Source organism: Grampus griseus (assembly GCF_964374135.1).
Source record: "Grampus griseus genome assembly, chromosome: 5".
NCBI classification, from domain to species: Eukaryota; Metazoa; Chordata; class Mammalia; order Artiodactyla; family Delphinidae; genus Grampus; species Grampus griseus.
The window spans coordinates 63275204-63347292 of record NC_138998.1 but is presented as its reverse complement, the minus strand read 5'-3'; the positions used below and the strand labels follow the sequence as shown (position 1 = coordinate 63347292).

Genomic DNA, 72089 nt, shown 5'->3' with positions numbered 1-72089 from the left:
ACATAGGCAAAACCTGACAGAATTCAAGGAAGACATAGATAATTCAACAATAATAGTTGGAAACCTCATTTTCAATAATGGATAAAACAAGTTTGCAGAACGTCAACAAAGAAACAGAAGTCTTGAACAACACTATAAACAAATTAAACCTAATAGACAATTACAGAATGCTTTACCTAACAACAGCAGAATACACATTCTTCTCAAGTGTACATGGAACGTTCTCTAGGATATACCTTATGTTAAACCATAAAACAAGCTTCAATACATTTAAAAGAATTGAGATCACACAGAGTACATTCCCCAACCACAATGGGATGAAATTAGACATGAATAACAGAAGGAAATTGGAATTTTCACAAATATGTGGACATTAAATAACACTCTTAAATAACCAATTGGCCAAAGACGAGATCACAAGGAAAATTAGAAAATATTTGGAGATAAATGGAAACAAAAACAACATGTATAACTTGTGAGATGCAGCTCAATCATTTCTTAGAAGGAAATCTGTAGATGTAAATGCTTATGTTAAAAGCAAATAAAGATTGTAAATCAATAACCTAAACTTCTACCTTAAAAAGCTAGAAAAAGAAAAGTAAACTAAGCCCAAAGCAAACAAAAAGAAGGTTACAATAAAGAGTAGACAGGAAATAAATGAACTAGATAATAAAAAAAGAACGGAGAAAAAAATGAAACTGAAAGTTGATTCTTTTTTGAAAAATTTAATAAAATTGGCAAAGCTTTAGATAGACTAAGAAAAAAATGACTCAAGCTACTAAAATGGGAATTAAATAGGGTACATCACTTCTAATCTTTCAGAAATAAAAATGGAATACTATGAACAATTGTATGCTGGAAAATTGGATAACTTAGATGAAATGGACAAATTCCTAGGAAGATATGAACTACCAAAACTTACTCAAGAAGAAATATAAAACCTGAATAGACTTACAACAAGTAAAGAGATTGAATTATTAATCAAATAATCTTCCCACAAAGGAAAGCTCAGGCCCAGATGGCTTCACTGGGGAATTCTACCAAATATTTAAAGAAGAATGAACATCAACCTTTCACAAATTCTTCCAAAATAAAACAGAAGAGGAGGGAAATTTTCCCAATTCATTATATGAAGCCAATATTAAACTCATATGAAAATCAGGCAGATATGACACAGAAAAACTACAGACCAATGTCTCTTATAAATATGAGATTAAATATCTTTAAAAGAAAAAAACAACCACTGGTGAACTGAATGCAGGACTTCCCTGGTGGCGCAGTGGTTAAGAATCCGCCTGCCAGTGCAGGGGACATGGGCTCGAGCCCTGGTCTGGGAAGATCCCACATGCTACGGAGCAACTAATCCCGTGCACCACAACTACTGACCCTGCACTCTAGAGCCCATGAGCCACAACTACTGAAGTCTACGTGCCTAGAGTCCATGCTTCACAACAAGAGAAGCCACCACAATGAGAAGCCCGTGCACTGCAATGAAGAGTATTCCCTGCTTGCTGCAGCTAGAGAAAGCCCACACGCAGCAACAAAGACCCAACACAACCAAAAATAAATAAATAAACTTTTTAAAAACTCTGAATTCAGAAACATATAAAAGGGGTTATACACCATGATCAACTGTGATTCATCCGCAAAGCACAAGTCTGTTTTAATATAAAAAAATCATTGTTACGTAAAATACTAATAGATTAAAGGAGAAAAAGAAAACCAAACGATTATCTCATTAACACAGAAAAGGCATGAGACAAACTCTAACACTGTTTTTTGATAAAAGCATTCAACAAACTAGTAGGACTAGATGGGAACTTTCTCAACTTGACAAAAAAGCAGCTATAAAAAGCCTACAGTTACCATCACATTAAACGATGAAATACTGAATGCTTTCCTCCTAAAATCAGGAATAAGATAAGGATGTCTGCTCTCCCCATCTCTATTCAGCATTGTACTGGAAGTTCTAGTCAAGAAAATGAGGTAAGAATTAAAAGTCATTTAGATTGGAAAGGAAGAACTAAAACTATTTGTAGAAGACATGATCTTGTATACAGAAAATCCTAAGGACTCTACCAGAAAATTATTAGAACTATAAAAATGAGTTCAACAAGGTTACAGGATACAAGATCAAAATATGAAAAATCAATTATACTTCTACATATTTGCAATGAACAATCCAAAAATAAAATTGAGAAGACAAATACATTATATTAGCATCAAAGAGGAAAAAATACTTAGCTATACAAAAAAGTGAAAGTTTTGGACACTGACGACTACAAAACATTGTTGAAAGAAATTAAATAAGTCCTAAACAAATGGAAAGACATCCCATATTCATGGGCTGGAAGAATTACTAATTTTAAGATGACAGTACTTACTATATACATTGGTCTACAGAGTCAATGAAATCCCTATCAAATTTCCTGCTTTTTAAAGATATAAACTGACAAGCTGATTCTAAAGTTGATTTATTATGAAAATGCAAAGAATCCAAAATACCCAAAATAATCTTAAATAGGAAAAACAAAATAGGAGGGCTCAGACTTCTCAATTCAAAATTTACTACAAAACTATAATATTGGAGATAGTGTGGTACTGGTATAAGAATAGATATGCAGATCAATGAAGTAAAATTGAAGGTACAAAAATAAACCCTTACAGAGAGAGCAGATAGCAGAAGCAAGAAGAATTACAATCTTGCAGCCTGTGGAACAAAAACCACATTCACAGAAAGATAGATAAGATGAAAAGGCTATGTACCAGATGAAGGAACAAGATAAAACCCCAGAATAACAACTAAGTGAAGTGGAGATAGGCAACCTTCCAGAAAAAGAATTCAGAATAATGATAGTGAAGATGATCCAGGACCTCAGAAAAAGAATGGAGGCAAAGATTGAGAATATGCAAGAAATGCTTAACAAAGACCTAGAAGAATTAAAGAACAAAGAAATAGAGATGAACAATAAAATAACTGAAATGAAAACTACACTAGAAGGAATCAATAGCAGAATAACTGAGGCAGAAGAACGGATAAGTGACCTGGAAGACAGAATGATGGAATTCACTGCTGCAGAATAGAATAAAGAAAAAAGAAAGGCAAAGAAATGAAGACAGCCTAAGAGGCCTCTGGGACAGCATTAAATGCAACAACATTCGCATTATAGGGGTCCCAGAAGGAGAAGAGAGAGAGAAAGGACCAGAGAAAATATTTGAAGAGGTTGTAGTCGAAAACTTCCCTAACATGGGAAAGGAAATAGCCACCCAAGTCCAGGAAGTGCAGAGAGTCCCATACAGGATAAACCCAAGGAGAAACACACCAAGACACATAATAATCAAATTGGCAAAAATTAAAGACAAAGAAAAATTCTTGAAAGCAGCAAGGGAAAAATGACAAATAACATACAAGGGAACTCCCATAAGGATAACAGCTGATTTCTCAGCAGAAACTCTACAAGCCAGAAGGGAGTAGAATGATATACTTAAAGTGATAAAACGGAAGAAGCTACAACCAACATTACTCTACCCAGCAAGGATCTCATTCAGATTCGATGGAGAAATGAAAAGCTTTACAGACAAGTAAAAGCTAAGAGAATTCAACACCACCAAACCAGCTCTACAACAAATGCTAAAGGAACTTCTCTAAGTGGGAAACATGAGAGAAGAAAAGGACCTACAAAATCAAACCCAAAACAATTAAGAAAATGGTCATAGGAACATACATATCGATAATTACCTTAAACGTGAATAGATTAAATGCTCCAACCAAAAGACACAGGCTTGCTGAATGGATACAAAAACAAGACCTATACATATGCTGTCTACAAGAGACCCACTTCAGACCTAGGGACACATACAGACTGAAAGTGAGGGGATGGAAAAAGATATTCCATGCAAATGGAAATCAAAAGAAAGCTGGGGTAGCAATACTCATATCAGATAAAATAGACTTTAAGATAAAGAACGTTACAAGAGACAAGAAGGACACTACATACTGATCAAGGGATCAATCCAAGAGGAAGATACAACAATTATTAATATATGTGCACCCAACATAGGAACACATCAATCCATAAGGCAACTGCTAACAGCTGTAAAAGAGGAAATCAACAGTAACACAATAATAGTGGGGAACTTTAATGCCTCAGTTACACCAATGGACAGTTCATCCAAACAGAGAATTAATAAGGAAACACAAGCTTTAAATGACACAATAGACCAGATATATTTAATTGATATTTATAGGACATTCCATCCAAAAACCTCAGATTACACTTTCTTCTCAAGTGTGCATGGAATATTCTCCAGGATACATCACATCTTGGGTCACAAATCAAGCCTCAGTAAATTTAAGACAATTGAAATCATATCAAGCATCTTTTCTGACCACAATGCTATAAGATTAGAAATCAATTACAGGGAAAAAACTGTAAAAAGCACAAACACATGGAGGCTAAACAATATGTTACTAAATAACCAAGAGATCACTGAAGAACTCAAAGAGGAAATCAAAAAATACCTAGAGACAAATGACAATGAAAACACGATGATCCAAAACCTCTGGGATGCAGCAAAAGCAGTTCCAAGAGGGAAGTTTATAGCTATACAAGCCTACCTCAAGAAACAAGAAAAATCTCAAATAAACAATCTAACCTTACACCTAAAGGAACTAGAGAAAGAAGAACAAACAAAACCCAAAGTTAGCAGAAGGAAAGAAATCATAAAGATAAGAGCAGAAATAAATGAAATAAAAACAAAGAAAACAATTGCAAAGATCAATAACACTAAAAGTTGGTTCTTTGAGAAGATAAAATTGATAAACTATTAGCCAGACTCATCAAGAAAAAGAGGGAGAGGACTCAAATCAATAAAATTAAAAATGAAAAAAGAGAAGTTACAACAGACACCGCAGAAATACAAAGCATCCTAAGAGACTACTACAAGCAACTCTATGCCAATAAAATGGACAACCTGGAAGAAATTCTTAGAAAGGTATAACCTTCCAAGACTGAACCAAGAAGAAATAGAAAATATGAACAGACCAATCATAAGTAATGAAATTGAAACTGTGATTAAAAATCTTCCAACAAACAAAAGTCCAGGACCAGATGGCTTCACAGGTGAATTCTATGAAATATTTAGAGAAGAGCTAACACCCATCCTACTCAAACTCTTCCAAAAAACTGCAGAAGAAGGAACACTCCCAAACTCATTCTATGAGGCCACCATCACCCTGACACCAAAACCAGACAAGGATACTACAAAAAAAGAAAATTACAGACCAATATCACTGATGAATATAGATGCAAAAATCCTCAACAAAATACTAGCAAACAGAATCCAACAACACATTAAAAGGATCATATCAGGATCAAGTGGGATTCATCCCAGGGATGCAAGGATCCTTCAATATATGCAAATCAATCGATGTGATGCACCATATTAACAAACTGAAGAATAAAAACCATATGATTATCTCAATAGAGGCAGAAAAAGCTTCTGACAAAATTCAACACCGATTTATGATAAAAACTCTCCAGAAAGTGGGCATAGAGGGAACCTACCTCAACATAATAAAGTCCATATATGACAAACCCACAGCAAACATCATTCTCAATGCTGAAAAACTGAAAGCATTTCCTCTAAAATCAGGAACAAGACAAGGATGTCCACTCTCACCACTATTATTCAACATAGTTTTGGAAGTCTTAGCCATGGCAATCGAGAAGAAAAAGAAATAAAAGGAATACAAATTGAAAAGAAGGAGTAAAACTGTCACTGTTTGCAGATGACATGATACTGTACATAGAGGATCCTAAGGATGCCACCAGAAAACTACTAGAGCTAATCAATGAATTTGGTAAAGTTGCAGGAAACAAAATTAATGCACAGAAATCTCTTGCACTCCTATACACTAATGATGAAAAATCTGAAAGAGAAATTAAGGAAATACTCCCATTTACCATTGCAACAAAAAGCATAAAATACCTATGAATAAACCTACCTACGGAGACAAAAGGCAAAAGTTTCCTACCTAGGCAGAAAACTATGTCTACTGATGAAAGAAATTAAAGATCATACCAACAGATGGAGAGATATACCATGTTCTTGGATTGGAAGAATCAATATTGTGAAATTGACTATACTACCCAAAGCAATCTACAGATTCAATGCAAGCCCTATCAAATTACCAATGGCATATTTTAAAGAATTAGAACAAAAAAAATCTTAAAATTTGTATGGAGACAAAAAAGACCCCAAATAGCCAAAGCAGTCTTGAGCGAAAAAAGTGGAGCTGGAGGAATCAGACCCCCTGACTTCAGACTACACTACAAAGCTACAGTAATCAAGACAATATGGTACTGGCACAAAAACAGAAATATAGACCAATGGAACAAGATAGAAAGCCCAGAGATAAACCCATACACCTATGGTCAGCTAATCTATGACAAAGGAGACAAGGATATACAATGGAGAAAAGACAGTCTTTTCAATAAGTGGTGCTGGGAAAACTGGACAGCTATATGTAAAAGAATGAAATAAGAACACTCCCTAACACCATACACAAAAATAAACTCAAAATGGATTAGAGACCTAAATGTAAGACCAGACACTATAAAACTCTTAGAGGAAAACATAGGAAGAACACTCTTTGATGTAAATCACAGCAAGGTCTTTTTTGATCCACATCCTAGAGTAATGGAAATAAAAACAAAAATAAACAAATGGGACCTAATGAAACTTAAAAGCTTTTGCACAGCAAAGGAAACCATAAAAAAGATGAAAAGATAACCCTCAGAATGGGAGAAAATATTTGCAAATGAATCAACAGACAAAGGATTAATCTCCAAAATATATAAACAGCTCATGCAGCTCAATATTAAAAAAACAAACAACCCAATCCAAAAATGGGCAGAGGGCCTAAATAGACATCTCTCCAAAGAAGACATACAGATGGCCAAGAAGCAAATGAAAAGCTGCTCAACATCACTAATTATTAGAGATATGCAAATCAAAACTACAGTGAGGTATCACCTCACACCAGTTAGCATGGGCATCATCAGAAAATGTACAAACAACAAATGTTGGAGAGGGTGTGGAGAAAAGGGAACCCTCTTGCACTGTTGGTGGGAATGTCAACTGATACAGCCACTATGGAGAACAGTATGGAGGTTCCTTAAAAAACTAAAAATAGAATTACCATATGACCCAGCAATCCCACTACTGGGCATATGCCCAGAGAAAACCATAATTCAAAAACACACATGCATCCCAATGTTCATTGCAGCACTACTTACAATAGCCAGGTCATGGAAGCAACCTAAATGCCCATCGACAGACAAATGGATAAAGAAGATGTGATACATATATACAATGGAATATTACTCAGCCATAAAACGGAACGAAATTGGGTTTTTTGTTGAGACGTGGATGGATCTAGAGACTGTCATACAGAGTGAAGTAAGAGAAAAACAGAAAGAGAAAAACAAATATCGTATATTAATGCATATATATGGAGTTAGAAAAATTGTACAGATGAACTGGTTTGCAGGGCAGAAATTGAGACACAGATGTAGAGAACAAATGTATGGACACCAAGGGGGGAACGTGGCAGGGAGTGTGGTAGTGGTGTGATGAATTGGGAGATTGGGATCAACATGTATACACTGATGTGTATAAAATTGATGACTAATAAGAACCTGCTGTATAAAAAAATAAATAAAATAAAATTCAGAAAAAAGGGCTTCCCTGGTGGCGCAGTGGTTGAGAGTCCGCCTGCCGATGCAGGGGACACGGGTTCGTGCCCCGGTCCGGGAAGATCCCACATGCCGCGGAGCGGCTGGGCCCGTGAGCCATGGCCGCTGAGCCTGCGCGTCCGGAGCCTGTGCTCCGCAACAGGAGAGGCCACAACAGTGAGAGGCCCGCGTACCGCAAAAAAAAAAATTCAAAAAAAAAAAACCTCTTACATTTATAGTCAGTTGATCTTCAAAAATATGTCAATACAATTAAATGGGGGAAATCATAGCCTTTTCAACCAATGGTGCTGGGACAACTGGAGATCCACAAGCAGAAGAATGAAGTTGAACCTCCTACCTCATATCATATACAAAAATTAACTCAAAAATGTGTCAGAGGGGACTTCCCTGGCTGTCCAGTGGATGGGACTCTGTGCTTCCAATGCAGGGACAGGGGTTTGATCCCTGGTCGGGGAACTAAGATCCCGCATGCAACTAAGATCCCACATGCCATGCAGTGTGGCCAAAAAAAAAAAAAAGAAAGAAAGGGTCAGAGACCTACAGCTAAAACTATAAAACTCTTAGAGGAATACAGAGGAGTAAATCTTAATGATCTTGGGTTAGGTAATGGATTCTTAGATATGACACAAAAAGCGCATTCAACAAAAGAAAAAATATAAAGAAGATTTCATTAAAATTAAAAAATTTTTGTACTTCGAAGAACATCATCAAGAAAATGAATAGACAAATCAGAGAATGGGAGAAAATATTTGAAAATCATGTATCTGATAAGGGGATTATATCCAGAATATGTAAAGAATTCTTACAATTCAACAATAAAAAGATAAATAATCTAAGTTTTAAATGACAAAGGATTTGAATAGACTTTCCTCCAAAGAATACATACAAATGGCCAAAAGCACATTAAAAGATACTCAATCATTAGCCATTAGGAAAATTCAAATATAACCAAAATGAGAGACTACTTCATACTCAGTAAGATAACTATAATAGAAAGGACAGATAATAATAACAAGCATTGGCAAAAACATGAAGAAATTGAAACCCTCACATGTTGCTGATGGGATTATGAAACTGCTGCCATCACTTTGGAAAACAGTTTGCAGTTAGTTAAAAGGTTAAACACAGAATTCTCATATGACCCAGCAGTCCCACTCCAAGGTGTGTACTCAAAAGAAATGAAAACATATGTATACATAAAAACTTATACACAGGGAATTCCCTGGCCGTCCAGTGGTTAGGACTCGGTGCTTTCACTGCCATGGGCCTAGGTTCAACCCTTGGTTGGGGAACTAAAATCCCGCAAGCCAAAAGAAAAAAAACTTATACACAAATGTTCATAGTAGTACCATTCATAACATCTCAAATGGGGAAACAACTCAAATATCAATCAACTGTGGAATGGATAAACAATACATGGTATATCCATGCAATGAAATATTATTTGGCCATTAAAAGAAATGAAGCACTGATATATCAATGCTGAACAAGGATAACCCTTGAAAACATTTTGCTAAGTGAAAGAAGCCAGACACAAAAGGCCACATACAGTGTGATTCCATTATATAAAATGTTCAAAAAATGTAGTCATAGAGTCAGTAAGTAGACTAGTGGCTTCCCGGGGCATAGGCGAGAGGGCAAGGGGAATGACTGCTAATGGATATGGAGTTTCTTTTTGGGCTGATGAAAATATTCTAAGATTAGATAGTGGTGATGACAGCACAACTCTATGAATAGACTAAAAAACACTGACTTGTACACCTGAAAAGGGTGAATTTTATGGTGTGTGAATTATATCTTAATAAAATTTTATTATAACTAAGTGAATAAGGGGGGGAAAAGGCTTGCATTTTTCCTAATTGTGCTACAATACATTTTGCCAATTGACGTTCCTACTAGGTGTGCTTGAGATAGTTTCAGGGCACCCTCCCCATCTTGGCTGCATTCTTTGAAAGAAGCCCTGTTTCACTTTGTCCTTCTTAAAGAGTGGTCCAAGGAATGGAACACCATGCTGTATTCCAAATGTAACTGGGTCTGTTTGGATAAAAGCAGGACTACCACCAACCACTGAGGAGAGTTGTCTATATTTTTATAGCCTCCTATGATCATTTTTTGCAAAGCCATCACATTGCTGATGAAAACTGCATTTACAATCAAATATTATTGCATCTGGGCCATCTCTAACTAGTCAGTTGCTCCTTAAGGGGAAGAAAAGTGTCTCATGCATTACAACACTTCATGTATAATTTATGCTCAATAAACATATATAGATGATCTGTGAGCACAAAGCTTAAATTATGAAGACATTCAACAATACTCACCACAGAGTTAGGGGGCTGAAGTGCACAGCTGCTAGCCTGGGACTTGGTACATGACTCTTGGATTAAATATTCTACAAAGTAGGCAGCGCCAAACACCCACTGGTAGGAGACAAGAGGTGAGAAATAAAAATCAAACCTTCTCAAGTGGAGAAATGAGTCAGGTTTGGCAACATTATATTTACAGAAACCATACATTCCCAGAGTCATTGTCAACACAGGTCTCTTTTTGTCCCTGTAATCCCCACCATGATCAAACCATGTATTATGATTTTGTTGTTTAGAAAACATATTCACCATACCTTTCTTCCCTTCTTAAGGATTTAACTGGGCTCTAAAAACCTTCCCCTGGGGGAGCTTATTTTTCCTCATGTAAATTTGTTTTTAAATTAGCTGTTCTCCATATGATAGATATCAACATAATTCAGGTACAAATGAACATTTCCCCTAACCCATAAAACTCAACATCCACTCCTGTACTTAAAACACCGAGTAGAACTTGACTTGCTAAGTGGTCCAAGGTCAACCAGATATGGGAATGTGGTAGTAAATAGTGAACCTAAGTAGAATAACCCAAGGAGACTATGAGTCCATTTCCCTTCTTGCCTTCAGGGCAATGAAGTAAAATCATACCACACAACTCTAACAGAAATCCCATGGAATGACTCAGAAACTAAAACATGATTGAATGTGCATCAGGGTTACCAAAGGTAGGGAATGAAGCAAAGGCTCTTAGGGTTCTAATCAAAAAGAGGGCCTCGATAGCGATAGCAACAGTTATGAGACATATTGTTGTAACTGGCCTTTCAGCCTCACCTGCTGAGAAGTCTTGGTGATTTTGACGAGAGAATACTGCTTCGAGGGGCTCTTATCGTTGTATCTTGCAAGAGACTCAGTAGCAGTTTCCAGGAACTTGGGGTTTGACAAATCATGGGGGCTGGAGCTGGGGCAGTCAGGGCATATCATGGTAATCTTTCTTCGAGAAACTGTTGATGCCAAAGGGAGCAAGTTTAAAAATAAAACTCCTTAATGATACATAATCCTATAAATCATATGATCACAACAGAAGCAGAGATTGAAAGAAAAAAAGATAATGCTCAGCTTTGTCAAGGATGGAGTGGAAAAGCATTATTTAGAAAGAAAGTTAGCTTACTGCAGAGTTTTCTGCAATGAGCGTGTATTACTTTCATAATTTAAAAGGAAACAAAGCAATATTTTTTCACCTTACGCAAATTTTTTTACCCTAGGAATTTAGTTAAAAAACACATAATATAGTACAGTTGACCCTTGAACAGCACGGCGGTTAGGGGTGCTGACCCTCCAGACAGCCAAAAATCCCAGTTTAACTTTACATTCAGCCCTCCGTAACCACAGTTCTGCAACCATGGATTCAACCAACTGCATACAGTGTAATATTACAGTATGTATTTAGTGAAAAAAAATCCATGAGTGGACCATGATAGTTAGTTCAAACCCATGTTGTTCAAGGGTCAACTGTATATTGGTATAAAAACATTTTCCTAATTAGCTCAATATCTTCCACCATTATTGCCTCTGTAAAGCAGACTGAGTTGGGATTTCATTACCGTCATGTTTTATTTCCCTTTTAGTCGCCAACACCTAACATAATGTCTAATGCATGGTTGGTGCTTAGTAAATACCTGCTGAATGAATGAGTGAGTGAATGACATACAGAAGGTGGAAGCACACCCTCTTTGGTTAGAAAATGCAAGTAAGCTGGAAAATAAAAGTTGATCAAATCACTGTATGACTGGATAGGATAATCACACTAATGGTACAGCTAGAATATCTGATTGGAGGAGCTGGGGGGTGGCAAAACTTGTATAAAAGTCAGGCTAGGAAACTTGTCTAGCAGTTGTTTTGACAAAGCAAGCACATTGTTTTGATCAACTGTGTGTTTATTTGGATGTATTCGGGCATTTTGTGGGGAAGTTACACCCACAGCTGTCACTCCCGGCACCATCCCCACATGTCATTTCCTGACCTCCCATACTTCAGGTATCTAGGACTTCCATTTAAGACCTGATCCATTTTATTGGCTGTTGTCCTCTAATTTAGGCGAGTCTCATCTTCACAACCAGGAAGGTTTAGATCTGTTGCCCTCTCAAAGGAACCAACGGCATTATTATCACCTAGAGCTTGTTAGAAATGCAGAACCTCAGGCCCTGCCCCATACCTATGGAATCAGAATCTGCACTTGAACAAGATCTCCCAGGAGAGTCACACACACACATAATAGTTTGATGAGTAGCCATATCCTATTTTCCCATGCCATGGATGCTTGCTGTTCAAAGAGAGACCCAGAATGAATGTATGTATTTATTAATTTATTCAATGATATTACAGACTCTTTACACTTGATAGGAACTGGGGGAGAGTTGTAGCAGACAGGAAGAAGGGATAAAACGTTCTACACAATATAAGACAGAAGACCCCAAATCAAGGCAGTGCATGGTCTGTACTCCATGAATGGTTAGGTTAAAGTTGTGTAGGGCTGTAGAATAGGAAAGCACCACTTTTTGTTTGTTTTTTGAGGGGAGGGGGAGTTTCTTGAATAGAGAACGGTGGGGGAGGAAGCAGCATTGACAATGATCTTTAAAGAATGCTTATGAGTTCCAAGGGCAGAGGTTATCAGTGGAGGGCATCCTCAGCAGAGGGAGAAGAACAAACAAGATGCAGAGATTGGAAGGTGTGATGTGTATTCAGAAAATAGTGAGCGATCCAGTTGAATGGAGGGCAGAGTTGGTATAGTCAAGGTAATAAGGCAGAAATAGCTAGAAAGGAAGCCTGGGGACCAGTCAAAGAGGTTATGCCATTTATGTCCGACTGAAAATTTAGGATTTGATGTAGGACACAATGTAGATTAATTGTGGGAAGAGGAGCAGTGCAAGTGTTGGATATATGAAGAACTTGGCTTTGGAATGAATAGGAAGTAAGGATGGGAGAAACCCTATACACTATAGCATAGTATAGTTAAATACTCTTTTTCCATCTATTATTAAAATGCACAAAATCAAAGTGATCTCTTACCTGGGCGAAGAGTACAATTATAAGCAGGTAAATAGAAAATTCTTCTTGCCTTATTAATGTAAAATATTGCTTTGCATTGACCATAAACCTGGAACCAACAAATACATTTTATGACGCAGTGGAATGAACTAAGACTTTTAAATACCCCCAGAATGAAATTGGACATTTCTTTTTTTTTTTTATTTTTTATTTTTTTACGGTACGCGGGCCTCTCACTGCTGTGGCCTCTCCCGTTGCGGAGCACAGGCTCCAGACGCGCAGGCTCCGGACGCGCAGGCTCAGCGGCCACGGCCCACGGCCCCAGCCGCTCCGCGGCATGTGGGATCTTCCCGGACCGGGGCACGAACCCGTGTCCCCTGCATCGGCAGGCGGACTCTCAACCACTGCGCTACCAGGGAAGCCCTGGACATTTCATTTTTAAAGAACAAGAAACTTAAGGTCAATTTTAGTAGTTTGGGGTGGGGAAACGGCCAGCTGATCATTAAACAGTTTAACCTTCTCCTGAGACACAGCTTGACTTCTTCCCAGCCTCCTTCCTGCTTAGGTGAGACTGTGTGTAACTGAGTTCTAACCACAGCATGGTGAGCAGAAGTGATGTGTAACCACTTCCAGGTCTAGCCCATAAAGCTCTCCCACGTGCTATCTGTCCTCCGTGCTCTTTCCCTTTCCATAGCTTGATGCAGATGAGCATGGTGACCACAGAAGCCACGCGCTGAAGGCAGCAGAGTCTAGGGCCACAACATGGAAGGTACCTGGGTCTCCAAATCACTCCTGGAGGAAGGCCCCTTCCTGATCAAGAATTTCTATTTTGAACTTTATGTGAATGGGGATCAACTTCTATCATTTTGCAATCAGTATACGCTTTTTAGTGTATGTGTTATAGCAGCTAGTGTCACCTTAACAAATGTAATTCACAATACGGTAAATAGACTATTTGCTTTTCAAAACCAGGTAGGTGCAGTTTGACAAATTTGGTTAAATGATTAGAAAAAGATATCTTGGTCAAATAGTTCACTTCTAAACACTTATATCACACTCCTGTACTCATAAAATTTCATATAAATTAATGAAAATAATCTCAGGATAATTGAGAACCAAATGAAAACTCACTACGTTATTTTCAAGCCTCTTCTATGGTCATCTTTAATAGGATCAATTCTGACTCCCTTTAGGTTCTATGATTCCAGGAAATCCTTCCATGGAACCTCTGAGAGCTCCCATACCATAGCCCTCCCTGTGTCCAGCCTCAAATCTCATATCAGTGTTCAGTGAAACAAACTGAAGCAAAATAAAACAAATTAAAAAGTTCCCCCTCCATTACTTCTACAGTTTTCCTTAGACACGCTTCTAGAGCACTACGCTTCAGATCTTTTTTTCTCAATTTAAACACTAGCTCAGAGCCTACAGAAAGGTCTTGGAGGTAGGAAATAATTTGGGGGCAACTTTTCAATTCTGGTGTTATGACCCCAGTGGGAGCCTCAGACACGCCTCTGATTAAACTCTATTTTGTCTGTAGAATTGGAATAACCACATAGGCACCCCGCCAAAGAGATTTTAAAGAGGGACATTTAAAGATGGTACACATTGAACCATCTTCATGCTGTAGACAGAGAACACCTAGTTTTCCCCCTCGAGCTCCTGGACACAAGTACTCACCGATTTATGTAAGAGCCTCACCCCACAATTCTTCCACGACTTCCTGCTGAGCACATGGCAGCCAGTCTCTAACACGTCCAGCGTGAAATAGAACAGAGACCCCAGACCAGCCTGTGGGAATGGGAGGAGAAATGCACAACCCACATGAAGCAGAAACCCCTAAAGACCAGCAAAAAAGGTCCCTGTTTTATGGCAAAGCCAAAGGCTATGACGTTTGTGAAGATTTCTTATAAACGGTGGGACACACGTTTCTGAGCAGATACCGTTAGCACTTGTTTCTAATAACAGTAAGAACCTGTAGCACCCTGGCAGAGGAGAGCAACATGTACTCAACAGGGTTTCTGATTTGGAAAACACCTGCCAACAGGTGTCTCTGGGTTCCCGTGCCCTGGCCAGCCTCCTCAAATTGTGCAAACACCTGCCCCAGAGGGTACTGCCACTTACCTCTTGTGGGTGTTCACGGGCATCGCTCACTCGGTTGAGGCTCAGCACGTAGCCGTCCTTTTGGTCCCTGTTGATGTCCTGCAGGATGAAGTTCGCGATATCCAGCACATCTGAGCTGTTGCAGCCAAGGGAGAAGAGAGGCGGGGGGCCGGGGACTGGAAGGGGTGGAGATCGAGCCCCACAGCAGGCGGCCATGATGCAGAGCGCCAGAGGTAGGAACAGACTCATCCTGTCAGGGGCAAGGCCCAGGAGGGGTCAGTATGCAGAGCTGCAGGCACCGGGCTGTATATAGGGCTCTGAGGCCAACTTGAGCAGCTTTGTGATTACAAGCTAAACCATTGATCAGGTTTTGAAGCACAATGTCCTATTTTATCTCTTTGAATTCTAAATGTGGATTTCCCTGAGTCAGTACTTTGGATGGGATTTGCCACTATCTGTAACCTTAGACCCCTGAGTAATCTCACATTCATGTATACATGTAAACAGATGTCAGTTTCCTAACCATTTCCCAAGAAATCAAAATAAACCCTTGGGTCAAGGCTCCCAAGAGGTCATGATTGAGTTCTGGTTTGTGTCCAGCGCTCCAGCTGAGTCAGAATATGCCCCTAGCACCTTGCCTCTAGCTGATGTCCTGGCCACACTGATCTTTATCTCCATCTTGGAGCCCAGAATCACGGTGCTAACGGGGCTCAGTGACTTCATGCTCCACCTCCCAGGATCATCATTCTTGTTATATCTGAAAAAGGGCTTTAACCCCATATCATCTACATAAAGGCCCCCATGAGATTCCTAAAGCACTTTGGGATCTGGCTAGAAACAGTTTTGTTTAGCATACATACAGATGGCCAATAGGCACATGAAAAAATGCTCAACATTGCTAATTATTAGAGAAATGCAAATCAAAACTACAATGAGGTATACGTCACACCAGTCAGAATGGCCATCATTAAAAAGTCTACAAATAATAAATGCTGGAGAGGGTGTGTTGCCCTGTTGGTGGGAATGTAAATTGGGGCAGCCACTATGGAGAACAGTATGGAGCTTCCTTAAAATACTAAAAACAGAGTTGTCATATGATCCAGCAATTTCACTCCTGGGCATATATCCAGAGGAAACTCTTAATTCAAAAAGATACATGCACCCCAATGTTCTTAACAGCACTATTTACAATAGCCAAGTCATGGAAGCAATCTAAGTGTCCATTGACAGATGAATGGATAAAGAAGATGTGAGATTATATATATATATATATATATATATATATATATATATATATCATGGAATGTTACTCAGCCATAAAAAAGAATGAAATAATGCCATTTGTGGCAACATGGATGGACCTAAAGGTTATCATACTAAGTGAAGTAGGACAAAGACAAATATGTGATATTGCTTATATGTGAAATCTAAAATATGACACAAATGAACTTATTTACAAAACAGAAACAGACTCACAGACATAGAAAACAAGCTTATGGTTAACAAAGGAGAAAGGGGTGAGGGAGGGATAAATTAGGAGTTTTGGATTAGCAGATACAAACTATTATATATAAAATAGATAAACAACAAGGTCCTACTGTACAGCACAGGGAACTATATTCAGTATCCTGTAATAAACCATAATGGAAAAGAATATGAAAAAGAATATGCATACATATGTATAACTGAATCACTTGACTGTACATCCAGAAACCAACACAACTAATATAGTTTTAAATCAACTATATTTCAATAAAAAATAAAATTTTTAAACTTTTAAAAAAAGGTGTTCTATTTAGCCTCATTTAGTTTTTTTAAAACAAGGACTTCATTTACATTTAAAAGAAGTGAGGGACTTCCCTGGTGGAGCAGTGGTTAGAGTCCATCCACCAATGTAGGGGACATAGGTTCTATCCCTGGGCCGGGAAGATCCCACATGCCGCGGAGCAACTAAGCCCATGCGCCACAACTACTGAGCCTGCGCTCTAGAACCCGCGAGCCACAGCTACTGAGCCCATGTGCCACAACAAGAGAAGCCACCTCGATGAGAAGCCCACGCACTGCAACGAAGAGTAGCCTCCACTCTAGGCAACTAAAGAAAGCCAGTGAGCAGCAACAAAGACCCAGTGCAGCCAAAAATAAATTAATTAATTAATTTAAAAAGAAAAGTGAATGGCAGGTCAATAGTTCTTGCATCACACTCCAATTCTACACTTTTTTCTATGGATCTGTGTGGGAGCAAACTTGTTCAGAGGCTAAAACCTAATACTATTGTTAAGAGATAGATAATGATTGGAGGGTGGGCTGAAATACAGGAATACACTGGTTCGGACCCTGGCTTTTCTCTTTTAGCTTCTGCTTGGGGTTCCACTTGGAAGTTACTACTGACTGGAACTGTACAAAGCACAAACATCTTTTAAAACTTTCTATTTGAAAACACATACACACATCAGAAATAGCTTGTCACAAGAGAAGGGAAGCTTCTAGACTAGGCTACCATAGAAGGTATTCTATAGAACCCCGTTCCGTGAGATATGTGCATTACTCACCCCTCTCTCCACCCTTCCCACCCCCCCGACCTCAGTGTTCTGTGCTCAAAGAAGTTTAGGAACTGCTGCGTCCATAGATGCACAGTCTTATAGAGTCTGAACACACATGAGCATGTTAAAGGCTCTCTGAAGCTTTGAGGTGCAGAAATCTATTTATATCACAATTTCCTATACTAACTTGACTGTAAGAGAGATTTTTGTGATACTTATTATTAACCTGCAAAATCCAGTTTTGGAATTGCTGCACTGGTAAATAAGGATAGCTATCTGTGAGATTTTTTGATAGGAAACTGCTCAGATGTATGAAGATTTTTTACTGAAAGTGGAGATATTCCGAGTGGTTTGAAAGAAATGTCCCTCCCTGAACTGAAATGTGCAGTATGATAGTCACGGCTGATAACCGTGAACTAAACCTAAGCAAGTCATTTAATACTATCTGTTTATTTAAAACTTTAATTTCACACTAAACTTAAATATAGTGATTTGTGTTGCTAATAAGGATTGCTGTAATTAGCTAATGTGATAAAATTTAAATTTTTATTAAAAAGTTGAGTGGAAAATATTTTTTTCTTCATCGATCACCATGTTCTTGGGGGTCACTGTAGATCACTTGGTGGTAGCATACAGACTCACAGAAAAGTACTGTACCCTTAATGATAATTTAGTGACTCTAGCCAGCAGATTTCTGAGGTGAGAAAACTGAGGTATAGGAAAGAAGTGCCTAACAAAAATCATAAATGAATTAGTGACAGAACCAGTTATAGAAAACTTCTAGTTTAGAATCTTTTTCATCAGAGCAAATATTACAGCAATAGCCTAATTGTAACTCTTTTAATTACCAACTGAATGAACATGGAAAGTCAGGTAACCACCATAAACCTCAAAAGCCAGATCTGTAAAATGGGCTAATCACAGACCCTGCCTCATAGGAGATTCTGTATGAGGAGGGCTAGACCCACACTTGTTACCTAGGATAGCTAGTGTTATAGGTATAATCATGGCAGTTACTTGAAACCCCACATATACTGATTGAGGGTTAGGGTTATGCCAGGGACTGTGTTAGGCTCTCGGTAATCAAGGGTCAATAAGACTACTTAGCTTAATATGATACAGCCCCTAACTAATTTCTGCAAGCAAACAATCAGTTTTCAAGGCTTGATTTATAAACTCAAATCTAATGATCCCAGCTCCTTAGAGATGGACATGAGGCATTGTTTTCAACCAGAAGCAACAGTAGGAAAATGGGTATGAAAACCAGAAATGGGCATGGACGTCAGACGTTCAATTATTGGAGTACGACAAAGATTTACAGCCAGCGAGGGAACAAACATTCACAGGGCTCAGATGATATACAAAAAGAGGTTGGGAAGGATGGGGGAGACAGGACTGAAGAGAAGCCAAAAGAGGAGGAGAGAGTTTGGGGCCTGAGGAAATGCATTGGACATGCAGGGGTAAAGGCCTTCACCACAACTAAGAAGAAAGGCAAATAGATTAAAGGGCGATTAAACTCTGACCGGAGGAAACTGGACTTTGACTCGAAGGTCCTGGTTCAACCCTTAGCTGTGTAGACCACAGGTGAGAGGCATCAGTTTCCTCAACTGTGAAATCGGGTGTAGAATCAGGTGACTGCTGAGAGCCCTCAGCCCTGCCTTGAAGGCATGCCTGCCCTTCTCTTTACCTGACAGGGTTCCATTTTCCAGGAGAGATCCCTCCCAGGATCTGGTAAGATGGAACTTGTTCACCAGGGCCCAAGGAATCCGCGTTTCAAGCCAGTTTCAAACAACCTCGGCCCAGCCTCCTGCTAGGTTGTGGAGTATGGAGCCCTGTGAGAGGCAGCAGGGAGAGGAGGCCGGTCTTTGGAGTCAGATAGACCTGGGTTTCAATTCTGCCTCTGCCATTTGCTTTGTAGATGGCCTGAGACACTGTGGGTGCCGTAACATTTCGCTTCCTTGCCCATAAAACACCAGCACGCACAGGCTCACACACACACATACCTGCACCTACTTGTAGAAAGAGGGGAACACATTTGGTCTTTCCCCAGGAGCCCCACCCCAGGTACACTTCTGTTTTGTCCCCATCACGTATGTGGAGGACTTTAGAATCAGCAGAGCAGTTTAGTTCGGCATAGGAACGTGAGAGCAAGGCTGTGGGGCCATCAACCCAGGTTTAAACCTTGGCTCTGGTTCAGGGTGATCATCTAATCCAGTGCTTTCCATAAAACACACTGCAAGTCACATGTTTTATTTTAAATTTCCTAGTAGCCACATTTAAAAAGTAAAGAAAGAAAAGAGCAGGTGAAATTAATTTTAACATTTGACTTAATCCAATAGATTCAAAATATCATCATTTCAATCTGTCATTAATAGAAAGATTTATGAATGAGATTGTTTCCACTCGTTTTACACTATGGCACGCCTCACTTAAGATGCTAACAATCAGATGTGGCCACTGACTAGATGGCACAGGCTCTCCCGGTCCAAGGAACGTAGCGGGAACCGCCATGTTCTGAGGCCTCAGTGAAGACTGGTCACAGGGGAGGTAAGTGCAAAGTGCTTGGTACAGCCCTGGTGCATAGGACACGTGGGACAACATCTGCTGTCACAGCCGTGACTGTCCTTGTGGTCCTCACCTTGTCTCACATAGCACAGACCCCAGGCGACTCTGCTGGCGACTTTTCCCAGCCCACCCGAACGGAGTCACAGTGAAGGGGGTCAGGTTAGGAGAAACCGGGCTGATTATCCTTGAGCCAGGAGGGGGCGGTACCTGGGCTCCCCTCCCTCCAGCCTCCTGACAATGGAGTGATTCAGGGCAGAGATAGCGGATTGTTGATTTTACAACAGGGAGATGTAGGCCAGGTGAGACATTGTTTGCTGCAGCTGGGAGAGGCACAGCCCATAGGATTAGGTCCCTGGGGAGGTAAAAGAGTGGCATCAAGTCTTGACCTGAGAGGGTGGGTTGCGTACTCAGGAAGAATGTTCAGCAGCCACAGCTCCAGAATGTCAGGCTGGCACTGCCCTCGTTAAAGACCATCTCTGCAGCTGGTTGCTGTGTTTCTCTCTCTCTTCTCCTTTCCTCCTTTTATCTTCTCTTCCTTCCATAAATATTGAATGAACATTTATTCCGTATGCTGCCAGGGCTCAGCGTTACACATAATAAGTACCGCTGCTGAGTTCTCAGTGTGTGCCAGCCCTGTGCTAAGGATTTTGTGTTCCTCCTCTCATTTAAGGTCCTCAACCAACCCAGCACTGTAGGTACCACTGTCATTTCCATTGTTCAAATGAGGAAAACTGAGGAACAGAGAGGTTAAGCAGCTTGCCCAAGGTCTTACAGCAGGGTATACATCTAGCCCATATGGCTTCAGAGAAGAAGGCAGAGTTCTTGTCCTCAGTGAGTGGCTTCTAGGAAAGCAATGGGGGAGGAACTAGCTCTGCTGGAGAAGTCAGGAAAGGCTTCCCAGAGGAAGTGACATTCTGGCTGGGGCTTGAAGGAGGAATAGGAGTATGCCTGATGGGCAAGGCAGGGAGGGTATCCAAGGAAGCGGGAGCTGGAGCAGCAGTAAAAACAAAAAATGTGAATTATGTAGTTTACCTTCTATGCCCTTCCAACCCTTCCAACTGCCTCCTCTATAAACTGAAAGGTATTTGTTTCTGCCAACCCACCCAGTAGCCTCAGGCCACCCATTGACAGTCTGTCTCCTAAAGTTCCTGGACACTGGAACCTCTCTCTCCCTTTTATCAATAATATGTAGGCAATGTACGAAAAAATTCAGAAGGTTTAGAGCTCATCTTTCAGTCTCAAAATATTCTTGGGGCAAATCTTTGCAGTATCGAAAGTGGGATTTTCTACAAGAATCCCTATGGTGTTGCGGCCAAGAGCACAGACTCTGGGCTCAAACAAGCCTGGGTGTGATCCCAGCTCTACCACTCGTCAGCCCTGTGAGCATTAATACATAGATTGAGGCCACATTTAACCCATAGGAAAGATGTGAGGGTCAGGCAGGGTCCTGCACACAAATAAAGTGCTTGGGACACAGCTGGCCCTCAGCATGTCACCAAAGAGATTCTAAAAGATAACAAGGGACCCTAAGGGAAGGCGGGTAGGATCTCCAAACCACATCTCACACTCACTTTAATGAAGGAGGTTGGAGGCAGCAGTGGTGGTTTCTGAAGAGATATCAAGGATGTCTCAGCTTTGCAGGGTACCCAGGGTCACTCAGGCCTGGGGGCCAACCCACACTAACCCTATGCACAAGCAACTGATGTATAAACCAGACGCCTGATGGTTAATTTACACTGGAGAGGGATGTCTCTCTGGCATCTCCCCAGCAGGCTGGACAAACACCACCAAGTTCTTCCTCTCTGATCACCCTTTTTTTTTTTTTTTTTGGTGGTACGCGGACCTCTCACTGTTGTGGCCTCTCCCGTTGCGGAGCACAGGCTCCAGACACGCAGGCTCAGTGGCCATGGCTCACGGGCCCAGCCGCTCCGCGGCATGTGGGATCATCCCGGACTGGGGCACGAACCCGCGTCCCCTGCATCGGCAGGCGGACTCTCAACCACTGCGCCACCAGGGAAGCCCAGATCACCCTTTTATATCCTGCAAATAGGCTGCCTTGTCACTTCAGAATGCCAGGCAACAATACACTTGGCCTTCAATAGCTGGCATGCAGTGCTGGGCATACACCCTGGTTCCTGAATTAGAGGCATGGTCCAGACAGAAGGCTAAGATTTAATTAGGGACAGACTGTCTCTGAGGAGCTGCTCCCTCAACCCTCATAAAGCCTTGTTGGAAGTTATCTTCATGCCCAATTGATGACTGTGTCACCCCAAAACATATGTCCTTTCTAATACCCCAAGTGTAAGATCTGTCAAATTAACAGAACCAGAACTTGGTTTCAGGACACATTGTCATGGAGGGGCTGCAGCTCTGACATATTTTCTTTCAGTGGAAGCTCTGCTATGATTCAGTAGCTTCTTTTCTGGATTTGGTCTGCATGTTGGGGGTTAAGGAGATTCCGCTGAAGTAAAAGGATATAGGTTAGAAGGTGGGGGAAATGGGTGATGGCGGTCAAAGTGTACAAACTTCCAGGTATAATATGAGTAAGTTCTGAGGATCTAACATACAGCATGGTGACATTAGCTAGATTAGTTAACAATGCTGTGTTGTATACTTGAAAGTTGCTAAGAGAGTAGATCTTAAATGTTCTCACCACACACAAAAAAGAGAAAAATGGCAGGTATATTAGGTGATGGATGTGTTAACTAACCGTATTATGGTAATTATTTTGCATTATATACATATATCAAATCATCATGTTGTACACCTTAAAATTTATACAATGTTCGATATTAATTACATCACAGTAAAGCTGGAAAGAAAAAAGGAATATGGGACAGCCAAAGTTGAGTGGGGCAAGGAGAAGATGTATTCAGTGGGAGATCTCACCAAATCCCATGTAAACTCATAATTTTACATAGGTAGCACGAGTGACTGTTGAACCATATGAAATTACTATTCTTTCCAGTTTTGTCCACTGTGCAGACCTAGAAGCAAAGGCACTCAGTAGCAGTGAGCCCATCGAGTGCTCAGATCTTGGTTTCTACGCACTGGTCCCCATGAAAAGCAAGCAAAGCTCCTTGAAGAAGTGACTAATTCCAGGAAGAGAAAAAGTACAAGATGGCCTTGTGCCAGAAAGTAAGCAAGTACTGAAAGAATGATTAGTTCACATAAAAAGAACCACTTGAAGGAAATCAACTCCCAAATCTAGGACAGCCTGAGCATCAAAACAAATAATGATAGTCATGAATTAAACTTATTTAATAAAATAGTGATCCATGAGTCTCTACTGGTACTAGCTAAATAAGGAAGAAGGAAAAACTTTTGATTACAATAAAATGCCAATTACTAAATATAGACGAAATGACAGAAAATCAACATTGTAACCATCATTGTAATAATTAATTAAGGCAAGAATCATCAATGTATATTAAAATAATTGAATGAAAATTTTATATGGAATAGGTTATCTATATAGTCTCAAAACATCTCCCTACAAACTACTTATTAATTATTAATTACTTATTAGTTGTAAAAGAAGAAATTATAATTACATTAGCAGAGAAACATGGAAGACACCACCTTAACCAAACAATCAAACTTAACATCACCAGTAACGGGACAAACATACCACATGTTTCCTGATGTGATGCACTGAGGACACAGCAGCACTTCCACGGTATTCTTGTGGGGAGGGGGAAAGCATAACCTAAATCTAATCACGAGGAAAGATTAGACACACCAAATTGAAGGGTTTTCTACAGAACAACGAGTTTGTACTCTACCAAAATGGCAACTCATGAAAGACAAAGAAAAGCCTAAGAACTATTCTAGACTAAAGGAGATTAAAAAGACTTTGTAACTAAAGGCAATATGTGATTCCAGTTCGATCCTGGATTGAATCTTGAGATAAGGAGGAAAGATTGCTTTGAAAAATACAGTTGGAAAAGTTAATAAATTTTGCAAATGGAATGTAAATTATATAATTGTATATGCATGTTAAATTTTCTGAATTTGATAACGATACTGTGATCATGTAAGAAAATGTGCTTGTTCTTAGAAAATAGACCTGAAGTATTTAGGAATAAAGAGAAAAGTGATGATATCTGTAACTTATTCTCTAATGGTTACGAAAAAATAACATTAATCTGAGTGTGTATGTGTGTGTGTGTAGAGAGAGAGAGAGAAAGAGACAGAGACAGTTTGACAAAATATCAACAATTGGTTCATAAGGGCAAAGAGTATCTGAGAGGTCTTTGTACGACTACAATTCTGTAATTTTGAAGATAATCAAAATAAAAAGTTAGAAATGCTATAAAGTTGCTAGTTATATAAATACTAGATAATGATTAAGAAGCAGGAAATTATTAGTAGCATTATTTACCATAAATGTCCAAATGCTATAGAATTCATTCAGTGGACACACTGAATGTGTCCCCTCAAAATCCATATGTTGAAGACCCCATCCCTAGTGTGATGGTATTGGAGGTAAGGTCTTTGGGAGGTAATTGGGTTTAGATGACATCATGGGGTGGACCCCTTGTGATGGAATTGGTGCCCTTATGAGAGGAAAAAGACCAAAGCTCTTCCTCTCCATCATGTAAGGATACAGCAAGAAGGCGGCTGTCTACAAGCCAAAAGAGTCCTCATCAAGAACCCAACCAGGCTGGCACCCTGATCTTGAACTTCTAGCCAAGGACTTCTGGCTTCTAGAATTATGAGAAATAAATTTCTGTTGTTTAAGCCACTCAGTCTATGGTATTTGTTATAGCAGTCCAAGCAGACTAAGCTCCATGTAACAGGAAACCCTAAATGTAAAGTGATCTCCCAGTGAGAAGATTTAAGTTTTGGGGCCAAATGCTTATAGCTTGAGACATTCCCAACAACAGCATTATACATGGATTTCAGAAGTACCACTTCACACTCCCACTAGACTGAGTGCATATGTTCATTTTTCTATGAAATGACTGACCACACAGATGATCCCTGTACCACTTCTGGAACCCTGAGTCAATGAGGCCTGATGCTGTGCTTGTTCTGGCCCAGTCTTCATCCCTGAGCTTTCCTCCTTTCCGTTACTTTTGATAATTTCTACCTCATACTCTCTAGATCCTGATACCTTTGAGGAGGAAATGCTTCAACAGTTTGAAGCCAGGACAGAATCACTGATTGATCTGCTTAGTTTGTTCATTCACTCAACATGCAAGGGCCTTGGCAAGCACTGATGGGGGACATGGGTGAAGAAGGGCCAGAAATGGCTGCAGAAATGTGATTTGGGGAGAATGTTAGGGAGGAATATCATGAAAGAGATATGCCAGGAAGAGGAGTAGGTTTGAGGGAAAGATAGGAAAGAGATGAGGAGCTAAATTTTGGAATAAATACTGGATTCAACATACCTGCAGGATATCCATGTGATGTTTACCAGACAGTACCTGCTCAATAATTGTTTGCCAATCAAGTGAGAGAGGCTAGGTCTGGAAGACAGCCTCTTGGCCTTGATAGTAGAAGCCCCAAGGATCTATAAGGCCACCAGGGCTGAGCTTAGGGAAAGAGTCAAGGACAGAATTTATATAGTAACTCTATTGGAATTTTAGAGACTGACTGTCAGAGTTCCACTATAGTTCTGTAAATTTTCTAAAGAGAAAGACTCTTTCTTTTAAAAGATGGACCCCGTCCTTTATAAAACGCCATCTCACCTTTTTTTACATAAGTTTACTCAATGTTTACCCTTGGGGCCAGGGAGCCCAAGAGATCCAAGGCTTTCTCATGTTATAATTAATATGTATTATGGCAGCGTACAGGGAATAAAATTATAGCTATGAAGCTGGCATTTGCTTTATTCAAACACATACTAATACAAATGACTTTATCTTGACACCTCCACACTGATCGCTTTGGGGAAACCAAGGAAACAACCCATATGGGGATTCAGGCCTGTGCAGGGGGTGTCCAATGGACTGGGGGTTTTGCAGTGTGGTTCAAACAACTTTAGAAGATTGTCATTCATTCTTCATTCAGCAGACTCCTGGTGGGCACCTATGTGTACCAGGTACTAAATAGAAGGGGAGACAGAGATGTGAATTAGACAGGGTTCCGACTCATAAGGAACATATAGCCTAGAGGAGAAGGGATATTTGTAAGGAGAAAATACAGTATTGTATGTGTGTGTGTGTGTGTGTGTCTGTCCACTGATCCTCTGGTCACAACATTTTCATCAAATCAATAATAATACATAACCCTGTTTTATATGTGTGTCTGTTCAAAGACATCTTATTTAGTACTTACTGTTAGTTCATTAACATTGAATTTACCAGGCACTGTAACTCATACCTGAATGAAGCTTACCTCACATGTGCATTTTCAGCCTTCTCGTTCACTTCAGCTCTATGCTTGGGGGATATTTTAAACAATGAAGTCATCAACAAAAAGCACAAAATTGTGAAAAATGTGGCACTAAATGTGGCAAAAATTACACTTGTTTATAGCATCAGAGTGGAAACAAAAAGCAGGGCACAAACGCATTTGACTTCAGCTCAAAACTCAAACTGCTCCATCCGGGCACTCAACTTTCCCACCACTCTGTGCATATCTGCCAAAGTAATAGGAGTGTGGACAGGGATTCTGGGGTTACAAGTAAGTTGCAGCAAGTAGGTGAACTCGTAAATACAGAATCTGCAAATAATGAAGATTAACTAACACACACACACATGCACACATCTGGATGCTATAGGAGCACGGAGGGGAGGGAACTAACCCTGTCCGCACTTCACTGGAGGCAAGGATGAGGATTATGTCCTCCAGGAGGTAACATCTCAATTATGCCCTTTGCTGATAATTACCACCTAATTGCCAGCTGAACTGAGCAGCTCCTGTTGAAGCTCTAAGGGGAACGGTGGATGGCGAGAGAGAGGGGAGAAGAGAAGAAGAGGGATAATGATACAAGGGTGGGTAGCAGAGAAGGAGAGAAGACTGAAAACTCCTGCCCTGAATCTGGAGGGAGTGGGTGAAATTTTTCCATTTCCTGTCCCTTCCCCATTGCAGCAGTATCTTCCAGCTAGTAGGGAATGAACAGAGAACAACATTTCTGAAGTTGTCTTCTTTGTTTCTAAATTACAAGCATTACCTTGCCATTACCTTGCTTTTCAGTGTTCAAAAAATTTATTAAATTTCCTTCACTTTCAAAACACAGTTGAGTCCTGGGGTACTCTAAGCAGTGTATTTGACAGTACTGAGTGCAAATGCTCAGGATCCAGGTCCTCAAAGCACACAAAGAACACGGAGGCTGTATGTTCTACAGCAATCAGAGTGTATCATATTTCTGGGAAATAAGTGAAGAATAAGTAAGCTTCGAGGAATGTCCCTTTAAGAAAGATTGGTCTTGCATCCCCTGAGCCAGGCTAAAGATCTTGCAGCTGAGCTGGGCAAAGATAATCTGTGTTTCTATCAGAGGAAACAAGATGTGCCAACCTTCTGCCACTCTGTTAGAGAAAAGCATTAACTTGTCCTTCACTAATTTTCTAGAAAACTTGGAAGTTATCCTAATCACAGATTCTTAAAAAGAATAAGAAAGGGGTTAGGAGAGGGAGAAAGAGTGTGAAGTTCCAGATAGGAAGCTGCTCAGAAGTTTGAGAAATCGTCCCTGTAACTTTTCTAAGAACCAGTTTCCTCACCTTGAAAACAAGGATAGGAAAACCTCTCTCTGAGGGTTGGTGAAAACTGGGGTCTTTGAGACACTGGAAATATTTGTTCCTGCTCCCCTTCCTGTGAAGATGCCCTTCCTGCATGTGTGATATGTGTTTTATCACAGGATGGTAGAGCATCAGAGACGGAAGCGTCCTTGGAGTTTGGGCCACCAACCCTCACATTCTGTAAATGGGATAACCGAAGTTCAGAGAAATTAGATGATCCTCCTGAAACCACACATCCAGCAGGGGTTGAATGCAAGACACCCCAATCTGGCGCTCTTCCAGGCAAGTGCGTGGTGTTTGCTGTTCTTCTTCGTGGAACTTGTTGGGTCAATACTCAGATAGATAATCATTAACTACAGGGCAAAACCAATAAGCCCCACAGCTTCAATCCACCTTCTGCTAATGCAAGGGTCCCTGACCTCTGGTGGGTTTACATTAGAGAACACTGACCTTGGGAATGAATTTGTTTTCACCCTTCTCAGTGCTGGCACTGGCCTCAGGGGTGGGTGTTCCCAAGTGGGGCCTCTGCTGTGTGGTGTGAAGGAAAGGCTGGAGCCTATGGTTGAGTGAACCTGTTGGATGGAATCTGTCACTAGCTGTGTGATTTCAGGCATAAGACACTTATTTTCTCTGGCACTCAGTTTTCTCATCAATATAAATGGAGGCAACATATACATTTTACAGGACCAAATGAGATCATGTATGTGATGTATGCCCAGCCAGTCCCATGCTTGGTAATTTTTTTCTTTTTCTTTCGGTCCCAAAGCATTTATGCCTATTAATAGAGCTTAGGTAGAGGGATTGGAGAACTCACTACAAGTAACTTAAATGTTTTTCTTGCTAAAATAATATTTTAGAAGCAATTTATATGCGTTTTAGAAAAATTTAAGAAACAGACAATAAAAAAGACAAGAATATTCCACTATACTTTCTTCTATGCATACGTTACACATATTTTTATATAAAAATAATAAAATACTGTGCTTACTGTATTATAAGTTGCTTTTAAACTCCAACAATAGATCATGAACATCTTAACATATAAATAAACCTACGTGTAGAATTTAATTTTCAATTACTGTATAGTAGTTCATTGACAATTTATTCGATTATTCAAATTAATTCTCTTTTTTAGATGCATAGATTATTTTCAATTTTTCTGCTGTTATAAACAATGCTACAATTAACATTATTGTGGGTAAACCTTTGTTCACACCCTTAATTATTTTCTTAGTACAAATGCCTAGAAATGGAATTACAGAGTTAAAGGCAATTCCTAATGCTAAAGTTTTTGATATAATTTATCACATTGCCCTCCACAAAATTATAAAAAATAGTATTCACACCAGCATTGTATAAAACACTGGGAAATGATCTTCATTTGAATGTCCCAAGCTTGCATTTTTTGGGCTCGTCAGTGGACAGACAGATGGATCAGGATTTTGGCAGGATGAGGGTGCAGGTAAGAAGCAAATTCCTTCATTCAAGTATAATGTCCTAAATTCTTCTCCAGTGAATGAAGCTGTGATAGGCACTATGCTACATGCTGGGGATTAGGAACTAAATCCTCTAAAAACAGCATATTCCCTGCCTGAGAAGCAGATGAAATACCGTGTGGTAAGTCTAACGACAAAAGTTAAGCCTTCGGATTAGCCCCTAACACAGTCCTGGGTAGATGGAGGGGCCAAAGGGAACTAGCAAAGATTTCCTGGAGGACGTGACATCCTACACAAGCTTTGAAGTTAACAAGAGTTAGTTCCATGACGAAGGGCAAAGGAAGGGCAGAGGGATCACATGATCAAGACCTCGAAGTAAGAGCAGATTCAGGGGAGTCTAAGCACCAACAAATCCAAACCCAGAAATGTTCTAAAAAGGCTTTTTAAATAAGTGCCTATTTTTCGATCCATTCCATTGTAACTTGTGAATCATTTGCTCCAGTGGCATGTGGCGGATAACAGGCATCACGGGGCTGCAGATGACAGTCAGTGATGACAGGGAGGACGGCCTGACTTAGGAGAACAGGGTCATGCTCTTTTCTCTTTTTTTTTTGGTTCATTAATTAAAAAAAAAATTTTATTGGAGTATAGTTGATTTCAATGTTGTGTTAGTTTCAGGTGCATCGCAAAGTGAATCAGTTATACATATACATATATCCACATTCTTTAGATTCTTTTCCATATAGGCCATTACTGAGTATTGAGCAGAGTTCCCAGTAGAGTTCCCTGTACTATACAGTAGGTCCTTATCTATCTTATATATAGTAATGTGTTTAAGTCAATCCCAATCTCCCAATTTATCCCTGCCCCCACTTACCCCCTGGTAACCATAAGTTTGTTTTCTACATCTGTAACTCTATTTCTGTTTTGTAGATAAATTCATTTATATCCTTTTTCTAGATTCCACATATAAGTGGTATCATATGATATTTGTCTTTCTCTGTCTGACTTACTTCATTCAGTCTGACAATCTCTAGGTCCATCCATGTTGCTGCAAATGGCATTATTTCATTCTTTTTTATGGCTGAGTAATATTCCATTGTATACATGTACCACTTCTTCTTTATCCATTCCTCTGTTGATGAGCATTAAGTTGCTTCCATGTCTTGGCTATTGTAAATAGTGCTGCAATGAACATGTATCTTTTTGAATTATGGTTTTCTCCAGATATATGCCCAGGAGTGGGATTACTGGATCATATGGTAGTTCTATTTTTAGTTTTTTAAGGAACCTCCATACTGTTCTCCACAGCGGCTGTACCAATTTACGTTCCCACCAACAGTGTAGGAGGGTTCCCTCTTCTCCATACCTCTCCAGCATTTATTGTTTGTGGATTGGGTCACGCTCTTTATAATGAAATCCCTGTGTGATGGAGGATACCTGGCTTGTGATGCATAATTTGTGACAGTTCCCAGCCTCTTCTGTGTTTTAACAGGTAACAACATAGTTTTTCAAGCGTTCACCTAATTTTTTTGGAGTTAAGATAGCTAAACTTCAAAAATACCACTAATTTTGAACAAACTGGGCCCCAAAGATTATGGGTAATTTCTTTTCTGCTGTAGTTTTATATGACTTGAGTATGTGCACATGCGCATGTGTGCGTTCATGTGCATGTGCGTGTGCGTGTGTCTGTGTGTGAATTAAAAGGGGAAGGGGAGGAGGGGAGAAGGGGGAGGACAAGTTACCAAGCCAGAGAGGTAGGCAGGCAGGGACCTCAGGGCCCCCTGTGCTGTATGATTTGCACAGCCTTCTCAAAGCATTGGAGTCACAGTAGGGTTTTAAAGACTTGGTTCTCATAAAGATCATTCCAGGTAACAACGATAAAAGACCCAGCTTCTGCAGGACACCCTCCTCAACGAGGTCAGAGGCAAAAGAATGGACATGGGGTTCCAACTCATGCTTGTGGGTTCCAGCCTGCTCTCCATCCCCCCACTTCACATCAATCTTTTCTTCCAGAACACCTGCCCTGTGGACTTCAGGCTCTAGCGTCAGATACAGAGACAGCCTTAGAGAGACTGTTTATTCAGCCTCCACAACAGGGAGGGGTGCACAATTGCATAAGCCAGCTCCTTGGAATAACTCCCAAGGGTTCCAATCCTCTGGTTGAACCCTGACTGATACAGTCATGAACCAGGGAGACCTGTCAGAGGTGATGCTGCTGCAGAGACAGAAGTGACAGTGCAAACAGAGAGAAAGGGATGAATCTGAGATATATTAAGGATGTAGAAAATCAACACCCATCAAATATGGCAGTGAGGAGTGGGGAGGGGTCAAGAATGACCCCAGAGGTTTCAGGCCAGGTGACTGGGCTGAGGAGTTGCACAGCCATCAGGGGAGTGGAGCAGGTTTGGGAGAGAAGGAGATGGAGAACTGAGTTGGGACTATTCAATCTGAAGACCCTGATGGACCTCTAAGTGGAGATTTATAATAGATGTTTGATATAGTGACCCAAAGCTGAAAGGGGTTGAGTAGGATCATCATCAGTTCCACAGGAGGTAAAACTGTGGGAGTGGATGAGCTCCCTCTCATCCAGGTAAGGATGGAGGGAGGAGGAGGTAAGGTCATAAGATGAGAATCGGCGTGGAACTCTGGGAAAACTAATATTTAAGGGACAAGCGGAGGAAGATGAGCTAAAAAAAAAAAAAAAAGTCTGCAAAGGAGAAAGCCAGGCTCCACAGACAAGGGATTGAATTCAAAAAGGAAATAGGTTGTCAGAGGGTCAGATGCCACTGAGAGTTTGAACAAAAAAAGAGCTAAACCGATATCCACTGGACCAGCACCAGGAGGTTTCCGGTGACCTTTCTTGACATCAGTTTCAGTGGAATGGTGGGGTTGTGCGGGGGAGCCAAAGTGCAGTAAAAATAGGAGTTTCTGTTAAGCCCAGGTTGAAAGAGTGCAAAATGTATAACTATGAAACGAGAGGGAAACGGACATAATACTTCACGAGATGACATGACGTACTGAATCCTGGTATGAAATCCTAGTATGAAATAAGCCTACTAGCATTTTCGATCCTCATTTATGAACATGATTAGGGCTGCCAATGAGCCCATTCCATTACAAAAAAATTTGTTTTAAGCCCATTGATGTAGTTTGTTGCTAAACTCATCTCAACCTCTGTAATCCTAGCTGTGAACAATATAAGAAAAAAAAAACAGCAAAAACATTAAAAAAAGAAACGGGAGTTCAGGAAGTTGAGACCACTGTTCTTAAAAGCTTGGCTGTAAACAGAAGAAAGCAACACATGATAGAGAGGAATACAGCATCGAGGAAGGGCCTTTAAAACAAGTGGGAGAGATCTGAGTACATTTCTATGCTGAGGGTGTACGGCCATTATGCAGGGGGGAGGGGTTAAAACACACCAGAAGGAGGAAATTTTATGGAATAAGACCACTCAATCAATTGAAGTTGTGCAATGCAGAGCATATAAACTGAGAAGAGTCCAGATGAAAATCCCAGGGACTCTACCATTTTAGAGGTGGCTGGAGGAGATGGAGACAAAGAGCTTAAAAAGGGGGTAAACAGGGCTTCGCTGGTGGCGCAGTGGTTGAGAGTCTGCCTGTCGATGCAGGGGACACAGGTTCGTGCCCCGGTCCGGAAAGATCCCACATGCCGCGGAGCGGCTGGGCCCGTGAGCCATGGCCGCTGAGCCTGCGCGCCCGGAGCCTGTTCTCCGCAACGGGAAAGGCCACGACAATGAGAGACCCGCAAAAAAAAAAAAAAAAAAAGGGGGGGGGGTAAACAACAACACTGCAGAAGGATTAAATAGTTAACAGAAGAAAAAACTAATAAGTGGATCAATGGCTTAGGTAGATAAGGAAGTCAATGGTGACCTTTCTCCAGAGTGATTTCATTATATTGTTGTGAATATGAGTCAAAGTATATTGGATTGAGATGTGATAGGGGTATACTAAATTATCTCTTAATTACTAAAGCAATTATAAGTTAACACTTTGGGGGGGAATTAATGATAATGTGGAGTGATGGCAAAAGTTCAGTAAAATGGGTAGTCTCGTATTTTGGCAGTGTAGATCAGTAAAATTTGTTTGGAGAGCAATTTGACAATAAATGCCAAAAATCTTTACATATTCCTATTACTTTGGAATATTAGTTCTATTTCTGAGACTCTACCCTTAGAAAGTATTCATAAATATTGGAAAATGTTATGCATAATAATATTGTGTTAAAAGATAAACTGAGGCATATACTAAAAAATTTTAGTATGTTTGAGCAAAAACCGATTCAAATTGCAGCATCCAATCGAGCAGAGAGCAAGAAGCTCCAAGGAGCTGTACAAAGTGAAAGACTTACAGGTAGAAAGGGGGAGGAACAAGGAAGTTATACGAGGCAAAAAAGTGGGTTGGTTATTGCAAAGCTACTTTCCTTGAGGGGATGGTGGCAGGTTACCTAACTAGTGCTGACCAGACAGTTCCTGGTTGACTGGTTTAAGATTCCGTTTCTGGGAGAGCCAGAACTGTAGTTAAGTCAAGTCTTGGTTTGGTGATGTGGGGTTTAGCAGCTCCATTTGGGGCCTGTTGTCTTGTTTTTAATAATTGTCATGCCACTTACAACTGTGAGAAGGCAGGAGCCACCAAATATCCAACAATAGAAGAGGTGAAGTAAACGATGGTGTGACCATTTGCTGGAATCCTGACCAGTCATTACAAATTATGTTTGTGAGGCCTGTGTAGTAACAGAAACTGTTTATGTTACAATGTTAAGTTTCAAGCTTAGGAGCCGGATAGACCACTGAAACTACAGGGTAATTTGACTCTGTTTTACAAAGCACCTCTATGGAGCAGAGGAAGATGAATACAATACAGAAAAAATGTCAATAGTGTTTGTACCTGAGATATAGGACTAAAGGAGGCACTTGTTTTTAATTCTTTCAGTTTCTCAGTATCTTCCAAATTTTCTTTAGTGAGAATGTTAACATTTAAAAAAAAAATTTTTTTTTAAATAAATTTATTTATTTATTTATTTTGGGGTGTGTTGGGTCTTCGTTTCTGTGCGAGGGCTTTCTCTAGTTGCGGTGAGCGGGGGATACTTTTCATCACGGTGCGCGGGCCTCTTACTGTCGCGGCCTCTCTTGTTGCGGAGCACAGGCTCCAGACACGCAGGCTCAGTAGTTGTGGCTCACGGGCCTAGTTGCTCCGCGGCATGTAGGATCTTCCCAGACCAGGGCTCGAACCCGTGTCCCCTGCATTGGCAGGCAGATTCTCAACCACTGCGCCACCAGGAAAGCCCTAAGTAAACATTTTTTAAAAGGAGGTTTGATGGGAAGGGGAAGGGGAGGGATAGAAAGTGGCTTGAGAGGGATGCAGGATCAAGGGAAGAGTGAATTTTTAGGATGGGGATTAGTGTTTACGGTCAGTGGAGAGAGTGAGGCTGATTTAGGGTAGAACGGCTACTGGGGGAGGGCAATGTAATTAGGGAAAGTGAGGGAGTGATGAGGTGGGAGGATAGTTGAGAGGAGAAGGACACCTACTCTGAGCAAGAGAGAAGGAGGTAAGAATGGGCGACTTTGGAAATGAACTGGAGGGAAGTGGAGGGAATTTTGACCTGGGATCATTTCTTTTATTTGGAAACTGGGAGTTTCAATCTGTTGAGGGTTGAGATATGGGAGTGTGATCAGGGACTTGAGGAGGCAGATATGTGGAGTCACCATTGGGCGGAGTGGGAAATAAAGGAAAAATGAGGAGCGTGAGCCTGGGGAGCCTTGTGGTCCCACCCGGGGATGGAGAGGAACACTTGTCAGGGCACCAAGGGCCAAGCGATGGGAAGCCCTTCAGCTGGACTCAGCAGGTTGTGAACAGGAACGGGCAAGTCCAGCTGGAGTTGGGTCCTGGAAAGACATGTGGTCCAGAGGAAGAAGGTCAAGACTTGCAGAGGGTGCTGTGTGGGTATCACTGAAATGACTGACTTCGGGATTGGGGCTCACAGACAAGGAAGTGAAACCAGGAGGAGTCCGGTAGATTGGACTCATAGAGACAGAGGGACTGAAGCTCTCAGTGAAGCTGAAAAGCCAGTTCAACCTAACCAAGGGTGTGTGAGAGGTGGAAGAAAAGGCAGCTAAGGGCAGAGCAAGGGCACAGCAAGGTTTGCTGGGTGGGATGAAGACAACTGCTCCACGAGGGTGTGACTGTAGGAACAAGAGGGTGGCAGAAACAGAGGAGTGGCAGAGGAGGCAAGATGGGGAAAGATTCGGATGTCGGGTGGGTGGCCCTTCAGCAGGGGTGTTGAAGTCAGATAGGGCAGGAAAGGAGAGACACTAAAGCCACTCGTGAATGTGGGGGAGTCCCGGAGGGTGGCAGAGTCATAGTGACAAGGATGGGAATGGGCAGCCCAATGGCAGAGGAGAATGAACGTTTCAGGGAGAGTGGTAAAATACCCTACAAGCCAACGCAGAGACAGGAATATGTCAACACCGACTGCTGGCCCTTAGAGACAGGGAGCCCTCGACTGCATTCCACACTTCCACTGGAGAGTGCACAGAAGGACGTAGTGTCATTGTACCATGTCTCATCTCAACAGAGACTTTATTTGAGGCTTTCTAAGCACAAGGTGATGTCCTGCGTAGGCTGGAAACCAAAGGGATAGATTAAAATGGATCAGACCATCTGACATATGAAGATAGATAGAGAAGGGGTGTAGCAGGTTTTGTAAGGACTTAAACGCCGAGATAAGGAATCTAGACTTTATTCCCTGCATTAGGGGTTTCTAAATTTTTTGATCATGCACCCTACTAGTAACAAAATATTTGAATATGCATCCCCAATATATGTATGACTAGTTATTATATATGTTTATATCAATAATTGATATGCTAAATATTAGCAAAGCTTAACTTCTTTCTTTGCAGGTAAAAATAAAGATAGAGCCCTTTCAGAGAATGAGAAGGCAAGTCACAGACTGGGAAAAATTATTTGCAAAAGACATATCTGAAGAAGGACTTTAATCCAAAATAGTTAATGAACTCTTAAAACTCAACAAGAAGGAAATGAACAACCCAATTAAAAAATTGGCAGAAGACCTGAATCTCACCAAAGAAGATATACAGATAGCAAATAAGCATATAAAAAGATGTTTCATATAATATGTCATCAGGGAAATGCAAATTAAAACAACAGTGGGATACCACTACACACCTTTTGGAATGGCCAAAATCCAAAATACTGACGCATTTCTTACAAAACTAAACATAGTCTTACCACATGATCCAGCAGTCACGTTCCTTGGTATTTACCCAAATGAACTGAAAATTTATGTCCACACAAAAACCTGCACATGAAAAAATCCTGCACTTGGATGTTTATAGCAGCTTTATTCACAGCTGTCCAAACTTGGAAGCAACCAAGATGTCCTTTGGTAAGTAAATGGATAATAAACCGTGGTACATCCAGGCTATGCAATATTATGCAGCTCTAAAAACAAATGAGCCATCAAGCCATAAAAAGACATGGAGTAAACTTAAATACATATTACTAAGTGAAAGAAGTCAATCTGAAAAGGCAGCATATGGTATGATTCCAACTATATGACATTCCGGAAAAAGCAAAACTGTGGAGACAGTAAAAAGATGAATGGTTGCCAAGGAATGGGGTGGGGAGAGAGGGATGAATAGATGGAGAACAGAGGATTTTTAAGGCAGTGAAACTATTCTGTATGAATAGTTTGAATGAAACTATTCTATATGATACTATAATGGTAGATACATGTTATTATACATCTGTCCAAGCCCTAGAATGTAAAACACCATGAATGAACTCTAATATGAACTATGGACTTCGGGTGATAATAACGTGTCAATGTAGGTTCACCGATAAACGTACCACTCTGGTGGGGGATGCTGAGAATGGGGGAGGCTGTGTGTGTGTGGGCACAGGGGTATATGAGAAATCACTGTCTTTTCTGTTTAATTTTGTTGCAACTTCAAAAAATAGTCATTTAAAAGGAAAAATCATTATCATGTGATCAAAATGTATGCAACTAATACATTTAGTAAAATATTAAAAACTAGAAAAATAGATTTCCAGTACTTTTCCCCCATAAGCCAGTGATTTATCTTGTGCATTCCCTGGGGTTTGCACCCCCTACTTTGGAGATCTGTGATCACATGAATCCTTCTTGATTAGGAGAGTGCCACAATCTGGACTTTGTGTACGTACATCTGGCAGCCCAGTGTGGGACAGTTGGAAGAAGGAAGGGCTGGAGCTGGCAAGATTTGGTTAGGAGGTCATGCTTTCCTTCCTTACTTGTTGAGTTTTTCCTTCAGGCAATGCACCAAGAGGTGAAGTGAATAAAAAGGAATGCGGTGGAGAATGCAATAAAGATGATAAAAATATTATTGCCCAATCAAGTCATATCCATGGCTTGTCTCAATGGGGACCTAAGGAAACTTAGCCAAGTATGGGCCTTGGGTGAGATGGGATGGGGGAAAGAGGGGGTAGCAGCTACCTGGTTAGGAAAAGACCTCCCATCCTCCAGAGATTGCTATTTTTTACCGTACTGAGGGCCTGGGAATTAATTAATCCCATTGCCTACTCTTGACTCACCAAACTATAATTAATGTAAGCTACTGCCTGCTCATTCCAGACACTGATCCCTGTAAACCCAACAGGCCCCAAACATGTCTGTCCTCTCCTGGCAGTATCGTACTCTTTGCACTCTCTGCCTCTTCTCCCTCAAACCATCAAGGATCCCTCCTATGTCCAAATCTTTCTTTCCATTGTGTCTTCTGAAATTCCCATTCCTTAGGAAATAAGCTTACCCACTTATCTTATTAACCTAGGCATTTCCTAGACTCAACTCAAGACTGGCTTTTCTCCAAGACACAACTTCTCCATAAGAACTTTGAAGTGGATACTTAACGTTTAGTAACATTGGCATCCTCCCCATTTCCCAGTGCTATTTCCAGGACCTTAGTCCTCTGTGCTTGCATAAAAACTTGCTTTTTTGAGGGTCATGTCACATGCATGGCTGCATCAGCCTCCCTCTCCTGTCCCTGCCATCTTCTGACCTGTCACTCCCTCTGAGCTGGAAAGTCTTAGCTCCTGGTTTACATTCCTGCCCTCCACCCTCACCCTGCTATTATCCAGACAAATTCATCTTCCCCAGGGACAACACTCTAGCTTCCTTCTTGTTTGACCACTCTGACTCCAGAGACCAGCACCTAACTCCACGCAGAACTGCCCCACTCTTTGACCACCATGTTTTCTCCCAATTCTATTTCTCCTTACTTCTACTATTCTAGGACACTTTGGCAAACTACATCCTGAGGGCCAGAGGCAGCTCACTGTTAATTCTGTAAATAAAATTTAATTGGGACACAGCCATGCCCATGCATTTATGTACTGTCTATGGCCGATTCTTGTTACAACAGCAGAGTTGAGTAGTTGAGACAGAGGCCATAAGGCCCACAAAGCCAAAAGTATTTGTTCTCTGCCTCTTTATAGAAGTTTGCTGACGTCTGCTCTAAGCAAACAAAATAAAAGAAAAAGTCTTTTTCTACAAAAGTAATACATGAGCATTATAAGAACATGCAGGAAATATAAAGTACTGATACAATAAAGAAAAACAACTCCCAGGGACTTCCCTGGCAGTCCAGTGGTTAAGACTCCGCACTCCCAATGCAGGGGACACAGGCTCCATTGCTAGTCAAAAAAAGAAAGAAAAAGAAAAACAGTTCCCAATATTCTGTAACTCAGATAAAATCACTATTATCAATAATCTTTTGGTGTTTTCCTTCCTATTATTTTGCAGCTTTCATGTCTGTGTGAATGTATATATAAATGAATATACCTATATATATATAAATTATTTATACAAAATTAGGACCATATCATTTTAAAATCTGCCTTTTGATTTCCAAATATATGTTGAATATTTTCCTATATGAATTGCTACTTTCTTGTAATATGATTTGATTTTATTTTTCACAAATAAACCAACTTTAATAGATATAATTTTGTATTTATATAGCAACTTCTTCAAGAATCTTAGATGCTTTACAGACATTATATCTAATTAATCCCCACAACAACCCTGTGAGGTAGGTATTACTCCCACTTTACAAGATAGGGAGACTGAAGCACAGAGAAGTTAAGTGACTTGCCCAAGGTCACACAGTTAAATTCACTGAAGAGTCAGGACCTGAGCGCCTTAGCCTCCCAACTCCCAGATAAATACCTCATGAGAGAATCTTTAATGAAAAGTAGCTTTAAAGAAAGTATCAAGAGTAGTATGTTATGGAAGTGAGGTCTTTCTACTGCCATCAAGGAAAGAAAAAACCCTACACGGATGGTTAGAGGTGACGGGACCCATATATTACATTCCCCCCATCTTCCTTTTGCCTAAAGTCTCAGGGCTCCTGTCTCGAGCCAGCTTCTAAAGGTAAAGTCGCCAAGACAGAAGCCATGTGGCTTAGAAGTGAGACTTAATTTAGAATATTTACTTTCTGTATAGTAGCCTATGGAATGAATATAACATAGTTTAGTTAGCCAGGCATCATTATAGAAAATTTACATTGTTTATAACTTTTGCTCTTTCAAATAATGAATCATGAACATTTTTAACTCTTTACTGGCTATAATGAGAAGAGGGTTGGAGTCACCACCTACTGAATGGATAGTACATATACTTATATTGTTATATACATCTGTATATATACACACACATATATAAATGCTAGTAAGTCAGCATTGTACTTCATATGTTCCTAATGGTCCTTGGTTGTTTTGGGGTTTGGGTGGAGAGGTGGGGAAGGGCTAGAGGTGGAATGAGTAATATATGGGAGCACCAGTAATATTTTATGAAAATGATTATTTGGGAAACTAATGTTAAGGGTACTTATCGTGTGGGTTACATATTCTTGCTTTAAATCTTAAAGACTTGAAAAAATAGGATTTACCTCGTGATGAATGAAATTCTAATTGCTGGGTGACTGGCTGGGTGTTATGAACCAAAATTGGAAAGATGCAGGGATGAGAGTCAATTTGGAAGAGAAATGCAACAGTTGAACATACAAGATAGTTACATTTTATTTATTTATTTTTTGACATTTATTTATTTATTGGGCTGTGCCGGGTCTTAGTTGTAGCCCGCAGGACCTTTGTTGTGGCATGCGGGATCTACTTCCCCGACCAGGGATCGAACCCGGGCCCCCTGCATTGGGAGTGCAGAGTCTTAACCATTGGACCACCAGGGAAGTCCCAAGATAGTTATATTTTATGATAGTTACATTGCATGATTGTAAGCAGCTCTTTGCAGGAAACCGCCCTCAGCAGGAAGCCCCTTTCCTTGTCACTTTAGCCAAGCTATATTGTAACTAACTTTTAAACCAGGCACCCCCATGCTCTACTCATGTCCAGCCCAAGCACACCTTTCAAGTCTTTTAATCAGGCAATACCTTGCCTAACTTGCCGGTTCTTTCTGTAGATGAAATAAACAGAAATGAAGAATAAGTAATTAACAGGTGACCAGATCTCTTCCCTAGCTTCCCCTTCAGTAATCTCTCAAACTGTGTGACCAAACTGTGTGAACAAGATAACGTTTAGAGGAAGATCACAAGAAGTCAACAAGTCTGCATGCACTGGGGTGATGGCGATGACTCCGACCCCCTATCTCAATGATTAACTGAGATTACTTCCCTCCTTACCTTTAAAGCTTTCATGGCCAAGCAGAATCTTTGGAGGTAGTTTTTTGGGGGACACTGAGTCTATCATCTCCCCAGATTGCTGGCACTGTGATTAAAGACAACTTTCCTTTCTATCAACATTTGTGAATTTGATTTTGTAAGCGGCAAGCAGCGGGGCCCAATTCAACAATATGATTTTGAATCATGCAAATGTTAGATAGCAAGATATTAAAATTGCAATAAAGTCTCACTTTATACACAAAATTTGAAACAATTTATAAAAATTTTTGAAAACAAAATTTGAAACAATTTCCCAAACTTTTAAAAATTAGCCAAAGACTGAGTATTTTTTAAGCAAGTACATTTTTAAAAATTCAGGTATTAAATATTTATTGAACAATTATTATATATCGTGAACGTATAAGAAGTGCTGGGGATACATGAACTGATAAATTAGACATGACTGACTACTTATTTTTAAAATGTTACACCCCAAATTGACCAAATGCATCAGATGATTTCACACCAGTGCAAAGTTCAATGGGACATTGATCTAACTGTACACTTTGAGATAAGGGAAGCAATAGATTTTGGGGGGCTATTTCCATTGAGAAAATTCTTTTTGCAATGACATTTTTAGAGAGGAGATCTGTTGCAGTTTTCACAGTTACTGTGAATCAGTACAAAGATATTAAAAAAGCACTTCAAGCCTCTTGAAGGAAGCATATTTTGCAAATGCTAAAGAAGATTACTATTAACAAAAAGTATTTTAATGATCTTATTTATAGAATCACCCTTATCCAAATATATTGCCATGGTGTCTTATTTAAGAAAAGACTTAATTTTTAGTTAGTTCATGAGATCAAATACCTTCCTCCATCTTTAAAAATATGTTAGGCAATGATTAGTGAGAGAAATGAATATTAAATGACATTTTTATAAGCATCTTTTTATCTTAATTTCAACAGGCATCACACTCATAGTTGATTATGGTTTCATGATTTCAAGTAGTATAGTAAATTAAAATACAGTCTTTTATCACTTATAAGTGGAATCTAATATATGACACAAATGAACTTATCTACGAAACAGAAGCAGACTCACAAACATAGAAAACAGACTTGTGGTTGCCAAGGGGGAGTGGATTGAGAGTTTGGGATTAGAAGATGCAAACTATTATATATGGAATTGATAAACAATGAGGTTCTACTGTATAGCACAGGGAACTCTATTCAATATCCTGTCACAAACCATAATGGAAAAGAATACGAAAAATAATGTGTATATATATATATATATATATATATATATATATATAACTGAATCACTCTGCTGTACAGCAGAAATTAACACAACATTGTAAATCAACTATACTTCAATAAAATGCATTTTAAAAATAAAATACAATCTTATATTTGACCCTAGCTTTTTGTATTTTTTAACATACAAGCTCCATCCTTTTTTAAATTTAATTTGATTTAATTTTGGCTGCGTTGGGTCTTCGTTGCTGCGCGTGGGCTTTCTCTAGCTGCCGTGAGCGGAGGCTACTCTTCCTTGCAATGCACAGGCTCTAGGCGTGCAGACTTCAGTAGTTGTGGCACTTGGGCTCAGTTGCTCCGCAGCATGTGGGATCTTCCCAGACCAGGGCTCAAACTGGCGTCTCCTGCATTGGCAGGTGGAGTCTTAACTACTGTGCCACCAGGGAAGCCCACCCTAGCTTTAATATTCACATTTAGAATTCCCAAGACAGATGTCAGTTTGCAGTGTTGTCTAATCTAGTCACTTTATTATTGTTTATACAACCAATCCCAATAGGCCTCCAAAAGAGACAACTGTTATACTGAAATTCTAATTTCCAGTTGCCTGCTGCCGTAACTAGTGACTCTAGAATGCAAAACCCTTGAGTCAGGTTGCAATTAGAGACAGAAAAAACCCATTACAAATAAAGAATAGATACACACCTTTTCAAAAAGTCCAGTGAAATCTGACAATGATTTGATTTAAAAAAGAACACTGGCAAATGCTTACTTTTCATATCACACATACACACACCCATCTGTCTTTAGCTTGAAGCAGAAAAGTAAAATGTCAATTAGAAGCTATTATTGGTGCTATAGTGGATCCATTGGAGTGGATCTAAACCAGAAAGCAGTTGACCTTTATAGAAACATCTACTGTAATTGTCATTTGGAGATTAACGCACAGTAAAAGCTGTCTTATAAGCAGCTTTCATAACACCAAGTACTTGAACTTCTGAACAACTCAATGTACACTAAAATTATTAACTTTTAAAATAATTCTATGATCTCTGAAGACAAATATAAAAGACATCCAAACAAATATGAATTTAGGACGCAAATATCATTCATGTAAAGGCCTATGTTTTTTCTGGCCTTTTTGCACATTTATCCTGTAACCAAAATTTTGTCTCATCCACTCTGAAATACATATTATAGGAGGATGAATAGGCAGTTAAAAAGTACCAGAAGAGCAAAGGAATTCTTCTAAGGTTAGTTCTTCAAAATCCAGGAGCCTTAAGAAAAACATAATGCTGCTGGGGAAATGGCGCTGATAGACTTGCTCTAGGCAGGGTTTCCACAAACCTTCAACTTGTAAAACACACAATTATCTGTGAAGAGCGATAAAGCAAAGCACAACAAAACAAGGTATGCCTGTAAGCCTGGACACTTCTGCCACATCGGTTCCTCAGGGACAAGCCAGAGAGCTTCTTCCATCAACTGTCTCAAAACTGGGGTTGGAATGGGCTGGGCAGGCTCTGGGTTCAGCTTGGCTACTCTATCCCAAAAGGAACAGTCCATGTTTTTAGGAACACTAAGGGACTCTTCTCTTTCATAGTTATGCCACTGGCAGCTCTGCAAGGGACTTCATACGTCTCTCAAAGGTATCTGCATGCCAAATTTAGAAATCCTATTTGCATACTGCAGTGAACATTAACTAGCCTGTCACAGATCTTTTATTTCTTTGATGGTTGTCGGCTGCACCCCAGAGGCCTGCAAGCCCTGTGCTTGCCCAGCTTCAAGACTGAAGAAAGAGCCCAGAGTCAGCAACAGAGACATCAATGGTCTGATGGATGGGGGAGCTTACATGCGGGAAGCAAGGTCTTGGAGCAACACCCCACTGTATGGGGTGGACGGCAGGGCAGGAAGTAGCTGCAGGCTTCACTCTGGGGAGGACTAGGGAGGCTCTCAGTTATGGGGAAATTGATGTCAGCTTGGCCCTCTAAACTCCTGTTAGGCCCCCGGGCTAAGTACTTTCCTGGGGCAGAGGTTTTCCCTTTGCTAAACTATCAAGGGGTAGCCATTCCGAGCTAAATATTAGAATAATCACCATCTCTGGTCGGGGAGGGTGGGAAGTATGTAGGTATTTTCTGATTAGGGTCTACAATTATGGGGGGAAGGTCAGTCGAGTGAGTAGGGTGTAGGTGAAGTGGGGACTGGTCAAGCAGGGGATGTACAGAGAACCTTTAAGCAAGTACATTGTAAACCTTGTTTACAACATTGCCGTATGACTGTCCCATGTAAGAGAAATACCCATCACCCTTTGTCAATATCGTTGGAACCACTTTTTTTTCATGTGCAGCAAAATTTCCATGAGTGATTTTGATGACCACTATTCTATTACTCTAACGTTCACTGTTATTTTAGTTGTAAATATTTCTATTATCTTAGCACCCACCAAATATTGTTAATTGGTGGTGGTGGTACTGTACTGAAAAATACACCTGAAATTCAGTAACTTTGGAAGATGAGGCAGATTTAATTAAAAAGCCACTAAGAAGGCAAGTAAATGAGACACATGCGATGCTATTAATTTAGGAGCAAGCATTCTGCCAAATATTAAAGATGATGCTGAGAAAATATAGGGCAGCATTAATGCAAAAATGAGCATAAGCGCAGTAGATTGAACAGCTCCATAACTCATCCTTTCTAATTTATGTTTACTCTTAGGAAGAAATGTTTCTAGAATATGCACATTTTGAAGACTGCTGTCTTCAGGTATGCATCTCTTAGATCAAATAAATCATGCAGGAAACTGTTCTAGGTAAATTCAAGTGAGGAAATCCTGGAGACCTTTGGAAATGCAATGTTGAAACACGAAAAAGGCCCAAGCTGGAGCTGTAAAGTTGGAAGTTATCCGTGTAAGATCAAGAGTTTCAATCATGAGAAAGGATGGACTTGCCAAGCAGAGAGTACACATTTCAGAGAAGGTCAAGGACATAATCTTCTGAAGCCACCAAATTCAGAGGACAGAAAGAGGAAGCAGATAGGGAGGACCCTTACCGAGAGCCTAGAATGTGTCAAGAAGGTTCCAAGCATATACTTCTAGCATCGCATTTAATCCTCCCTGCACCCCTGCCAGACTGTTGCATACAGCTGGTTGTATAATGAGGGCCATAAGAAATGAAAGGTGAATCACCTTAGCCCAGACAGTGCAGGTCTGTCAGATTAAGGCATGGGTTAGCCTTACATAGAAAAATCAACTGCACAACTTCAAAACAGAGAGGAGAGAAACTGAGGTAACTCAGATGAAATGAACCAGTGCCCTCTGTCTCAGTAAATGACACCAGCATCTACCCAGTTTGCAAAGCCACAAATCCAGGAGTTACCTTTCACCTGTCCTGTCCTTTTCTTACCCTCTCATCAAATCCATCAGCAGGTCCTAGGACTTCTACCTGAAGTTATATCCTTATCTTTAAACCACATCTGCTGTCCACAACCTTAGACTAAGGTACACTTATCTCTCCCCTAGAAAGCTCCAGTCACTTCCTATCCTGTGGCTACTCTTTCCGAGATGCAACCCATTTTCCCTACAGCAACTAACAACGTAACATGAATGCTATTGGCATTTGGGGTATTAATTAATCATTGTTCATTGTTGGGACTTCATTGTTGGGGATGCCCTGTCCATTTCAGAATATTTAGCATCCCTGGCCTCTGTCCAGTAGCATCCCAAGTAAATGCCTCCCCTTACTTCCAAATGTCCCTGGGTGCGGGGTCGGGAAGGGGATAATACTGTTCCACCCCACCTCCCGCCATCCCCAGGTCGAGAACCACCGAGCCTGAGTGATCTCTTAAGGTAAATCAGATTATGCCACTGCTCTGCTTAAACCTTTAGTGGCTTCCCACTGCATTGAGAAAAACGCCCTAACTCCTGAGGCTCTCAAGGCTGTTCATGACCTGCCCCCATTTGCTTCTTCAACCTCATTTTCTACAGCCGTCCTCTTTCTCCTCGTAGCTGCTTCAATCCAGCTTCCTTTCTCATCCTTAGCCACATCAACCTGTTTCCTGCCTCTAGGCCTTTGTGCCTGCTATTCCCCTGGAATAGCTTCTCCCTTGGCTCTTCTTGACTAGTCCTTCTCTTTTTCTTCAGGACTAGGCACCAATGATAACGTAGGTGTGAGGCTGCCAGTGGCCATCCTGGCTAAGACTGAAGGCAAGCACTGATGACAGACAGAAAAAGGGAAGGAAGGAAGAAGGGAGGGAGGGAGGGAGAGAGGGAGACAGAGACAGAGAGAGAGAGAATGGAAATGATATCTTTTGACCCCCTGGATTCCGCTGTGCCCTAGGTAAGACTCATCCATTTGAATTCCCAGTACACAGGCAGTGACATTTCCCTTTCTACTTAAGCTGCTTTGGGTTGGGTATGTACCACCTGCCATGGAAAACACGGACTACACCTGTGTGTAGCAAGGGTGGAAAGCGGACGAGTCTCTTCTAGTACTGGGTGAAAGGTGTGTTTTCAGGATTCCGTTGCAAGCTCCCTTAAAGAAGGTCTAGACTCTTTGGCAGAGTTGCCCAAACCATTTCCAGCTCTCCACTAAACATCTCCCATGCCCCCCACCCCATCATATCCTTTTTCTCTTTCTTCTTCTTCCATCTCTTCCCATCTTTTGCCCTAAGGACGCTCAAAACTCCTCTTTCCTGGAAAAGAAATCTTCCCTCTACCCAGTTATCCTGAGGCAGGAGAATAGATGGGCTCCAGGCTAGACATTTACAGCTACCTTCCTGTTCATATTTATTGAGGCAGGAGATAGATGGGCTACAGGCTAGATATTTTTGCAACTGGCCTGTTTATACCGCAAGATAGAAATGACAAGAGGAACTGGGTAAACAGCTGGACTTTGTCTCCTGTGGACACTTTAAGATAACAGTAATGGCGGGGGCAGAGAGGGGCTAAGCCCTGCTCAGGTGAAAAATCAAGAGATCACGTATTTCTCATCCTTGGAGTCAGGGAGACCTCAACTGCACATGCACAGAAAGGCTCCTCAAGGGTCAAAAAGAGTGGCGGGGGACGCCAGACTATACGTTTTGCTAACTTCCCAGGGACCCTCGCACTGAAATCCATCTTGGCTAAAGGATGCACACGCACATAGGGAAGGACCCTGAGACTAATCAGCTATGGGGTCAAAACAAGATGACTGGCCAGAGGAAAACAAAGACCAGGAAGACTGCCCCCTTACGAATGATTTAAACTTCCCGAAGGCGTCACTCTCTCTGAGCTTGCCTGTGAGTCTCTCTGCATGTATTCTGCTTTTCTAATGAACGCCTTACTCTCCTTTCTACCTTCTGTCTCCTTGTCAAATTTTTTTTTTCAAGGCAGACAAGAACTGGGGCCCAGACTATAGCCACAGCTTCTCGTGGTCTAGTGGTTAGGACTTGATGTTCTCACCGCCGCAACCAGCTTTCCATCCCTGGTCAGGGAACGAAAGCCTCACGTCAAGCTGCCCCTCTCTGCTGTGTCTGTCCAAAAATCAATCTTTTTAGATTACATCCTCTCTCTCCCACCCTTCACCATCAAACTGCTTAAAAGAGATTACACACTCCCCTCCATTTTCTCATCATCTCCACCAGTTAACCCTGCCGCCAGGCTTTTATACTCACCCTTCTAGTGAAACTGCATCTGCCAATGGTCACCATCCCCTCCTAGTTGGTCAACTAACCCATGGCCTTTTCTTGGTCCTCACTCTTATTGCTCTTTCTGCAGCATTTAGCCTAGCTGACCATGCCTTCCTCATGTCCCCTGGCTTCTGAGATACCTAAAGGTTTTCCTAACTTCCTGGCCATTCTTTCTGGTTACTGGGGCAAAACCTCTAGGCAAGAGTGATAAGGTGAGTGCCAATGCTTGATTCAATCTTCTTGGTTCAAGTGAAGCCACTCCACTGGTTATGAGTCCTACTCCTTTAAAATTTCACCTGAAAGGGCCCATCACTTAGGTTGCTCAGAACAACCTAATGCTAGTAGATAAAAATTGAAATGGTCTAGGCACCATTCACCATTCTTTATGCTCTCTGAACACTTGGATAGTATCTACAAATGTCCACTGGATTTACCTGTCCAGGTATCCCTCCTCTATTCATACTATACACCAGAACTTTAACTTGAGGTCTTAAAATGGATTGGGTAGAAAGACCAATCCTGCATCATAAAATGCAGTATATATAGTACAACTAACAGTTATTTTAAGCATAAATAATGAACAGATATAATTAAAGTGAGGCTCCTGTGTTAATTGCTGATCCTTCCTTACCTGGGTATTGGGGGAAACCAATGGTTGGTCTGTCTGTACAAAGTTCAGGCACTTGACCCCAATTTAGCAATATTTTCTGAACGTTATGAAATGAAAAGAATTATTTTCTTATAAGGAAATGATCAGATCTTATGAGTTATGAGCAGATCCTAGTCTCACTTTTTCCTGTGTGTAGTAATATAGCAGATTTTTGTTCTATTTTGTTCCTATTTTCACTTTGATTTTGATTAGGAACACTTGTGGTGTGGTTGCTGGAAAGACAGACCACACACACGTGAGCTTGGATGAAGTTGGAAATAATCATGACCACATTTCAGCTTAGAACCTTCTTTTTTAAGGAAGGTCCTTCAGGCATTTTTATTAACAAGCAGATATAAACTTGGCAAGAGCACCTTTCAAAAATCACAGTTCCAATTATTTTTGTGAGGTCAAGAGAAAGTAGAGAACACAATGGTGGTGGCTTAGCATCAAAACAATAACAGTCAAGTTGCTGACCTTATGCCTTCCATCAAACATAACTATCACCTGCTCTGTTCCCCGACCTCTGAAGGATGACGAGAAGCTGGCATTCAAGACTTGACGTTAATCTAGACCACACGTAGCACTTGCTTTGATAGCAGACACAGCTCCCACCCAAACCCATACTTGGACAAAATGGCGGCCACGTTCTCTGTGCCAAACCTTCTCATCTCTGACCGTCTTCTAGACCTTGAAGTGTCTGATTCTCCCCGGGCAAGGGCGGACCACTGGAACTGGACCTTCAGGAGCAGGAATGCTAGGCTGCGCCACCTTGGGTGTCTTCTCCACGTGAAACGCTTCTCCTGAGGCTGACTCCACCGAGGCCACACCCGAGAAGGCGTGGCGCAGGTCGTAGTGCGCCGGGTACACCGGTGGGGGCATCGGGGGAGCTGCCACGGCCCTGGGTCCCACCACCAGGGAGGCCGCGGGCTGGCCAGCTGGAGAAAGTGCTGGCCCAGCCGAGCCCGGTGCAGCGGTGAGGGGCCCTGCTTCGGCACCGTCTGGTTGGGGCTGCGGGAGCACAGGCTGGAGAGAGGATTGTTTCCTTAGGTTAGCTGCCTTTCTCTTCCTTCCAGGTGGAACCCCACCCAATTCTCTCACAGTACTAATTTTTATTTGCAAGGAATCTGGCAAAAAAGAACTACCTAGGTACAAGGGATGGCCATCAGGGCTCCAGGGGAGGGGTAACTGGCCTGCGGTAGCCCCTTTCTCACCAGTTGTGTTGGGGATGGTAGACTTACACTGTTCCATGAGCAAAAGAACCCCACCTTATGGCTAACCTTCACCAGTAGCGTCACCCTCTTTTTCATCTACACCTGCAGCCACAGGGAGCTGTGAGACAGATCTGCCCACCTGGACTCTGCAACTCAGAAAACCACGCCCACTCCCCCCCCCCCCCCGCCTCTCCCCGCCCCCGCTCCCAAGCTAGCAAATAAAACACGTGGCCTCGCCAATTGCACACTAGGGAGGTTCTGCCCTGTAACCACCAGTTCGTGGGAGGGGAGGGCATGGCTGAAACAACCTTTTGTTTTTTGATGATTTCACATTCCCTGGCGCTATCTATATGGCGGGGCTCAAAAGGACAGGCAGCAAATGCCCTGAAATTACTAAGGCACCGCAGAAAGGTGAAGGGGTCATTGTATTCTGAAGATAAGGGCAAGTGCATCCATGACGCCCTTACCTGTGTTTGGAACACCGTGCAGGTCACTGCAACATCTTCCCCGCCAGCAACCTTCTCAGTGACTGTCCCCTTACAGAAGCCATATTGCTGCCCACAGAAAGAGAGGAGTTATTTGAACCAGTTCAGAAAGTGGACTTCTCTCCCAGTTTCACTTATACTCCAACACATCAAGGGAAAAAACCTTAAATTCCTAATTCCTTTTTTTAAAAAAATCTTTTTCCTAAAGTGTATGATTTCTGCTTATATTTTATTATAGAATGTAGAAAATACAGAAAAGCTTTGGGAATGAGAGAGATCACCCAGAATCTCAGAAATGGTGGTGACCCAGGAGAACTTCTGTTCACATCTATGTATTTCTTTCTTATTTTTAACTACAATTAAATATCATTTAGAAATTGGCATCACTAACTACACCATTTTGTATACTATGTTTTTCACGTGCTATAATGATAGCATTCTCTTATATCATTCCTTATTCTTTGAAAGTGTTAATTTTCGTGTCTGTATAATTTTCTATTTACTAATGCGCCGTATTTTATTCAATGATTCCCTCCTTTTGGACATTCAGATCTTCTGGGGTCATTTTGTACCTGTCGTAAATCATCTTTATAGATATATTCTGTGAAACACGATGATCTCTTTAGGCTAAATTCCTAGACGTGGACATTGCTGGCTTAAGGACTTGAAAGATTTCATATCAGAGGTCTATCTAGAAAATCTACACTTTATACTCCCAATGGCCTGACATGACTCATCTTAGTTAGGAAACAGCCTCTCTAACTCCAGGGGCCTCCATTGGGTGAGAAGATCTGGTGATAGCTCTTAAGCAGGGGAGATGACACCCCAGAGGATGACCTGGCACGACCCAGCCTCACAGGCAGTGGGTATTTTGCATTTCTCCTTTCTGCAGCCACAAGATATGAATTTGCTCTAAGGATGCTCTATTCCATGACTTGGCTTTACCAACCCAATGCCTAGCCCGCTCACCTTTTCTGCCAGCAGGTTGCACTTGGCTGGGTCTACGACCTCTTTAGCAACACAGTCAGTGGCAGCCACTGCAAACTCCACAGTGACAGAAGCTGAAAGAGGCTGATGAGGATAAAAGGAAAATTTTCATGAAGCAACATGACTTAGCATGAAAAAGACTGGTAAGGAGAGGCCAGAGGGAAGTAGCGAGGGCCATGGAATTGCACAGTCCAGGGAGCACGTTTCACGGAGACCACACTGTGTGGCCAGGAAACATGCCCCCGGTGGCTTACATACGGCTTACAGTGAGACACTGGGTTTTTGAAGGGTTTGCATACAGAAGCTGGGGTTGGGTCTTCCCTGAAGGAGGTGCAGGTATCCACTGCCCATCATTCAGAGCAGAGGTGAGTTTTCAGGTAGAAAGCAGGAACCCAGAGGGCTGACCTTACACTGACCTGAGTGGGAACCCTGCCTCCTGCCAACTTCCCTATTGGGGTTGCACTTTGAGACCCAAGGCTCAGGCTACTCCAAGATGGGGTGGGAAAGTGAAGAAGTTAATGCCTCTCCCACGTATTTTATACAGCAGGATCAAATGAAAAATATAAATGAAAGTACAGAAGATACTTATGCTTTTCTATCTTATAGTTCTTAGAGCACATGGACACTTACAATAATAAAATATCTGTTATTTGTTATAGTCTGGGGCGGGGGTGTTCTGTGAATCGCATATTCTGGTTAATAGAATTACTATTTATAGTGTATTTCCAAGTATGCCATGGCTGGCATCCAGAATACTAGTTTTTAAAAATATTAGAATTCCATTGCATTCAAATGTGCTAACCCAGCCACGGTACAATTAGTTTTTTTTTTTTCTCAGTGATTCAAAGGCATTTTAGGATCCTTGCCCTTATATGTAAGTATGCCCATGCCTTTGTAAGTAGCAATTACAAGAGTGCTGTAGATGTTCCGTGGTGATGGGTGATGGCGATGTGGAGACCCATGAATTTACAGTGGGTGCTTCTGGATAAAGTGGGAACTTCCACCCTGGTGTTAACTGGAACGGAGGAACTGGGGACACACAGCATCTGGCTGTTTTGTGTTGAAGTGGCTTAGGTGGGGGATGCGCTGAGGGTCCTCGGGGTCCTTAGGACACTCAGGACCCTTTCTTTCCCTCTTTCTCCCACCACCCTCGTTGACTTCCCGTGGCTGCCCCTGCACCTGCTCTGTCCCTCACCCCTGCTTCACCACGTCCACTCCCAAAGTGCCACCAAACTGCCCAAACCGTCAGCAGGGTCTCAGTCTTACCACAAATTGAGCCCGAGAAATTTCCACAAGCTGAAAGTAGGAGCCGTTTTTCTGGGCGTTGAAGGCAGCCAGCGCGGCCTCTACTGCGTGCACCACCCGGCTGTCGTTGAGCGGGGCCAGCAGGGGGCAGTCTGGACACACCTTGTGCACGTCCTCGGCCGAGTCTGCGCACAGAGCGAAGAAATCAACTTGGCTCGGGGCTGTAATTCTCTGCGGCATTTGCCCCCGCTCTGCTTATTTGAAAGGGCTAAAACATGCTCCAAATGGCTGCAGGAGGATCCTCTGCTTCTTACTAAACCTTCGGGTGGCTCCTGCCATGCTGGCATTGTTGCAGAAGCCCCTCTCACCAAGGGGCGATTTTCACCTCCAATGAGAACAGCTCCTTAAAACACAGTTTTAAAGTCCCCAAACCCAGGAAACTTGGCTTCTTTTCATCACCAACAAAGTGGCTAGAACTACTTCTGTTGAAAACAGTTCAGGTTCCCTCCTCACTCTCTCTACCAGGTAACTATAATAAGAATAATAATCATCTCTACCTGGACTGGAATCACATTTTGCAGACAACACGGAAAACTCTCCGTCTTGTTTCAGCACATTGAAATCGCAGTCTCCTTCCACCGCCTGGAGAAATAAACCCACAGTGAGGGCCCAGGAGGAGGGCTGACCTCTCACTTCTCACGGTGGGGGGATGGTGGCAGGGGGGACGTGGATGTCAAAGGTGAGCCTCACAAAATCTCCTTCACTGGGTGATGTTGAAACATGACACTGGTTTCGCAGGGGGTGGGAGTACGATAAAAAGGTGAATTGTAAAAATCAGCCCCAGGGAAGGCGCCATCAATTGGCAATTTTAGCTGCCCCCGCGGCAGTCGCCCTAAGAGGGGCACTCACGTGCTCTTTCAGCTGCCTCACGCTGCAGTTTGCCAGGGGAGTGGGGTCCAGTACATGGCAGGTGGTTTCCAGTGTGTCTATTTCAAGGTCAAACACCTCTCCCGTGGGCCGCTGTGGAGACAGAGAATGAAGAGGTGAGCAGCCTAATCCTGCTGAGCGGGTCCAAGGGTGAGCCCCTACTGGGTTTGAACCCACTCCCTGTTGGAGAGGTAAGAAAGAAGGGGGCGTGGCCTTGGACTGGTTGATGGAAGCACAGCCATCACGCTGAGCTGTATCTGGAAGCTAAAAGTGAATGTTGATACGTATTTAATTTTAAAATTTTCACCCTTCAAGCAGTACTTTGAAAAAGTCAGCTTTGGATTTTTCTCAGGCAAGCAGCGAAGTAAGTTGGTGTAGGATAATAACTTACTGTCTCTCTTTTATCTTCTTCATCCCTCCCTCTACTTCTTCCTTCCTTCCTTCTCAACATCTACTTTCCTTCCTTCCCCATTTTCTTTTCCTTCCTAAAGGAAAAGTTGTTGTCTGTGGCTTTTTTGTCTTTTGGCTTGTAGATGCCTGGATGAAAAGTTGCTGTTCCCTACTGCCCCCTGCTGGTAATGAGAGGGAAGCGTGAGCCTCCCTCTGATGGAGGAAGCAGTGCGTCAGTCAGTCACTAGCACAGAGGGAAGGAGCAGCGGGTAAGGAGGTGATAGGGGAGCTTGTATGACTCCTTGGAGTTGTTCCTGCCAGTTCACCTGTTTGTGTATCCTTTCTTCAAAGCCCGGAAAAATCCAGAAGGTACGAGTATGGCTGTTTTTTCTTTCAGCCCAGCTCTGCTTGTCTCTCATGTCTGTTCTGCGTGATTCACTAGTACCTGAAGCCTCAAAGTTTCCTTTCCTGGAGGAAGCTGTGTTTTATGATGTGCAGATATGCCCCAATTAACTTCCTGAAAACACTCACAGCTAGTGAATAGGAACCTGGGGCTCCTGGTTTTCTCCAACCCTGCTGTTAGTGAAAACTGCAGTGTTGTTCCTTCTTTCCCTCAAATATACACATTGTGTGTCATTTCCCCTGAATTGATCAGTGCTTCCTCTGAATCACCACTGTACTTCACTATGGTTGCAGAACTCCTAAAATCCATCTGGTACAAACCTGATTTCAAATATTTTGTCCCATTGTGAGATCAGATGTCCATGAGTCAGTCCAGACATCCTGAGGTTTGCCTTATTTTCCTTCCTAGACTGTGAATCTCTTGTGGACACTATGTCTTTCTCACCTTTGTATTAGGTTGCATCATTAAAATGCCAATATTTGACCCCTTTTATTATACAAAACTGGCTATTTCATATGAGTCAACTTAGCATCTCCCATAGCGCCTGACACTGGTTCTTGCCCATGGAAGGCTTGTAATCAGTATTGACTGAAAGAATTATCCTTCCTCAGCTATAAAATCTAATTTCAAAATAGGCAATAGATGGATGTCTTCTCCCCACCTCTCCAAATCACTCGGCTGACCCCCAAGGCACACGTTTCCCAGCTTGACCATCATTGTCACCAGCTTCAGGCTGCATTGGTTTCTTATGTAGCATGTAAGCGGGTGAATCCTTTCATGCCAAGATTTCTCATTGGGATGTGGATACCTTTCTTGGGGAGGCAGCTTGTGTAGAGGAAGGAACACAGTTCTGGAATTGAATCCTAGCCTGTTGCTTACTATTTTATGACCTTGGGTAAAATAATGCCCTAATATGTCAGAGCCTTGGTTTCCTCATGTAAGACAAGGACAATACCCCACAGGACTGGGGGTGGGGTGAGAGAGGGGTTAAGGAGATGATATATGTGAAAGGGCCTGGCACATAGTAGGCACTTATCAAATGCACATTTCATTCACTCTCAGTCTTTATCTAGAGAAACAGAACCAAAGGAAAAGAAGTGATTTCCAGTCAGTGGTAGTTGGGAAACTAGAATCCAGTCTCTGGTCCTAGTTTTTCTAGAAAACCACACCTTCTACCTGTGATCCTCAAAATACCATTCAAAGCCTTTCCCTCTCCTCCTGCCCCCAACCAGCACCCTCCTGGAGACCACTGACCACAGTACAGAATGTCTCCTCTCTTCCCTCCGTCTCTCCCTCCCTCCTGGGAGGAATCAGGGTGTTTCCATTCTGCGACTTCATTTGTGCTGGGAGGTGGGCTCTTAGAGACACCCAGCTGAGCCCCACCGCCTCCTACACAGCAGGTTCACTTACCCGCGGCCACACCTTCACACTCTCAATCTGGTTTAAGATGTGCTTGTAGCCATGAGGAAGATGCTTATTGATGTAGTCCACGGCCGCCAGGGCTGCCTGCTCTGTTTCTGGGTCATCACAGGCTGGTTCCCTATAACCCGGAATCGGGCCATGCGGGACAGAGCGGCAGGCACAGAGCTGAGCAAGGCAAAGGAGCAGGACGAGGCACTTCATGGTTGCTCCGGAGAGGTCTTGGCAGGTCAACAGGCAGGTAGCTGGAGGCTTCAGGCCCAACCCAGGTGCTCTGCTGGAAAAGGCAGACTGGTGGAGGGTCCAAAGGCCCTTTATTTGCTGGAGCCTGTGGAAGAATTGCGTAAGGATGTGGGATGATTTCTGTTCTGGTTCCAAAAAAAAGCCCCCTGCAAACATCAGTCCTGGAAAAGCAAACAGGTTAGGACATCACTGGTCCCCCTTTAGCAGAAATCTGCCAGAGTCAATGCTTGCTTGGGGGTGGGTGGGGGCAGATTAGGGGGTGGGCTGGGGAGATGCTCCAGAGTCAGCTTGGAACATGGTAACAGCAGCAAAGAAACGAGGCAGCTGAGAGGATGAGGTGAGCACCAAGGAGAGGAGGGGCTGGCACAGCTGGCCCTGGAGTGCTGTGGATTTGGCAGCAGAGGGAGTGCCCTCTACTGTAAGCTGAGCACGCCGCGGGGTCCATGTGGGGAGAAGTAAGGATGTTCAGCAATTTTTTTTTTTTTATTGGAGCATAGTTGCTTTACAATGTTGTGTCAGTTTATACTGTACAGCAAAGTGAATCAGCTATACATATACATACATCTCCTCTTTTTAGGATTTCCTTCCCATTTAGGTCACCACAGAGCACTGAGTAGAGTTCCCTATGCTATACAGTAGGTTCTCATTAGTTATCTATTTTATACATAGTATCAATAGTGTATATATGTCAATCCCAATCTCCCAATTCATCCCACCACCACCCCCTTTCCCCCTTGGTATCCATATGTTTGTTCTCTACGTCTGTGTCTCTATTTCTGCTTTGTAAATAAGATCGTCTATACCAAATTTTTCAGATTCCACATATATGCGTTAATATATGATATTTGTTTTTCTCTTCCTGACTTACTTCACTCTGTATGACAGTCTCTAGGTCCATCCACGTCTCTACAAAGGACCCAATTTTTTTCCTTTTTATGGCTGAGTAATATTCCATTGTATATATGTGCCACGTCGTCTTTATCCATTCATCTGTTGATGGGCATTTAGGTTGCTTCCATGTCCTGGCTACTGTAAATAGAGCTGCAATGAACATTGGGGTGCATGTGTCTTTTTGAATTATGGTTTTCTCAGGGTATATGCCTAGTAGAGGGATTGCTGGGTCACATGGTAGTTCTATTTTTAGTTTTTTAAGGAATCTCCATACTGTTCTCCATAGTGGCTGTATCAACTTACATTCCCACCAACAGTGCAGAGGGTTCCCTTTTCTCCACACCCTCTCCAACATTTGTTGTTTGTAGATTTTTTTTTTAATTTTATTTTATATATTTTTTATACAGCAGCTTCTTATTAGTCATCAATTTTATACACATCAGTGTATACATGTCGATCCCAATAGCCCAGTTCGTCACACCACCACCACCACCCCTGCCGCTTTCCCACCGTGGTGTCCATACGTTTGCTCTCTACATCTGTGTCTCAATTTCTGCCCTGCAAACCGTTTCATCTGTACCATTTTTCTAGGTTCCACATATATGTGTTAATATACGATATTTGTTTTTCTCTTTCTGACTTACTTCACTCTGTATGACAGTCTCTAGATCCATCCATGTCTCAACAAATGACCCAATTTCATTCCTTTTTATGGCTGAGTAATATTCCATTGTGTATATGTACCACATCTTCTTTATCCATTCGTCTGTCGATGGGCATTTAGGTTGCTTCCATGACCTGGCTATTGTAAATAGTGCTGCAATGAACATTGGGGTGCATGTGTCTTTTTGACCTGGCTATTGTAAATAGTGCTGCAATGAACATTTGGGGTGCATTTTGTCTTTTCTCTGGGTATATGCCCAGTAGTGGGATTGCTGGGTCATATGTAATTCTATTTTTAGTTTTTTAAGGAACCTTCATAGTGTTCTCCATAGTGGCTGTATCAATTTACATTCCCACCAACAGTGCAAGAGGGTTCCCTTTTCTCCATACCCTCTCCAGCATTTGTTGTTTGTAGATTTTTTGATGATGGCCATTCTGACCCATGTGAGGTGATACCTCATTGTAGTTTTGATTTGTATTTTTCTAATAGTGATGTGGAGCATCCTTTCATGTGTTTGTTGGCCATCTCTATGTCTTCTTTGGAGAAATGTCTATTTAGGTCTTCTGCCCATTTTTTGATTGGGTTGTTTGCTTTTTTGATATTGACCTCCATGAGCTGTTTGTATATTTTGGAGATTAATCCTTTGTCAGTTGCTGCATTTGCAAATATTTTCTCCCATTCTGAAGGTTGTCTTTTCTTCTTGTTTATGGTTTCTTTTGCTGTGCAAAAGCTTTTAAGTTTAATAAAATCTTTGAATGCCAGGGACAATTATCTCCTCCTGGAGGGAGAACAAGGCCCACAGACGTAGCAAAGGTACCAACGATTTACCAGTGAGGAGGGAGAGCTATGGGAGATGCCAAGTCTTGGGTAAGGTCCTTGGAGAAAAGAAGAAAGGAAGGGAGAGACTTTTGCCTGGAGTGGGGAATAGGGAGAGAGACCTTCCTGCCTTCATGTGGCAGGGCCGGGAGAGCTATATGGCTAGCAGAGCTTCTCCCCTCCCTGTCCCCTTCTCTCCAGACCTCACTGCCAACACCTTGCACAGATTCACCCTGACCTGGGTCTCTTGGGTGGCTGAGTGTGGCTGGCACCAGTGGCCGTGTGTCCCCAGTGACCCCGTGTGCCTGTGGCCTGTGCCCCCAGCCAGTAGACGGGTGCAGCAGAGGAGAGCCCGGGTCTGACAGACAGTCACTTGGCAAAGCTCTGGGTTTGAGTCCTGCACTGCAGGCTGAGACTCTGGCGGGGGGCACTCAGAACATAAATGCCTCCTTAAGGCCCTTCAGAGCCTTAGCAGAATTAGAGTGAGTCTTGGTAGCCAGAGCACAAGGTCACAGTATTGGCTCAGGCACTGCCTTTCAGTTGTGGCCTTGACAACCCCAGGTGTGACCTCCAAGGAGGGGTGGCCAGGATGGCGAGAGGCTTGGAAAATATCATCCGAGGACCTAGCTTGGTTCAGCCTGGAGCAGAGAAGCCCTTAACATGGAGACCAACATGCTCTCCAAATATTTAGAGGTCATCATTGTGCGGGGGTGGATTTGTTCTGTAGTTTGCTATTGCTTCAGAGAACAAAACTTGGTTTAAAAGTGGCGGCGGGCAGGGGGGAACTTTCTACAGGGAAGCTTAATAATATTGACTTCCTGTGGGGAGGGAGGTAAGCGCGGAGGCCTGTGATGGGCAGAGGAGATAGTATAAGCACTGTTTTCCCGTTTGCTCCCAGCTGCTCACACACAGACCCTTAATGCCGGAGGCTCAGGAGGTGTGGTCAGGACCTCCGGCTCTCTGGTTATCTAGCAGGATGAGCCTCAGAACTGGGGGCCTTTCCATCGGCCTTGTGCCCCACTTCCTTCAGGACCTTGACTTATGAGCTCATGAGCGAATTTTTGTGGATGCTCTGCTCTTCTTTTTTTTTTTTTTTTTTTTTGCTGTGCGCGGGCCTCTCACTGTTGTGGCTTCTCCCGTTGCGGAGCACAGGGTCTGGACGAGCAGGCTCAGCGACCATGGCTCACAGGCCCAGCCGCTCCGCGGCATGTGGGATCTTCCCAGACCGGGGCATGAACCCGTGTCCCCTGCATCGGCAGGCGGACTCTCAACCACCGGGCCACCAGGGAAGCCCTCTGCTCTTCTTTTAAATAACCTTTTAAAATACAAAATATGGTCATTACTGAAAATTTGAAAATCACAAAAAATATATACAGTGAGTACATATTTCATATGTCATAAGCTCAGGTGTCTACACTATAACTTTATTTTCCATAACACAATTGGATTTCTGACTCTGAGCTCTCTTTTGTGAAAATGTAATCTAGTCACTTCCGGGTAACCTGACTTCCCCCACGTGCTTGGGTTGAAACCTGGTCCAATTTAGGTTTGCGCTTGCGCTTCTTCTCCCCGCTGGGGTTAGGAGAAAGTGTGGAGGGGGAGACTTCTGCAAGTACTGCTTTGGTCAAGGTCAGAGAGGGGTGTCCACCTTTGCCTTGGCATCTTCTGCCAGGTAACCTGTCTCATATGGTCCTCAGGCAAATCTACCCTCTAGCTAATGTCCTGCTTTCCTCCATCTGATCCATAGCAAGACAGTCCCCCTGCATCCTGTGATCAGGGGTCACCTTATCGAAGCTGTGGGACACTTTCTAGACCACAGGCCCTTTCTCAGCTAAGAGCTACCCCCATCTCTCTTTTTTTTTTTTTTTTTGCGGTACGCGGGCCTCTCCCTGTTGTGGCCTCTCCCGTTGCGGAGCACAGGCTCCGGGCGCGCAGGCTCAGCGACCATGGCCCACGGGCCCAGCCGCTCCGCGGCACGTGGGATCCTCCTGGACCGGGGCACGAACCCGCGTCCCCTGCATCGGCAGGCGGACTCTCAACCACTGCGCCACCAGGGAAGCCCGAGCTACCCCCCCGTCTTTAAGCTTGGGAAAATTTCGCTGCTGTGCCCTCCCAGGCTGTGAAGGCTTTCTGAGGCTGCCTTCAAGCTCATCTGTTTAGATACTGCTCTCATAGCCCCTCCACTGCTCTAGGGCCACCCTGCTACTCAGGGGGCTTCTCCCTGCCACGTGACCTCTCTCTGTGCTACCCACGTGCCCCCTCCTCTCCTTCTACCCTTGCAGTGAGGTTCCGGTCTCCTCTGCTGTAGGAGTCCCACATGTTATGGGGCTGGTTGTATTGCCATCCCAACGTGAGGGTGGGGGGAGGATAAAAAAGTTCTGTCTGATCATCCTTTCTGATCATTTCTGTCTTATACTCGGAGCATTTCTTTTGGTATCATTGTTTTTGGATCTTTCGTGGTCCACAATTTTTAAAGCACTAGATATTGTCCTGTTTTGCTGATGCTAGAGAAACAAAGCATGTAGTAAAGAGCAGTTAAGATCTCACCTGTCATCCTACCACGTATAAACAGGGAAACAAAACTCATCCACAATCTCATCCCCCAGAGTTAAGCAGTGTTCGTGTTTTGGTGCAGTTCCATCTTTTTTTCTACACAAAGACTTACTTTAATATAATTCAGTATAATATAATCATACTCATGTACAACTTTGTATTCTTTTTTCACTTAACATTATAACTTGAACATTTTCCCATGTTATTAAATAGACTTAAAAACATGCTTATAATGACTCCCTAGGATTCCGTGGTGCATAGTATCATTTATTTTACTCTTCTCTTATTGTTGGGCAGTTAGTTTGTTCTCAGTTGAGCACTCTCATATACAAAGTTGTAATAAACTTTTAAATTCAGGAATCTTTGGCTTTCTCGTTATTTTTTTCAGGATAGAGTCTCAGTGAAATCATTGATTCATATGATGTGGACACTTTAAAAACTCTTAATTTCTCTGGCCAAATTGCCTTTCAGAAAGGCTATGCCCATTTCTACCCCTACCATTTAACTGGTGTGTCATGCCAGGTCAATTGTTTTCTCTTTTCCTCTGCCACTGCTTCCACGTTGACTTTTGTGGGAACTTAGATACGGAAAAATTATCAGAACTCTTTTTTAATGTATTTTATGAATATCTTTGGTTTTAGCTCAACTATTCCACATGTCTAATTCTTATAAACTAAAATAGCTTTGGTGTCAAGCTGAATAAAATGGTCTCTGATTTAAAGTTTTTTCAGTTGGAAAAAGAAAGGTTGCCATTTACTTACTGACAATGAAGAAGAAACTAGGTGATCTTTTGGTATGTTTTCCAAGAAAACTGTGGCAAAGGATGCCCAGGGGAGGCCATAGGTATTTCATCGTGCCTGACGACACCATTTTCAAACTTTGAAAGGTTTTCATACACCGCATGTATATTCCCATGAGTGATCTTGGGTCACTTTCATCCACCTGGCTCCAGCATACCAACAGGAGATAAGCATTTACTCCGTTTTCTGGTCATTTGTCTCATTACTTTAATGACTTACCTGTGCGTTTTTCTTTGAGGCCCAGGTCACTGCATTAAAACAATGTCTGAGAGCGTATTGAGGATATCAGGGGCTTGTTAGAGCTGTCGGGAAGAGCAGTCCCAAAGATCTAAGGAGCAGAAGAGGACCAACAACCTCCAGAAGATGGCAGCAGGGCGCCGGGCAGTGCTTGCTGTGTGGAGCCCCAAGCGGCTGATGGCGGAGTTCCAAGATGGCAGCTGAGGAGGGCACCAGCTCCCCTGCGGTTGTGAGTAGGGCTCTCCACTAGGGCGGTGATGCATTCAAATTACTCGAAAGCAGAACTCGGCGTTGAGAGCTGCGAGTCAGGAGCCAGGACAAGAAGGATCGTGGCAAGTGCAGGGTCAGAGTTGCTGGGGGTTGGTTCTGTCGGGGCCCTGCCAGCGGACAGGAGGGGAAGGATAGAGCTAGAAGAGGGAGAAATAACAAGTCGGGCAGCGAGAGCTCGGGTGGGAGCTAGAAACCCAGCCTCTCGAAAAACAGGACACGAACCAGTGCACATCAGCAAAAGCCAGAGGAACCATTGGTTTTCGCAGGGAGGAAGTGGCAGTGGTTGGTGTTTAAATCGTTGCACCAGATTCCTGGCTCTGCCCTTTCTGGTACTTAAAGGGCCTAGACCCTAAGAAGCTGAGTAATGACTTCTGGTAAGCCTGGTGTTTCTTCATTCCTGTGGGTATTTATTGAACACCTACCATCTGTGATGTTAGGTGCCTGGATGCGGAGAGATGAGAAAACACAATCTGCGCTAATGGAGTAACTTGACGCACCTGGTCCAGCGACATCTGATCAGCCAAGAACTATAAGTTATACGAGATGATCATGGCGTGTGTCCTGTGGGGACAGGCTGGGATCTATACCTCCAATGTGAGAACCTCGGTCAATGGAATGCAAATTACCCTTCTCGGGTGAAGGACCCATCAGGTGAAGGTTATGGAGCCCCAGTTGCGTGGAGGTCATTTGGAAGAGCCTGTTTTACTCAGTGCAGATGCACCGAAGTTGGGAGACATTAGCCTGAGTGTAGCCTGGCAAAAATGATTAAACCACAGTGAGCACAAGGGATTGCTTCCTTCTTCGGGTGGAGAAAGGGCTCGGCAAACTTTCCCCCAATCCTGCCCTAATAACCATGTCCTGGCTCAGAAGATCCAAACCCTGAAAAGAAATGCTTGTTTGCAGGGTCGCACCTCATTAAATTATGTGCCTTAGACCCATCCCGTGCTGGATCCTAGCCCTGGCCCTGGGAAAGAGGCATAATCGAAACCCAGAATAGAAAAAAAAGTTTGTATTTCATCAAATCTTTCCGCTCTTTAAAGGAAAAAAGAATTTGTTTTAATCATTTAGCTGTTAATCCTCTGTGTCAAATCAGCCTCAAGAACACAGTGACACTTGCCCTAGGCTTTCATTATCATATAAGAAACTATGGGGAACCTTCCATTTTCTTGTTTGGAAGAAGACTTCCTATTATATACTGCCTAGTGTGGCCTTGACACCCAGTCAAAGATTCTGTCTCACAAAAGAGAGAATATTAGGGTTAAAGAAAAGATGGGGAAATTTGGACTCTCTGAAAAACATCATCATCAGAGCAAATGATATTGATTCCTTATTCTGTAAAAGACATTGTGCGTAATCCTCATAACTCCATGAGAGTTGTACTATTCTCATCTTCCCTCCTTTATAGAGTAACAGAGGCTCAGAGAGGTTCTGGAACTTGCCCTTATCACACAGTAGTGGAGCCTGGCTTTAGCCCCATCACTTTATCTCTATTAACCTCAAACCAAAAGAATATAGGGCCCCCAAAAAAGCTGAGGAGTTTGGCTCCCAGGCACTGCCTAAAAGTGAGCAAATCATTATTCTTAACAATAGGAAACATGGCTGTATGCTGTATTTGAAGAAAAGCAAAAGAAATAGAAAAATGTATTGTTTGGTTACCAATTAAAAGAATAAAAACATTCATTTACCCACCTAATTTCAGTCAGTGGAAAATACCTAAAAATCAATTTTGCAGAAGAGACTTTCACCTGTTGACTTCAGTTGGTGTTGAAACTATCTCTACCTCAGGTTTTGGAGGTAAATAAAAGGTAAATGATTACATTATTTCTGGTTAAATATTTTCCAGGGGAATGCTAGTCAATGCAGAGAATCACATTCGTCTCTCCTGCTGGTTTGTCATCAACTTTTTTTTTAAATTAATTAATTTATTTTTGGCTGAGTTGGGTCTTTGTTGCTGTGCGCGGGATTTCTCTAGTTGCTGTGAGCAGACTTCTCATTGCGGTGGCTTCTCTTGTTGTGGGGCACAGGCTCTACGCGAGTGGGCTTCAGTAGTTGTGGCATGTGGGCTCAGTAGCTGTGGCTCGAGGGCTCTAGAGTGCAGGCTCAGTAGTTGTGGCGCACAGGCTTAGTTGCTCTGCAGCATGTGGGATCTTCCCGGGCCAGGGCTGGAACTCATGTCCCCTGCATTGGCAGGCGGATTCTTAATCACTGCACCACCAGGGAATCCCTGTCATCAACTTTTGCTGTCTTCAAAATGAGTGAATGGCTCTCTTCAGACCAGAAGGAAGATGAGAGGTGAAACCATCATCTTCTAATGAGCCCCTTGGTGTGCCATCTGAGGCCCTTGGACATGGAGATGTTCAGAAGAGCCGTGACCTTGCATCCACGGGTCATATGGTTATACTGAGGCCACTGGAATCAAGCAATTCATTGCACCTTAATAAATTTGGGCACTTCTTTATCCATTATGTAAATTACTGGGGTTGGAATGGGTCCTTTTGACAGTGAGTCAATATTGGAGGTTCTGTGGATCTATTTATTGACTTGTGTTCAGTATTCTCTGGACACACATTCATGAACTCAAAACTTGTTTCTCGGACACTTACATTGTGCTAGGTGCTAACGATGCAGATTGAAGGTGGCATTCCTGTCTTCAGATGCTCACTGTTGAGTCTGGCTCCACAGCACGCTGCTAGCTATCGTGGACCTACTAGAGAAGTGTAGGCTGTGGTTCCTGCCCTCAGCCTGCATCAGGTCTGGGGAAACACAATCCTGAGTTGGGAGGGTTCTTGAAGGATAGAAGTATCTATGTCATTTCCAATCTTATATGCCCAGCACCTGCCTCCTGCCCAGCTCAGAGTAAGCCCTGTACATGATTGCTAAGGGGCTCTTGGCCAGCCTCCTACTCAACTCAGAGCCTCCTTCCGGTGTCTAGAGTCTGCCTGAGGACATTCAGATACAGGCGTCTCTCCACCACTACGGCAGCCCATTTATTATTGAATCATTCTAGTAACTAGGAAGTTACTAGTTTCCTTCATATTGCGCCAACACCTGCCTACCTTGTAACCTCACTAATGGATGCAGATTTCTCCCTTCAGGAACTACATAAACTAAATCAATTCCTTGATCTATATGTTGGCCTTTAGGCATTTAGAGACATCCATGTTCTATCCTGCTACCCTTCTCTGGCCTCCATCATTTCTTCTCAGGTGACTTAGTTTTGAGGTCACCTCATCATTAACTGACTAGACAAAACTGGCACCAATGGTTAAAAAATAAGATGAATCATCTTGTGACTGGGAGTCAAACAGTATAGCCGAGGGGTGAGGACTTGTGCCTGCACACGTGGGCATGAGTGAAGGACGGGTCAGCAATTACTAGGAGAGGAGGCGGCAGACCGCTTGCCACTCGCCAGACAGGAGAGTTTCTCCTAGTTTCCAGAGACTTACCTGGATTCTCAGAAGGATTAACAATAAAGCTAACAAACAGGGAGGCCATTCTTCTCCATGCATTGCCTTGATTAGACTTCTTGACTGTTGAGAGGGAAAATGCATGAGGCTAGTGGAAGACCTGTAAAACAGGACCAAGCCTCCAGTTGTCTTGAATCCGGCAAGGTTCTCAGTTGGTAGCGTCTCTTCACTGCTTGTTGTCTGGTCTCTAGAAAACACTCAGGGATATGAAAAGTCTTTGCTTCTGGAGTTCTTTTTTTTTTTTTAAATAAATTTATTTATTTTATTTATTTATTTTTGGCTGTGTTGGGTCTTCGTTGCTGTGTGTGGGCTTTCTCTAGTTGCAGCGAGCAGGGACTACTCTTCGTTGCGGTGCGCGGGCTTCTCACTGCCGTGGCTTCTCTTGCTGCGGAGCACGGGCTCTAGGCGCTCGGGCTTCAGTAGTTGTGGCTCGCGGGCCCTAGAGCGCAGGCTCAGTAGTTGTGGCATGCGGGCTTAGTTGCTCCGTAGCATGTGGGATCTTCCCAGACCAGGGCTCGAACCCGTGTCCCCTGCATTGGCAGGAGAATTCTTTTTTTTTTTTTTTTTTTTTTTTTTTTGCGGTATTCGGGCCTCTAACTGTTGTGGCCTCTCCAGTTGCAGAGCACAGGCTCTGGACGCGCAGGCTCAGCGACCATGGCTCATGGGCCCAACCGCTCCGCGGCACGTGGGATCTTCCCAGACCGGGGCACGAACCCATGTCCCCTGCATTGGCAGGCGGACTCTCAACCACTGTGCCACCAGGGAAGCCCAGCAGGAGGATTCTTAACCACTGCGCCACCAGGGAAGTCCTCTGGAGTTCTTGTTAGAACTTTAGAAGGTGACAACTTGAAATTGAAGGAGCTGATTACGGCCCAGGGCAGGGAACGTGGGCAATTTTCCCTTTCTGTGATGGGATTGTGCAATAAGCGGCCAAATCATTTGGTGGGTTAAGTAACAGTTGAGCCTCCAGGACTCAGATTCTAATGGAGACTGAGTCAGTGGGAGGATGAATACTAGCAGGAAGGCAGGGTGAGTAAGATGGAGAGGGACAAGATGTCCCAAGAGGGACAGGGGGGTGGGGCAAGGGCGTGGGAGCAGATTAGCTTGATTAGGAGCCCTGCATTTAGAGTCAGGACAGACCCTGGTGCCGCTCTTTTGCTAGTTGTGTGACCTAACTAGAGATTTAATCATGCTAAGCCTTAGTTTCTTCATCTGTTAAATAGGGCAATAAACTTTAACTTTACTAGCCTTTACCTGGCTAGTAAAGAGGCGCTGAGGATTTAATGAGATAACATTTGCAAATGCTCAGCATAGCACATGGCGAGCTATCGATAAAGGGGCCCTCTTGATAACCCCAATAGCACACAGGTATCGAAAGCAAAAATAAGGTATCATGGGGAATACAATGTGACTGAGATATGGTCTTTGGCTTCAGTTAGCCTACGCAGACGCAATGTAGTCCAGTGGCTAAGAGTAAGGGCTCCTTAGCTTTATCACCTTTGGCAAGTTCCCTAAGCCCTCGGAGCTGGTTTACTCATCTGTGAAAGGCCTAACAATAGCAGTGCATACGTCAGAGGATTGTGGAGAGCATTACATGAGATAGTTCACGTAATATTCCGAGCATCAAGTAAGTATCTCTATTACCACTTAGAGAGAAGAACGTGTGCAAGATTGTGACTGCATTTTTGGCATCAACATGCTGGCAAAGAGAGGGTCATGTGTTGGCAACTTCTAGCAACAGGAAGGAACAGAAGGAGAAAGGGAGATAGTGGTATTGTGGAAAACCACCTACAGATTCTTCCCAGATCCTTGTGCTAGGGGCCAACCTGAGGAAATCAACAAGGCAGGACTCAGGGTTAAGGGGCAGTAGGCATAGGTCAGAGTGGCTGGCAGGGCTGGGGGAGCAGAGCCCTCAGCTAAGTGCTGGCGAGGTGGGGAGTCAGGCAGGGAATTGCTGGAGTGCTAAAACGGCTCAGGAAGGTGGGCAACTCAGAAGTTTCCCTGGAAGGGGATTTGAATGGGCATTTAAACAATTGCATCTGCCCAGTGGGCCTCTCAGTGTGCCCTGGAGTGTCCCAGTGTGATCACCTGGCTGCTGACTGGGCGTGTGTTCCGGGCAGTGGTACAGGCCCTGCACTTAGAAGTGCCCTGCACTTGGTGTAACACTCTGCTGTTGCCATCTCGAAATTTTAATTTTGAACAAGGGGCCCTGTGTTTTCATTTTGTCTTGAGCCACGAAATCATGTAGCTGGTCTTGTTAATCGAGAGGAACCAAGCCTACGGGCATTCATGCGAGAAGGGGAGAATCGTTCCCCGCTGAGGGTGGGCAGGAGAGAGGAAAGAAGGTGTCATGGATGAGGATGCTTTTTTTTTTTTTTTTTTTTTGCGGTACGTGGGCCTCTCCCTGTTGTGGCCTCTCCCGTTGCGGAGCACAGGCTCCGGATGCACAGGCTCAGCGGCCATGGCTCACGGGCCCAGCTGCTCCGCGGCATGTGGGATCTTCCCAGACCGGGGCACGAACCCGTGTCCCTGGCATCGGCAGGCGGACTCTCAACCACTGCGCCACCAGGGAAGCCCGAGGATGCATTTTGAATTTGACCCTGAAGGATGGGCAGGATTTGGACAGGTAGAAATCAGAGTATGGCTGTCTGGTTGGAAGAAATATGTTTGAGAAGTCAAGAGGTGGAGAAGGGTGGGCTGTGTTTAGGGAATGGTAGAAACCCTTGTGAATGTGGAGTCCCTGCTCCTGAGCTGCTCACACAGACTCTCTCAGGACAGTGCTGTGCTCAGCTGGCTTTTGGGGCAGCCTTTTTCCCAAGGCCTTTCTTAGACCTTTCCTCCAGGTGCCATTCTGCTAGATGCCTGTTCAACTGATACATTAAATTTAGCCATGTTATTCATAGAAAACACAAAGCAAGGCAGGGGGCAGGAGAGGCAGATGTAACAAAGACTCAAATAGAAAGTTTTCATTGAGAAGTATGGTTATTGAAATAAAAATGAAAAATACTTCAATAGGTCAAATAATAGATCAAATGCAGACCAAGAAAAGATTCAATCCGGAATCCCCATCGTCTAATTCGCTCTCTCTCGGTCTTTAGAACACAAGTTCTGTGTGGGGATTTGCACAGCACGCACATGGTAAAGGTGGAATTCTGACCAGGGCCCACATCCTGTCCTCTGCCCACTACCCCACACTGCCATGGCCCTCATTTCACCCCATCATGGTGGGTTTCCCCAAACAGAAGCCTGGAGTGGTCCAGAAAACAGTGCCAGTGTTGGCACTTTTATAAGTGCCAACCTTCAGCTATAGTCATACCCTGGCCATACAGAGGAGAGATAACATAAAAGGAAAAAGGCGTTTTTCTTTTAAACATCTCACAATCTCTGTCCCCAACCTCACTACCCTAAAATTTGCAGTTAAAGTTTTATTTCTGTGAACAGCATGCATCATGAATGGCACGCCAATATACATTTTGTGGTCTTTCCATTTGATTTGCATAAATGTTAAACTTTGCCACTCAATCAACATGGCTTGAGTTTTCTTTTCCGAGGTAAATGTGCCATGGCTCCTAAAAGTTGGAGCTCCCATTCCTAAAGTAAGTGAAACAGAGTTACGTAGATAGCTAGTAGGTTTTATGTAGTCCCAGAGCCTCAGCCTCCTCCTGGGCTGTGTTGCTGTGTGTCTGGGGACTGGTAGGACAGATCACCAGGGCACCATTTGCAGGAGGGCTGGGGAACCTTCTGGGGCAGAACCCACCTCCATGGAACAGAGCCAGCACTGACAGGCCTGCCTGGTACTGAGGCCTCCTCCATGGTCAAAGCAAATAACAAAATAGTGTCTGTTACTCAGATTTGTCTCCTGGCCTGGCCCTGCTTTGAACTCATTATCTGAATTCTGAGAAAGAACTGAAGAGGGGCTGTCCCCAGAGGACCTCAGGAAGTTCCAGCATTTATGTTTTGATGCCTGTTGACCGCCTATAACACAGAAGAACAAAGGGACCTTCTCCCACAGTCTGCACAGACATCGGCATGGCCCTGGGCGCTCCATGGCCTCAGCTGGGGCAGGAGAGGGCAGTGTCTAGCACTTGGAGTGGTGCCAGGACAAGGATGAGTGGTGCCGGGGGCAGGCAGTGTGCCCTGCAGCAGAGAAGGGTGCTCTCACGACATTTGATTGCTGTTAGAAAACAATGTCCACTCACTGTACGTAGCTAATATACAGTATATCTTGAGAAGTGAACATTTAAATTAAATTCTTCCAAAAGAAACTTGGAAGCATTGTGTTTAAGAAGGAATAGGTAATGGTTACCCAGGAAAGTTTAAACCAACAGAGACCATATTATAGAGGGAGAGGGGCTGGCAGCATTATCTCTTTGTGAAAAATCCAAAACTAACAGTTCAAGGTTGATTTACTTTCTGATGTAATATAAGTCCAAATTCAGTTTGTTATTCATATGTCCTCTGTCCATGAGCGCAAAGATAAGTCCAAGAAAAAGTTATTGACCAGAGAACCTGAGGCAGGGGGACAGGAGGGCATACAATGGAGTGGATGGACGTGGGGCTTATGCCCTAATTTCCATCAGCACTGCCTTTCCTTTTTTATGAATGATTGATGTTTCCTCAAGTTAACATAAAATGCTATAGGAGTGCCAATTTATGACATGTCAGCTGCTCTGGCCCAACCCCAGACAGGATACCCTTAGCCCCGCCGCTAAGTAGAAATCTAACCCACCAATGCCTACAAGCCTCAGTTCTGCCTCCGCTCTGCCACTCTGATGGTGTCACGAACACGCTGAGCCCAGTTTTCCCACCACGGTCGGGAGAACAACCATAACCCTCAGGGAGATCATTGCGCGCTCTCTCGCTCTCTCTCTCTCTCTCTCTCTGTCTCTGTCTCTCGTACAACCTTGATTCTTTGCAGCTATCTCAATTGCTTAATGGTTTCCTCAGTAAAGGAATTTAGAAATTTGATACCTATTTAAATAAGTCTGATTTAAATTTCAAACTGTGCTAACACTTTCCATTGAGATAAATTTACACACAAGGGAAAAGTCATTTTTTTAGAGCACGTGTGGTGACTTTGCAGCAGCTGCGACTTCACCGGGTGTCCCTGACAACACGGGGGCTGCTTTGCTGCAGCTCTTCTGCTCCCCTTGCTTTTTGTGCGCGAAAGGCAGTGGCAGGGTCTAGCGCTGTTGTTCTGTGGCGTACACAGGAGAGGAACGTGATAAGATTTTCAAAGAGGAACGTGTGTGAACGAGGAGGGAGAAGATGATGGGGGCCATGCTCCACGAGGGGAGGAGAGGGCTCAACAACTGGACCCAGCATGTCATTAGGAATGGTCTTTCCATGAACCAGAACCATCTTCAGCAAACGCTGGACCAGGGATGGCCCAAGCTGTCTCCTGGTGTGCACCTCCCTACCCATTTCAGTAGATCAGAAAGCACCCCAGAGTTCTGCGCTGATAAGGAGTCTGAGCGCAGGGCCAGTTGCGGGGCGGGGTGGGGTGGGGAGGAACAAGCCTGCACCCCGACCTGCGCTGGCTGGCTCCCCTGTGCAGGAGCTGGCCTCTGGGCATCATTGGTTCCCCAGGGCCTCCAAAGTTCACGTACATTGAGGCTACTTAATAAATGTGTAATAAATCAATAGAGTGTATTGTTTTCCTCTTACGTTTCCCTTTGAAAAAGTTTGCAATTATTCCTAATTGTTTTTATACCAGATTAAGCCTGTAAAGTCTTCCACGGTTGAGCTCTCTCTCGCCGCTTGATGTAACTCTGCCCACTCCCTCTCTGCACCAGAGACCCTGGGTTTTTCCCTGGCTTAAGAGAGGACACGGAGTCCCTGCCTGAGTTAGAGGGGAAGGGGCCGGCATTCATGGCCAATCAGTAGGGGGAGCTAAAATGACTCTAGAACAAACTGGAAACCTGGCAACTGTCAGTTAAAGTTTCCACACCTGACTCCTTAGTCTGCAGGATGTACATCGGCCCGTCCCCTCTACGGTAGACAGCGCCCTCTCGTGGAAATAAAGAAACCTTCTAAAAATGTTCCTTGGGGGTCTGGGCTTTCCCTCCGGAGGGTTTTTGCCGTCCGTGCCTGCAAGCTCAGGCTGTGACAGCGACTCTGAGATAAGCCAGCTGGCCATCGCCTGCTATCAGTAGCCAGGGCAGGCTGTAATTCTGAAATGGAATAATACCACCAGTCACAGAAACAACTAATGCATTTTACTGTATAAAATGAAAACCCTTAATATGTGTCTTACGAAAATGCTTGGCTCAAGACTCACAAAACAAATAACCACACAAAACACAAAAAAAGGCAAACAGAAATAAAAAGACAATAAAACAAACAAAGTGAAAGAATTTTGCCAATATACAGTCAGAAAA

General features: G+C 42.8%; 2 protein-coding genes and 1 long non-coding RNA gene across 3 annotated transcripts in view; 1 reads left to right on the top strand and 2 right to left on the bottom strand.

The window, feature by feature from the left end:
- Positions 1 to 15589, bottom strand: part of FETUB (fetuin B) — a 19013-nt gene extending 3424 nt beyond the window's left edge. The window contains exons 1-5 of the mRNA XM_082654241.1: positions 15230 to 15589; positions 14786 to 14896; positions 13130 to 13217; positions 10895 to 11064; positions 10082 to 10180 (exon numbers count right to left, since the gene is read on the bottom strand). Coding sequence (XP_082510367.1) covers positions 10082 to 10180; positions 10895 to 11064; positions 13130 to 13217; positions 14786 to 14896; positions 15230 to 15457 — 696 coding nt within the window. The 5' untranslated portion in view covers positions 15458 to 15589. The remainder of the gene's footprint in view (positions 1 to 10081; positions 10181 to 10894; positions 11065 to 13129; positions 13218 to 14785; positions 14897 to 15229) is intronic.
- A 21196-nt stretch (positions 15590 to 36785) lies between these two features.
- Positions 36786 to 63008, top strand: LOC309822618. Its single transcript, XR_014296758.1, has 3 exons — positions 36786 to 36865; positions 61974 to 62304; positions 62680 to 63008. It is a non-coding gene; the product is annotated as an uncharacterized lncRNA (long non-coding RNA).
- On the bottom strand, positions 49029 to 56058 carry AHSG (alpha 2-HS glycoprotein). Its single transcript, XM_082654591.1, has 7 exons — positions 55760 to 56058; positions 53539 to 53649; positions 53187 to 53271; positions 52651 to 52814; positions 51367 to 51468; positions 50380 to 50466; positions 49029 to 49724 (listed from the first exon to the last, which is right to left on the bottom strand). The coding sequence occupies exons 1-7, from the start codon at positions 55970 to 55972 to the stop codon at positions 49383 to 49385; spliced, it is 1104 nt and encodes a 367-aa protein (XP_082510717.1). The 5' UTR covers positions 55973 to 56058; the 3' UTR covers positions 49029 to 49382.
- Positions 63009 to 72089: the final 9081 nt, after the last annotated feature.

Coding starts and splice junctions, on each gene's coding strand:
- AHSG (XM_082654591.1), bottom strand. CDS start 55,972: ATGAAGTGCCTCGTCCTGCTCCTTTGCCTTGCTCAGCTCTGTGCCTGC. Junction 53,650..55,759: donor GTGTGAAGGTGTGGCCGCGG/GTAAGTGAACCT, acceptor CTGTCTCCACAG/CGGCCCACGGGAGAGGTGTT. Junction 53,272..53,538: donor TGAGGCAGCTGAAAGAGCAC/GTGAGTGCCCCT, acceptor TTATTTCTCCAG/GCGGTGGAAGGAGACTGCGA.